Genomic DNA, 69,301 nt, shown 5'->3' with positions numbered 1-69,301 from the left:
TATTGTACATAATGGGGTCAATCCACAACAGTTGGGTCATTCTCAAACTCTTGTCAACTTACATCGTGGCAGCACAGGTCGTATGTGGATGAAAATACTAGGTCAACCTTCCAATGACCCCACAAACACCGTACACGATACACGCCTACCGAGAACAAAGTCATGTTGTCCAATTATGTTGCGAATCCTAGTTTTGGCCTGACGCTTTAAGGCGTTGGATAGATCTTAAGTGATTGCTTTTTTCTTGTACTGGGGCACCGCGCGATACATATGTCGTCCCTTTCCACGGCTGTCCTAGCACGCGGGTTCAGATGGCGTGACCACCGCGTTCGTCGGGCCACGCGCTCACAATTGTACATTGGCGCAGAGCATGATCTACAATGTATTATCAAGGTCGGCGGAAAGCCGCGTGGATATACATGGCAAGCGACTCATTCGTCTGTTTTTGGCGCCAGTGGGACCAGCATTGGCAGCCCATTTATACGTGGCGTGCTGTACATATCATAGTCTGTTCACACAGGCTTTTTCATCACGCCAGACGCGCATGCGGTGACGTCATGAAGAAGAAGTGTGACGTGTGCTACGCACCCGAGGGTGCTCGAATTGAGATCTAAAACGGTCTGCTGGTCACGGTTTTATTCATGCGCGAGATCCAGCTGTTCATTCAAGCCATTTTGACTATGCAGGCGTGCATGAAATCTGCCATTGGTAAACCACTGTTAACCGTCACAAATATGACGAACGTAAGTCATGTTTATTGTCGCAGCCAAGCGGAGACTCACTGGAAAATAGATGCTGTACTTATTCGCGTTTGTGGGAACTGTTAGTGTTTTAGCGGCATGTATGTACTGTCAATGGGCTGCCTCCCCCCCCCCCCCTCGTCACAAATCCTGGCCACGCCCCTAGTCACGTGCTGGTTAATTGAACACCCAACTCAAAATTACTTGGGCTTCTTTAAAAGATCGTACAGCAGGACCAGGCGGAAGATGGAAAAGAAACCCAGTCCTGTGTGCAGAAGCGACATCTGCCAAAAGTGATGTCATTATCTAGCAATCGAATGACATAGGTAGGTGCATGGTTGGTTTATAACAAGGCACTACCACGTACGCGCGTCCAACGCGCTGAAAACAGAAACGGTTGCGTGAACGGACCACGTATCCGGAATCTGCAGTCTGTTCGCAGTGCGCAGGTGCTGTAAATGGGACGTGGTCCCCCAGAAGCTCTAGCCCTAACCCGTCGCAAACCATATAAGCCCTTTGCCTGCACTCCTCCGTGTCAATGTCCTATCAGCTGGGCCAAAAATGTGATTCCATGACTGGGAGGAGCAGTTCAAAGCATGAACATAATTCGATAGCACAAAGCTAGCTAGTGTCAATAGTTTGTGATGTAGTTTCCAACGCGCTCTGCCTGGCCTGAGTTGTTTCAGTTTATGATTGGTGCAATTGGCCAGACTTCGAAGGCGATGTAGGTAGCGACAGAAGTGGGGCAACGACTGATCATATTCCATATCCGAAGGCACTCGTCGTTGTCGCCATAGCTCCACTGAAAGTGCTCACTTGCAGTCGAAACAGATTTTGCCATGTGTGTCCGGCGTAGAGACCAGGTCCAAGAAGTTGTGGACAAGCATATTTCTGGGTGTCAGTGGCCGTCTCTTTGCCGAAGGACGGTCAGACATATGCACGTACCTAGGGACCTTTCAACTATTGGCTATGAGTATGGAGCAGTGACATTTGACTGCGAAAGCCTGAAATCCTGTCCAAACGTCGCCATCCGGAAGGAAATAAAGCACACTAGATTTCAGTCAAATCAAGTTAGCTAGTGCTATCATTCGATCAAGAACAATGGATAACTTTTTGTTGAGTAATTTCAGGTTTGATGTCATCGTTTCAAACAGGCTTCATGATGGGATCCCTCACAGGACAAAATTGATCGTCATTCAGGCAGCACCGGCCTGTTTTTAGGAGCGGATCTCCAAACGGCACGTGCATCCGCCCTGGCTCCCCACGGTGGAAGTTGCGAGGCACTGGCGGCTCCGCACGGTGGAAGTTGCCAGGCATTGGCGGCTCCGCACGGTGGAAGTTGCCAGGCGCTGGCGGCTCCGCACGGTGGAAGTTGCCAGGCACTGGCGGCTCCGCACGGTGGAAGTTGCCAGGCACTGGCGGCTCCGCACGGTGGAAGTTCCGAGGCACTGGCGGCTCCACACGGTGGAAGTTGCGGCGAGCTCGCGTCCGGCTGCGTCGCATAGCGCTGCGGAGCGCGAGTCCCTCTCTATCTGCCGCAGCTCGTATGCACATACCACTGGCAGGAGATCAGTCTCGTGCCAGGCCGTCCCCTTGCCTTTGAGAGCGGGATGTGTCGGCGCTGTGGCCGTATTGACTACCCGCTCTTTTTGTTAGGCGCTGTAGATTCTAAGATCGGTGTTGTCTGACTTTAAGCTGTTGTTTGTGTAGGGTACCAACGCAACAGTTGCACGGTTCTTACCTCATAACCGAAACATTTGTTGCACTCCTTATCAACGTCACTTTGTTATGTATGACGCCTGCGGTTTATCAACCTTAAAGCTATGCAGTTGCAGAGTTCTTCTAGTCCGTCTGACGCTTATATGATACGCGAGCGTTGCCACCGCATTACGGATGGATGCAGCCGACAGCTGCGGCCGCCTAAAGCAATCTGAAATAATGGTATCTTTCAGGCTGCACAAGTTAAAAATGTAGTCATTTTACCGCTGCCTGACTATCAGCTTTGTTCTTGTGGCTTTGGACTCATCTGCGAAGTTGGGCGGAATGTCTCATCCAATCATGCTAACGGCATGTTTACCATGCCTTAGCATACTGTTTGAAGATTATGCGTGGTAAATCTGTCAGCGTCCTTCTTTTCTTCCTCCCTCATTTAATTCCCGCCGCAAATAAGGAAGCAAAGAACCTACCCGGGGCGTTGTGAGGCAGCTGGATGTTCACGAATCACACTCGTCTAACCCAGAGGCGCACGCCGGGTTTAGCTTGGCCTGACGCGCCGCCGTCGTTCATGTCGTCGCGTTATGGTGTGCATTTTGTTCCGGAAGTAATTTAGATAATGTTCAGACTTTCCATTGTTCAAAGCCAGCAGTCGCCAAAACGAGCGCATTTTCGCGAAGTGTGAAGCTTTCTTGTAATGCGGGCGGCCTTGTGACCGACCTGTGTGGCAAACTAACACAACACGGTTTGATGACTTTTAGGGTCATTAAACGACATGAATTTAACTACGCGACAACGGTTTTGACCACGACACCCGCTCCACCTGCTCTCGCTGCGGCAGGAGCGGCCAGTCTGCGAATGACGCGCGTGGAGGTGCCGTCGCCGGTGCCGCTCGGTGGACGCGCCCAGCTCTCCTGCTTCTTCCGGTTGGAGCCTGGGGAGCGCATCTACACCGTCAACTGGTACCGCAACGGCCAGGAGTTCTACCGCTTCTCGCCTGGCGAGTCGCCGCCCGTGAAGACCTTCAGCCAGCCGGGCGTCTTCGTTGACGTGAGTGTGCTGCCGGCTAAGAGGGCAGCGTCAGAGGTGGCGCTGTAAGGGTTATATGCCATTAGGCATTAACCCATAACCCATATGGAGTTGAGAGATTGCCAATAAAAGGTTGAGGCGGGTTGCAGGTAAGAGGTCAAGCCGTCGAAGTGGCCAAACGACGTAAGTACTGCCCGCAAAAAGGCGAAATGATGAAGTCCTTTAAAAGTAAGAATGCGCCGGCGGCGACATATCTTGTATCCATTCATCTTAAAATATCCTAGGTTTGTTTGCATGCACGTGGGTGACATTACCTGCCCACCTTAGTGTGTGAAATTTGCCATGATGTCACTGAGCCCCGGTTTTTTGCCGTTTTGATATTTGGATTCGGAGGCCATTCGACTGCAGTAGTCATTTACTTGTTTCGACATTATAAGTTCAGATTTCTTGCGCTGGCTCTCATGCTTGCCACATATAATAATTTACGCTTTAACCCGTGCTTATGATCCCGAATGACTGATCACGTGTGGTCACGAGTGTGGTCACGAGTGTGGTCACGAGTGTGGTCACAAGTGTGGTCACGAGTGTGGTCACGAGTGTGGTCACGAGTGTGGTCACGAGTGTGGTCACGAGTGTGGTCACGAGTGTGGTCACGAGTGTGGTCACAAGTGTGGTCACGAGTGTGGTCACGAGTGTGGTCACGAGTGTGGTCACGAGTGTGGTCACGAGTGTGGTCACGAGTGTGGTCACGAGTGTGGTCACGAGTGTGGTCACGAGTGTGGTCACGAGTGTGGTCACGAGTGTGGTCACGAGTGTGGTCACGAGTGTGGTCACGAGTGTGGTCACGAGTGTGGTCACGAGTGTGGTCACGAGTGTGGTCACGAGTGTGGTCACGAAGTGTGGTCACGAGTGTGGTCACGAGTGGTCACAAGTGTGGTCACAAGTGTGGTCACAAGTGTGGTCACGACGAGTGTGGTCACAAGTGTGGTCACGAGTGTGGTCACGAGTGTGGTCACGAGTGTGGTCACAAGTGTGGTCACAAGTGTGGTCACAAGTGTGGTCACAAGTGTGGTCACGAGTGTGGTCACAAGTGTGGTCACGAGTGTGGTCACGAGTGTGGTCACAAGTGTGGTCACGAGTGTGGTCACAAGTGTGGTCACGAGTGTGGTCACGAGTGTGGTCACGAGTGTGGTCACAAGTGTGGTCACGAGTGTGGTCACGAGTGTGGTCACGAGTGTGGTCACGAGTGTGGTCACGAGTGTGGTCACAAGTGTGGTCACGAGTGTGGTCACAAGTGTGGTCACGAGTGTGGTCACAAGTGTGGTCACAAGTGTGGTCACGAGTGTGGTCACGAGTGCGGTCACGAGTGTGGTCACGAGATGACTTCGAGAGATATCAGCTTGACTTATTTTAACATCTAAGGTTTCAAAAAGGTGGCTTTCAACATGCCAGTGATGAGCCGGTTGACTGGGAGCGTGTTATGGTTAAGAATGAGGATGCTAAGAGAGTGAAAAGACAATGACAAAAAAAGAATGAAAAGACAAAAAAACAAAAAAAGAAATGAGAAAAAAAGAGAATGCTAAGACAGATGGATGAATGTCAAAACATCAAGCAGACGACCTTTCCAAAATACACCGCCTCGAGGAGGCACGCAAGGAATAACACTGATGAGTTACAGCTGGGTCGTGTACGCCGGTAACGCATCAGTCACCCCACGTCCGTATGGTGGTCCATCATTAGCGATGTGATGAGGCATCGTATGTGATAAATCGTGCTACTTAGCTACTGAACTATTGAATGATGTTATTGATTGGTGCTACTGAGAGAAGTGCTGTTAAGAGGCAACAAATCGCTGACTGCTAAAGTGTGCGTCGTGTATTTAACTCAGTGCATGCGCCTTACGTCGATTCCACGTTTGTAGACCCGGTCTGCGTATGAGGCGTGTGGAGGTGCCGTTGCCGGGTCTGTGGGTGAGACGTGTAGACCGAGTCTGTGGATGAGGCGTGTGGAGGCTCCGTCGCCTGGTCTGTGGATGAGGCGCGTGGACCGGGTCTGTGGATGAGGCGTGTGGAGGCACAGCCACCCAGTCTGCGTATGAGGTGTATGGAGTTCCCGTCGCCGGGTCTGTGGATGAGGCGTATGGAGGTCGCCGTCGCCGGGTCTGTGGATGAGACGTGTGGACCGGCTCCGCGTATGAGGCGTGTGGAGGTGCCGTCACCGAGTCTGTGGATGGGGCATGTGGAGGTGCCGTCACCGGGTCTGTGGATGAGGCGTATAGAGGTACCGTCAGGGTCTGTGGATAGGCGTATGGAGGTGCCGTCGCCGGTTCTGGTATGAGGCGTATGGAGGTCCCGTCGCCGGGTCTGTGGATGAGGCGTGTGGAGGTGCCGTCGCCGGGTCTGTGGATGGGGCGTGTGGAGGTGCCGTCGCCGGGTCTGTGGATGAGGCGTGTGGAGGTGCCGTCGCCGGGTCTGTGGATGAGACGTGTGGGCCGGCTCTGCGTATGAGGCGTGTGGAGGTGCCGTCACCCAGTGGCGTGTGAGTCGTATGGAGGTACCGTTGCGGGTCTGTGGATGGGGCGTGGGAGGTGCCGTCGCCGGGTCTGTGGATGAGGCGTAGGGGTTGTAGTCGTCGCGGGTCTGTGAATGAGGCGTATGGAGGTCCGTCGCCGGGTTGTGGATGAGGCGTGTGGAGGTGCCGTCGCCGGGTCTGTGGATGAGGCGTGTGGAGGTGCCGTCACCAGTCTGCGTGGAGTCGTGTGGAGGTACCGTGCGGGTCTGGATGAGGCGTGTGGAGGTGCCGTCGCCGGGTCTGTGGATGGGGCGTATGGAGGTGCCGTCGCCGGGTCTGTGATGAGGCGTGTGGAGGTGCCGTCACCCAGTCTGGTGTGAGTCGTGTGGAGGTTCCGTCGCCGGGTCTGTGGATGAGGCGTGTGGAGGTGCCGTCGCCGGGTCTGTGGATGGGGCGTGTGGAGGTGCCGTCGCTGATGCTGTTCGGTGGGCACGCTTTGCAATGTTTTTTAATCAAGTCAGTGTATGAACCTAATGCTTGTGAACGTCACTGGATGAGCCCTAAGTACGCTGGCCCGAGAGAAGCGTCACGTCGCAATCGCCGTCCAGCTCAGTCTCACTGAAACCTTATCAAATCGAGCCACTGACGCGTTCGCCAGATGCGTCAAAACGCCGTCCAGCGGCGGTGATGCTGGCCACGCTTCATCGGTGTCCGCTGTGCCCGCAGGCGGTGGCCAGCAACATGACGACGGTGGTGCTGGCCACGCTTCACCGGTGTCCGCTGTGCCCGCAGGCGGTGGCCAGCAACATGACGACGGTGGTGCTGGCCACGCTTCACGGTGTCCGCTGTGCCCGCAGGCGGTGGCCAGCAACATGACGACGGTGGTGCTGCGGCCGGTGACGCTCCGCTCGTCGGGGAGGTTCCGCTGTGAGATCGCCACCGAGGCGCCCACCTACGTCACCGTGCACGGACATGGCGATCTGAGCGTGGTCGGTGAGCTCCGTGACGGTTGTCGGCCGTGACCTTCAGCGGGGTGCTGTGCGGTTGTCGCGTGAATTGCAGTCTATATCATGTCATCGAGTTAGCACGAGTCGGACTAGTGCAATCGCAGTGTAGTGGGATTGGTTGGGGCTTTTTACACACTCCTTAGAAATAGGCATGCCCGCAATGTGCTTCAGATTGCTGCAAGGTCGTCTGATGGCCCATGACAAGCGTAATCTCATAAGGATAGCCCTACCGTGGGAGGAAGAGGCGAATAGGCGAAGCTTCCGACTGATGGATCATCTCGTCCCAAACTCATCGTCCGAGCTTTTGATCAATGTGGCGCACCCCGCCCCCTTCCCTCTAGCTGTGCCGACGGAGGGACCTCAGATCTCGGGCGACCGGGAAATGTACCGCATTGGGGAGCCGGTGCACGTCAACTGCACCTCAGCCAAGAGTAGGCCGGCCGCCTCTCTCAAGTGGTACATCAACAACGTACAGGTCAGGTGAACGCTGCGCACTCGCTAGTGCGCAGTTATTCGTGTGTGACGCGCCTGAAAGCATAAAGGTCTCAAAAGGGCCAACATGAATAGGCTGACATGGAGACGAGCCAACATGGACAGGCTGACATGTTCTTTGTTACCCAACTGTCGAACCGTACGTGACGTGATGGACATGACTTGGGCTTGGACGTGACTTGAACGAATTCCAGTATCATGGGAGTCCTCAGGGTGTTGAGGAGAGTGAAACGACGGAGGTGTCCACTGGCAGCTCCTGACCTGTTTACCAATGGACACTGACGTGATCTAACCTATCCAAAGAACAATCCCGAGTGCGTGATGGACTGAAAAATGACACGGACCTGACTTGCCAAGAACCTGATCTGGCGTGACCTGACGCAGACCTGACCTGACTTGACACGTACCTGACCTGGCCTGACCTGCAAGCAGGCGGACCCCGACCTCGTGAGGAAGTACCCGGCCACGCGCGACGGGGACGGACTGGACACGTCCAGGACCGGGCTGATGTTCCGCTTGCGGCCGGACCAGCTGCAGCCCGGAGGCGTGGTGACGCTCCGCTGCGCCGCTACCATCGCCTCCCTCTACTGGAGGAGCGACGAACGACAGCTGCACGGGCCGCCGACAGAGCGCACCGCCCGAACGCGCCCGCTCACCAGTACGTCCCCGGCCGAGGCCGGCCGAAGATGCGTGGCAGGCTGCCTGAACGCTGGTAGGGGATAGCGGTCTATATATGGGCGGTGTAAGCAAGGGTCTATGGGGAAGGGGTTTTTTCATCCCTCTGGTGCACAAATTGTCTGTATTACATACTGGGACGTGCGGTCGCTCTTATTCTCTATCCTGCTTTATCCTGCATCCTCACGACAACCCACTTGTCCGGGGCGGCTGCATGCGTCAGCCACGAGTGGGCTGAGAGCCCCGTGAGAAGGGGGACCCCGACCGGGTACCCAGCGCGCATGCGCGGGTTAAAGCTCGGCGGTCGGCCCCTCAGGTGCATGCAAGTCTGCCCCACCGCTAACCATTCTCCTTCATCCCATAGCCCTAAAATGATAATTTCTGGTTGAAAGGGCTCTAATCCAAACAACCAAACAACCAAACTCCTCAGTGGTGTGTTCTGGAGACGCTAACTGGCGAAGATTCCGACACGTGGCCAATACCCGGTGAAGAGCTTGACTGTGATTTCGTCGGATCGTCTTTAAAATCTGCCCACTAGTGTTGACAACACGTACCTATAAAACGCTCTGTTGTTGACCTCCACCGGGACCCATTTAACAGTTTCTTCCCTGCATCATTTTGCCTCAAGCCGTTTTTAACCTGAGATTTCAGCCGTTTTCAATCAGTTGACAGTGAAAGTGCCCCTGCTCCCCAGACGGCGTGGACCAAGCCAAACCAGGTGTTCTTCACACCGCATCCGAACTGCTTCCGGTATTTCTCCTGTACCTCCACCAGCTGAGTGTCACCTGACTTTACGAACCGCAAGTCACGGGACTTCAGCTGCGTACAAGGTCAACAGAGCCCCGTGAAACGCAAGACCGGCCGGACTATAACAAGTCATAGCACTGAGACTGGTTATGACCAGGTGCGCCCCATAAACTGCGAGCGACTGACCCGGTGAAACGTCACGTGACCTGCTTGACCTGTGCGTGACAGGCCGCGGAGAGAATGACACTCGCGGTGGTTCACATAACGTGAGTGATGTGAAATATGCGATGGCAAACGTGGCCGTGACGCGCTGGGTCACTCTCCACTAGCGGTCGGCCATCTTACTTGACTAGTATGTGTTGTGTCAGTCACTTTTGGCCTTCAACCAGGTCACTTCGCTTGCAATTTCGAGCCTTAAGCGCTTGTAACTCTTATGGCTAACGGTTACCTGTTATTTTTGGCCTTTTATGTGTGTATGGCATTATGTGAAGTCGAATGCCCAGCACAAAACATTTTCTTAATAAGTGGTCAAGTGTCTAAAGTATGATTGTGATAAATACTCTTGCGATGAGTTTCTTTTTCCGCAAAGACCCTTTTATCCAAATCACGATTTAGACCGATGCATTGCATCAATTTCACTTGAGCCTGATTCACTTGTGTCAAGCGTATTTAAAGAGACTGTACAGAAAAGCTTTTAATGAACTATTTAGCACATTTTGGCATACCATCCTGATTCATGACGTGTTTTTTCGTTCAATGGGACGCTGGTCTGGTACTCATCGAGCACGTATGACAGCCTAATTAGAAATCAACGTTTCATCATAGTCAAACTGTCAATATATTGAGAACAAGCTTTCGACCTTAGCCTGCCTCAAATTTGAGCCTTGACAAAAAAACACATTGTCAAGCAACTCGATTCGCGCGCCTCGAAAATCATGCACTGTTACTGATGATAGGTAGCCACAGACGAAAATTATTTAGCATCCTTATGCCAACACAAGTGTAACACACGGTCTGCTTAGATAGATACATGAATATATTTACATAATACGCTTCCACCAATGCATCTTAAGCAATCCAGGTCAACTGAGACTTAATTCACCAGTCAGCCATAACCGTGGTCGGCTTTATAGAAGCATACACTAAGAAGTTTAAATCTTTCGTCAGTATGGTTCACGCATACACAATTCATGGGGCAATCAAAGCTGTAGTTTAAGGCAAAGCAATATGCGATCCAAAAAGTCTAAAGTAAATATCCTTCTGCGTGTTGTTTGGTGAGCATTTATTCATGTCAACTGTAAACCAACAAAGAGCTACATGGGCCCATCAAGGTTGGCCTACCTCAGGTTCCGCATACGTCCTCGAAATTAATCTTACCACCTGACCTGTCCTGAATTCAGGCATAAATGAGATCTTTAGGACCGATAGAACTTGTCCAAAGGATTTTTAAACGTTGCCCAAAGGAGACTTCCTAAAACTTTGCCCGACAGTTCCATTGCTATAATTCGCTTCTCCTTGACTAAATGACATCTGCCTCTTCATAGTTCTACTCCTACCTGATGCAAAATTAAAATGGTTTCCTATGAGTCTCAGGCTACTCTCCAGTGCTTACATGTAGATCTACCCCTGTCTGTACCTTTCATAATCTTGAATGTCCTCGATCAGTTCCCTTCTAGGTCCTACCACATTGCAGTGAATATAAATCCAAGGCTGTGAGCCTATCATTATATTTTAAGTTGCCATCCCCATCTATCATCATAGCTGCTTTTTGCTGCATTCTTTCCAGCCTATCTCCTCTTTGTGGAGGCATAGGGACCAAACTTGTGCACGATACTCTAGGTGTGGTCTGACATAAGCCAAGTGCAACTTTTGATAAAATTCCCACTTTTTTAATGGACATTCCTGTTAATAGGTCTAGCATCCGAAATGCTTTGCTCCTTGCAGCCCCACCTTGTTTTTCAGCCTTTCAGGCTGAAAAAAACTTAAACTAAGGCTGAGGGGGTAGGTGCAATTATTCTGCCGTTTCCAATCTAGTAAAGGTTGCGCTTAACAGAAAATATTAGTGGATTTTTCGCAGCGAGATTTCGCGACTGAAAGAAAGTTGTATGTTTTAAGTCAATAACTGGAACTTTTATGCCCGCTCAAAGGAAAACAATCGAGGAAATCGCATTTTCAGTTTACAACCTCATACCTATGAGACCTTGCCTTGCTGAGACACAAAACCTACATAAGCGAGTTCCTTGTTTAATTCAGGTTGAAATGGTGCATTGCTTTATGTATTTGGACATATCTTTATGACATATGGCTCAGTTAATGTAACAACCGCAGCTGGCCGCGCGCGTTCCGCGGCACCTTCGGCTGCCGCCCACCGGCCGTTCAGGCCGTGGATCACCGCGCGGTGTTCTTAAAAACCCTTCTGCTCTGAAACCAGAAAATCTAGGAACACATTCTTGATATCAAGACACGTGCAATGGATGCCTCTGGGGACAACACAGATTTGAGCGCTATTACACAATATGTCGGGGAGGTGTCCTCAAAAGCCTTGGGGGTCGCATCGTCCCCCCATATAGTGGCGTCAACCGTATTAACCCCCATGGTTATAGTTGCGTCAACCGTATTAAGCCGCTATCAAGGCAGGGGTTAATACGGTTGAACGCAACTATAACCAATCGGTTACAGACATGAACTTTGAGAGGCACGCTGTAATGAAGCCAGTGACGGTTGTGATTGGTTAGCGAATGATGTCTCAGTAGACCTAGATTGATGAAGATGCATTGGTAGAAGGGTATTATTATTCACGTACCTACTTAAGCAGCCGGAGTGCCATATTTGTGCTGGTATGATGATGTTACAGAATCTTCGCCCTTGACTTTCCATCATCGTGGATGCTGAGTGCATGCTTGCTTTGCTTCTTGCTTTTTGAGGGCACCAATTTAATTGCTTGGCAGTGTCTTTTTTTGTTAATGCTCACGCCCGAGAAAGGAACAAGGCCGAAAGCTTGTCCTAAGTATATGGAACTTTTGGCTGTGGTGGAACGATGGTTTCTAATTACGCTGTTATACGGTATTTATTCCAGCGGTTTTTTCCTTCGTGTTGTTATACTTTAGCATGACTTTGAGTTCACAAGTGTGCGTTCTGTTTTTAACCGACCGCGATAAATCATGAGTACTACATGGCGGTACCTTCATTATGACCGCATTTGGTAGGGGAGACTGGGGTAAGTTGCATCATGACCAAGCAGCATCAGGGTGATTTATTTCGAATTTATGCGATGAATGGCAGTCTTAATTAACTGAGCTGATGCAGAGCAACTCGTCCTACCTTTCAGTGTGCTTTCGTTTCGCCCTACGTGCGTGTGTCTCGGGATAAGCGCGACAAATATGTTTTTTGCAATTCGTTGAAGAAAACTATAGCCGTCGCTGTAAATGTGTTGTTGGGCTCACCGCGTGATTACACCAGTCTGAAGGCTATGCTGAGCGGTGGAGAAGTTTATCTCTCGTATATACTGCAGAACATTTAGCGTCTGCTTTCCAAGGATTTCGGAGTGGTGCGAGGTTTCTTCCGGGATGTCCGGCGGTACATGTATCACATGTGCATGGGCATGCTGTATCAGTGATAAGATGTAATAACAATATGTCCAATGACCGACTTACTTCCGACTGTTTACTGACACGTTTACCATAAATTATTGCTACCCAGACAAGAAGTTGACGTTTACATTATCTACGTAGACCTGTGATTCCTGCCTGAGAAACCGAAACTGAAGCGGTGGTAGTTATAAACAAATATGGATTGATAAAAAGGGGAAAAAGAAATCATGTCGTTCTCACGACGAATCACGAAATTGCACAGACGAACGTGTTCTGTCCACATGTCGTAACGCATTCAGCTTCCTTGCGATGAAGCTTACTCTATGACAAGACAGCCATAAGCCCACCTTCCCCGTCATATGATACAACTTACCCGAAGGGTGGGACAAGTTGCTTCATTTGAAACGAGGACATTCAGATCTCATTTACCAAAAAACTAAGATGTGATCTTCAAAACTTGACCAATGCGTATGAAGCTGAAGGCTAAAGCTGTCAGCAGATATTCAAATCTTAGGCATATCCTCACTAGCTATAGCAGGAGGAAGTTCAGGGTCAAAACTGACTTCTTTGTCATGCCCAATCCCTTTAATTTTCATTTAATGATGTATAGGTCACACTTAAAGTTTATGTGACGGAAGAGCGCAACAAAGCGACGCCTAACTAAAGGAACGTTATTCGTTTGTGTTTGTGCTCGAGCATTGCTTGATGGCTTGATTGTGTGAAACTAACAGAAAAGTTGAGCTTACCCAATTCAATATTTGACAAGGCTCAAGTAATCCCACGTTGATCGCAATTTCCGCGACAAAACTGCAATTACGAGGAAAATGATGATAGGATTGGAGAGGAGACGCTCTTCTGTTTTCGCTTACCTGCAGTGTCTTGGTATCTGCTAGAAATGTAGTGAGTTTGCACCCATTTAACGCTAAAATAATTCCAATTTTTTCCCATATCGATGATGCCCGTCTATGAGGTATCGAACAAAACATAATTTGCGATCTAATGACTTATTCTGCCGCTATGCCGTGATAGTTGAACCGCACAAATAAACGGTCTTGACTACCATGCGGCACCATCACGCTGGTCGCTTATCCATTTACAATTCCATCTACATCGTGAGGGATCGACCGCAAACAAAGTTTAGGAGTACGCGCATGTGAGGAGTTAAAAAGGCCGAGGCAGAAATGGCGCACACGCCGGACGGCTTACGCAGCGCAAAGGCAATAACACCAAAGATGAGCATGATCCACACTGAGCGACTCACGTCATAGAGACCGAGGCCGCATCTTCACACTCGTGGCTTTGCCTGCACAAACAGCAGCCCGACGACGACCCTTGGTGCACGTCCGGACATTGGTCGCCACTAACGATGACACACGAGCGCCCATCAGGTGTCCTCTGTGATGGGTGTCGGCTGTCGCACGGGGCGCCGGCGCCCAACGGTCGACACTCAGTGTTATTGCGCGCCACTCGGCACTGTGATCAACGCACCTCGGCGAACAGCGCTCGTAGATGGCGCATTGTGGAGTGGAGGTGATGTGAAATGCAGTCGCGTTCCCTATTCCGTTACGACTTTGGGTCATCGATGGAGGCATACGACAGTGTTGATGACTTGTTCGATCACCGAGCACGATGGTGGCGTTGTCAAGATCAGCAAGGAATGCCTACGCATGAGAGCGTCTACAAAGCGAGGGCGTTAAGCGGTCTCTTAGATATGAATCTAGCAAATGCGTTAGCAGCCAGCAAAAACATCATTATCTCAATCGTGTAGTTGGTTATGTGCACGGCCTCAACAAAGCAATATGACTGGTTGGGTGCGTGGCCAAGACATACGCATCCACAAGTTTTACAGTCTTCCATTTATTGCCTTATCGTCGCACATGACGTGGGTCAGCATCTTGACCTCACGTGAAGTGAAAAAGGCATACCTTAACCTTACACACATTAGAATTTACACAACACTGGCCGTGCATGACTTTAGCCGACACATATCTGGTTATTGTGACGCTAAAATCAAGACATTGGTTTACTTGCCTAGTTAATTATGGAGTTTCAAGGGCGAGTCAACTGCATGGGTAGGGTGTCTTGCCTGAACAAAGCTTACCTGGTAGGATGTCTTGCCTGATAGAGTGACTGGGGCTTTGGTTAGCAAGTAAGTAGAGGGACATGTAATAATGGTTACGACCTTATATTCCAACATTTCAGTTCTCTCAAGCCTCCCAGTCAACGGCTGAAGCCAAACATGCCGCTAGTGCCGCAGAATCCAAACAACCGTGTCTCTCGGCTTCCTCATGCGCAGGCAATGCTCCTGCCGCGGTGTTACCGGTGCGTCGCATCGTTCAGTGTTTGGCCACCGCCCCGTCGCTCCGACTCTTGCCGCCCTTCATGCTCCGTCGCCTCAACGCAGGACGCTAATAACCTCGCGACCGGCGCCAGCATGCAAGTGCTGCCGTGTGTGTGTGTGTGTGTGTGTGTGTGTGTGTGCGCGCGCGCGCGCGCGAACGCGTAGGTTTGCGTATGCCCAAGTGACCGCACTGCCGGCACTTTGCCGGCTCCACTAGCTACTCACAGCCTCACTCCGTGGCCCAGCGAGTTTGTGCTGCGTTGCGCTATTTAATCGGGGACGTGGCAATCATTTAGGTGGTGGGTGACCAACCCAAGCGACGGCTGTGTGCGCGGTATTGCTGGTCACAGGTGGCTGTACATGCACCGAGGCTGTGCGAGCCTCTCAACTGTTTTCATTAGAGCGAACGCGGCGAGCGGAAATGAGGGAGCCATTGGCCTGGGTAGAGAGCATGGGGAGAACAATAGAGCGCAGGCATCTATACCAATAACATCCCACAGCACTCGGTCTTCAGTTATTTCATTCACCAGTTGTCTTTAGGTAAAGGATGGTTATTGCGATAGTAGTCTGGGAACAGCGGCACACATAAAGACGTTTGGTAATGATTCTGTCCGTTTCCAACGGAATTTTATCTCGACAGCATTGAATAGCTTCGGAGCGGGCTCGTGTGCCCTCGTACGAAAATAATGTCTGGGGACCGGATGACAACGCCTGCGGCGCCGCACCACGGCCGTTGCCTGGGATGGCGCCTGCGGCGGATGATCGGCGCCATCATCTGAACCGTGACGTACGCGCCGAGGGCGTGATGGAGACATGCATGCGGCACGGGGTGGATGGGCCGCACAGCGACTTCATCACGGTGCTCAGCGGGTGCGCGCGAGGTCGCGGTTCCCGCGTGACCTTCCGCGCGAGGTGAACCGCGCGCGAGGCCACGGCTTGCGCATGATCTTACACAGCCTGCTCGTCAGCTTCACACACTCCCTCATCAGCTGTAGTATCGTCATCAGCACGTACGAGCGGTGAGCGGAGAGCAATGAGCAGTACTGCAGGACCGCCCGCAGTGAGCGGCGTCTGACGCAGATGCCGACGGCCCTCTCGTGGCTGTCGACCAAGCAGGCTCTCCCGTGTCGCCCTGGCCTATCTCAGCGATCGCGGCCGGGTGCTCTCTTCCAACCCGACACAGCATGGCGTGCCCGTGCACGATGGCTCCCGCCAAATGCAGCCATTCGATCGTCCGGGCTAGGGTGTGCGGGCGTTGCGTGATGACGGCGTTTGCCAGGGCGATTGGTTATAAACAAACGCGACGCCGACGCGCAAAACATACGCATCCATACTCCGACAGGCAGAGTACCGGAGAATACGTTTTCATTCAATACTGCATGTTGGTATTCATCATTGTTACTTGTCGGCATCAGCAACATATCTGATGGCGTTTTTTGTTGACTATGTTTAGTTGTCGGGATAGCGGATGTCTGAGCCCACCCCCTCCGGCCAGGGTGAGTAAAACGCCCGCCAGTTGTCTGCTAATGACGCACCGTGAGTCGTCCATTCGCTTCCAGGAAACATCCTAAAGCTTTCATTCCGTGAAAGCATTCGCTGTAACATATTGACGAAGTTTTGGCGACGCAATCTTCCGTAATTACAGTTTCTACGCGCCAACGAGTTTTCTTTTATCCCAAGGGTTTCTTTAGAATAGCGCAACGACCCAGGGGAAGCCGGACAGTGATCCTTTGCGCCATTATAAAATATACAGGAAAAACGTGAACAAAAAAAGATGTGTAAGCTGTCGTAGACATCCAAGACTACCGGAGGTCCTCGGGTCTACGCCCGTCTCACCTTCGAGTCATTCTCAAATGTGTCGGACTCTAGCATCTTCCGACGGGATCTGACAGGTGCTGGATAGGCTAGCCGTTGAATCACATCTTCCAGACACCGACAACGAAGCAAACCGGTCCGGCGGTCCGAGCGAGTGCTGTGCTTAATGACATGATATGAATGACAAACCAGCCACGGCATTATACAACAGTCATAACTGTATCCCTATTGGACTTCGCTATTCCACATCCCACCCAGGCGTTCCTACACCGCCACGTATTTGGCAAAATGTCCGTGCCATCCGAATAGCCCTTCAAAGTGCACAACTTGGTGTGCACTGCAGCAGGCTATTCACCAGTTGTGCCTGCAGCGTATTGCTGCAAACGTCACCTTACCTCAGACGGCACTGTTAGAACGGTAATTAGGGCCGACATTTACTTGTGTTTATTTCCTCGAGAACAACGAGGTTGAGGAGTCGGAAAAACTGACCGGGCTCAACGCTCTTTTATTCAGGCAGCTGCCTTCAATAATAACGATCATAAGTAGATAGCATATATAACGCGCTCAAAAGTGACACCATTAACACGAGAAAGCCCACAAGAATATTATCTATTTCCCTCTGACTGCTGCTCAACTAGTTACACACGCCAGATAAAGTTTGCCAAAAATGAATGAGATCACATGGCAAAAGCGCACGAGGAGCCTGTATATACCATCGGGGACAGTAAGACGACCGGTGACAAGCCCATTCCAAGTGCGCAACCCTTGCAACAAGAATACTGGAGTATTGATACCAGTAAACGACCCCTCTTTTATACCATATTGAAAAAACACGTTCATAGTGTTAAAGTACACTCCACGCTGGCTGTCCGCCCTTCAATAAAGCTGGAATGAACATGCGCGTAACGAAGGTGTGCCACGTCATTGCGCAGGATGTCAACACAACTGGCCATACTGGTGTGTTCAACGCGCTCTGGCATTCCCATAATGATGGCCATTTTGCCTGCATGGTACGTACATCAGAACAATCGACACTGACAGCAGGGTCTCCATCCAGGTCCCTTATGCCGAGCGGGTAAATGCAACTCACTGCTGGCCAATCCTGGCAATTCGCTTGAGAAAAAATGCTGGAGCGCCAATTACGTCGACCCAGATTTGGGACGCACGATCGCGTATCATAGATGCTTGAACTGTTCCTACGTTGCATTATGGACCGGCGCTGCCAATACGGAAAGCCTGAATAACGCACAGTCCACACTGAGCCATATTACTTGCAAAGCTTCACGTCATCATCCGTAGTCGAATCCGTATACAGAATAATCTTACAGCATCTCAACTCGACAACAAAGCAGCGCAGCGAACAGACCCAACACAAGCACCTCGAAGGGACATCGCGGTGGCGCCCTTGCACCAGGCCCTGCCGCCGCCGCCACCACCACCTCCTAGCTGCTCTTGACCCTTCTGAAGCGGAACATCACCACCCTGTAGGTGACCCTGAGCACAGCTAGCGCCAGCAGCAGCTCGCCGACCGGTTGGGCCAGCGGCGCCGCCACCAGCTGGAACCAAGCAGTGGCCAGACCGAGCCGCAGCGTGTACAGGCCCAGCGCGACCAGCACGACGCCCGACATTGCATGCAGCGTCTTGGTGAGGCGCGGCGCCACCAGTCGCGGCAGTCGAGTGGCATACAGTGCCAGCAGGCCGCCCGCCGACTGCACGGTAGCCGCAGCCACGGCTGCCAGTCCCAGCTGGCCGTGCGTGGAGGTGAAGTGGGGCGCGCCGCGCAGCTCCTTGTTGAAGAAGATGGCGGCCAGGCCAGCCAGCGACAGCACCGCGGCTGCTGCCTGCAGCTGCCAGTGCAGCGTGACACGGTGGCGGTATCGCTGGCTTCCCAGTGAGAACACCTCCGCTCCACCCAGCATCATGCCGGCAAACTGCACCACACAGATAAGGTCATGTCAGGTGGCAGCTCAGTGAGATAGCAATAGGTAGTGACCTGAAGGCTTAGAATGCAGTTTGATGCCTTCTGATACCTTCTGATATAAAAAACACAAGAAACATAAAAAACTACCTGTCCTAAAACAGGCTGTACTTACAGATATTGACATACAGATGGGATGCCAGGAAAACAGACTTGATCCAGGAACTGCAACATAGATAATGTATCCAATGATTGGTGTAGTCAGTAAAACAGCCAACATTTCTTCACTTTTCTTATATTCTTTTCACCTGCAACAGACCAATGACATCCACCTGTCATTTTAGTGTAATGCCCTAAGACTTGTATTAAATTATTGACTAGCTAAAGGGTATATTTATCACAATGTATTTCATGCATTTATGCATGCACCTGCATCATATGGTTTATAGTGGTCATGTGACATATGATATGTAACCATGATCATGTGACAAAACATTGGCCTATTACTTTTTTACACATAACAACCTAAAATTTTTCCTTTGAATTGCTGGGATTCATACTAGGGTCCTCTGATCACAAGTCCAACTCCTTACCACTGAGCTAACCAGGGAGGTCTTACCTGGTTAGTCAAATGCTTTATCACTGAGCAAAAAATCCAAGATCCTGCTGGTTAGATCAGAGGTAGAGCAATGCACTCATGACCAAAAGAACCCAGTTTACATCCAGGCAATCCAAGGAGAAAATTGTGGTAGTAATGCACACATGTCTGAAAACAAACACCATTCAACCCTTCTAACACTTGATCACAGGCAGAGGACAAATGGGTGGAAAGTTGTGCATCTATATATTAACAACCCTGACTGGCATCAGGCATGGACAGAAGTCACAAAGAATTACTTCTGCTGACTTAGAACCTTTGAATTACTTAATACATTGGCAACCAACACTTTCTGAGGAGGGGAGGAGGGAATGATTGATGACAACACAAAATGCTGATTTGGATGTTTTTTTAACAAGATACACCAATGAGCTTCAAAAGTGAAAGACTCCTGGGAACAGTATGCGGTGATTGGTGGAATAAGACAACTGTGGGCCTACGGACGCCTCGCCCTAGGCTGCATTCCTGGCATACCACAGATACTACTTCTAGGAGATTCACAAGACTTCGCCGTAGAATGAATAATCGTTGGGTGAAGTGACTTAAGGACACTCAAGACGATTTGACTCCGACTTTTACACACACAAAACACACCCGTAGCCTCACGGGCGGACCGCACCGGGAGCATGCATCCTTTTCTCAGCCAATGCCTGATATATGTCTCAAGGGCGTCACAATGTTTTCAGGTTATCTTCGCTCAATCTTCGTGGAATAAACGACACGTCGATATGTAAAATACATTTTTGAGCTCAGAAGAAAAAATAAAATGAATCATTTGAAATTATTTATAGCATAATTTTAGGAGTTGCATCATGATCATTTCTGTGATCATCTTAAATTAACAGGGTGAGATATATAGCCGCTAGTCCCACCGTACTACGTACGCCGTACTGCACACCGTCTCACTCCCAGTACCGCCCCCTGTGAGGTGAGCAGAGGTATTGGCATTGGTCATCTGCGGCGGACGGCGATCGCGAATTGCGAGGCGCCCGTGGTTATCGGGAGTGGAAGAACAGTCAGATACGTGCTTTGGTATGACACTTTTACAGTGGAACCATCCTTTTCCCAGTCAGGTCTTATCCGTGCTGGGATTGCTGCTGCTCTGAAGAGGTTCTGATAACAGATCCAGGCTGACGTGCGGATGTCACATCAATATCATCGCCTCGTCACCTCTGTTTCGTATTGAACCACAGAAGTGAGAGTTACACTAGTTTTATTGCTTACCAGGACACATTCCTACAACCCAAGATGGCGATGGGAAAAGGTTTCAAGATATTCCACAAGATAAACCCACCAAATCCATATAGTGTGCTAATGGAACAGAAGAACAAACATGAAGCTGTTTTGTTTGAATCTCAAGCTGTTGCTCTTCTGGGTGAGTCAGAGGGATCTTATTGGTTTCAACCCCAGTGGAGTTATGTTTTGTTAGGGAGTGGTGCTCATCTTGGTACCATGGCCATAAACACCAGCATGGTCTTGAAAACTAAATGAATAAATTAGGTACTTGCTACAATAGTCATTAAATACATCAAGGAACTGGAATATGGATATAGCAATCATGGTATACACATTTCAAGTTACAAAAGTTTTTTCTGGTCTTTAGCTGCTTTTTGGGTGTTCCATGAAGTGAGCAGTGGGTGTGATCAGTATGATTTGTTGCTGGTATTCCTGGTATGTCTGTATATTCCTGGCAGATATCTTTCCAATCTCAGTTCAAGTCACCTTTGCTTTGTTTTGGTGACAACAATGTGAGTGACAACAATGCAGGCACACATTATTATAATATTTTCAGAACCACAAGAAGTGGATGCCATCAAGAAACAGTATACAAGACTGATGGATGCTTATGGCTGCCTTGGAGTTCTTCAGCTGAGCACCAGTATGTATAGTATTGTTGGTTTTGATATATTTCTGATCAGTTTTCTTTGTAACATAATACATTTCCAACTTTTTACATCATTCAACTCAGGTTTTATTTCCTATCATCATGTTATATTAATTTTTCTGGGTAGTTGTCAATCTCCTTTTTACTTGACTATATAAATACAAGCCTAACATATGGTCAGCACCCACATCATTTGTGGCTGCATGTCTTGTGTTTCTAAAGCCTACTATTGATGTTTTGCTCCAAATTGCATCATCACATGGATAGCCTTCACACCACATCCCATGATTTGTGTTTCAGATGACCAGTTTTGCTTGCTGTACCTGGCACTGGTCACAGGCTGCACCTCTGTGGGCAAGATCTGTGGAAGTGAGGTGTTCCGTGTCACACAGACAGCACTTGTCTCACTGCAGGGCAACCCAAGTGATGATGACCGGGTGGCTGAGGTATGGCACGGTGCCTTGCAGCCATTACTGCATTGCTGGCTGCCAGGCACTGCTGGGCTGCAGCATTGCTGGCATTACATCTGATGCTTTGATGTGGAATCAGCTTATTTGCCTTAACTATGATGTTCTATTTGTGGCACCATTATCAGTGACTTGTCAACACTTAGATGGTCCCAGACATGTCAGGAGCCTTGGTCCATGAGCTTTCTGCCCACTTGTGACGGCAGACAGGCAGCCTTTTCACAACTGTGACAGCATATTTGTGTCAGGCCATTGCTGACACTGGCATCTGACTACAGGTGAAGAAGATCCTGAATGCAGGCACATTCTACCTGTCGTGGAGTGCAACTGGTCGGCCACTGGACCTGACCCTGTGCGAGCAGAGGCGGCGGCGCACCGAGCTCACCGACAACCGCTTCTTTTGGTGAGCAGGACTGGCAGATGTGCTTGGGGAGCATGCAGACAGCAGGCAAGTGCCAGGCAAGAGGACGGAGGATGCTGGTCGTTGTGGGGCTAGGTGTGACAAGAGGTGAAAGCAGCAGAAGGTGCATGATGGGTATCACAGGAAACTCGTAAAGGAACAGATGTGTCATTTGTACTGCACAACATCCATTTGTTTCCTGGAGGAAGGGTAGGGTTAAAATCCTGAAAGCAAAACAATAGCATGTTTAAATACTTGTGTGCAAGCCATGCAGCGAAGACTTTCGACGACGACAGGACGTCCTGTCTGCCAGATTCGTTACCGTCAGGCGGCGGGTGAAGCGTGCGCTGTCTCGCCGCATGCAGTCCCCTCCTGGTCTGACAGCACAGCTGCTGCGGACTCGGTCTCGCCGCCCCTGCCCGCCCATCTCCCTGTCCTGCCGCGGGCCGTCTGACGGGCGGGCGGCCGCGCCGGCAGGAACAAGCAGCTGCACCTGCACCTGCAGCGGTTCGGCGTCAGCTGCGACCAGTGGCTGCTGCGCGTCATGTGCGGCTCCGTCGAGATCCGCACCGTGTACGTCGGCGGCGCGCAGGGGCGCGCCTGCATCATGTCCCGACTGAGCGCCGAACGCGCCGGCACAAGGTCAGTCGGCCAGGGAGCAGGGCAGGGGCCAGCTCAGTTAGCCATGGGGGCAGGGAAGCAGGGCAGAGGCCAGGTCAGCGGGGACCAGGGAGCAAGGGAGGAGCCAGGCCAGTCAGCTGCGGGACCGGGGATCGGAGAAGGGGCCAGACCGGTCAGCCGCGGGGCTGGGGAGCAGGGCGGGGGCCAGGCCAGCCAGGCAGAAGGGACGGCAAGCAGGTCGGACTACAGGTGGTGCAAGGGTGTTGACTGAGAAGCCAACGCTGTGGAGAAGTGGAGAAGCCAGCGGCTGACCAATCCAGTGGCGGCGCTGGCACTGGATTAGTCAGCCGCTGGGGCAGTGACAGGTCAATCAGGAGGGGACGGCGCTAGGTCAGGTGGTGTGAGGACGCGAGGTTGGTCAGGCACAGGGGAAGTCACACTGCTGGTGCGGTGTCCGGTAGGTTTAACGTGCGCGGCACCAACGACGACGGCCACGTGGCCAACTTCGTGGAGACGGAGCAGGCGATCTACCTGGACGACGAGGTGGCGTCGCACGTGCAGGTGCGCGGCTCGGTGCCGCTCTTCTGGGACCAGCCGGGCGTCCAGGTGAGAGGGGCGCGGACGTCGACGCGCCACCGACGCCGGGCGGAGGCGCTGGCCGGGCCGCGCTCGCTCTCGCTGGCGGCACGCTGAGGAGGCTGGCCGGGGAGGAGCTCGGACTGGGCCGGGATGTGGCTGCATTGTGGCGTATGGTGGCTGTGTGATCCTTGTTCTGCAGTGACACGGTCATGATTACGGTCATGGTGTCCTGTTGCCCTAGCCGGGCTGTTCGTGGCCTTTGTCATGCCCCGCTGTCGCAGTGGTCCCTGCGGCAGCCGTCTGCGCTCCCTGCGGGCCCCGCCGCCGGCCGTTGGCCTGGCCCGTCGCTGACCCTCTGGCCCGCCCCGCCGGCGCCAGGTGGGTTCGCACAAGGTGCGTCTGACGCGCGGCGACCAGTGCTCGGCGCCGGCCTTCAACCGCCACCTGCGTCAGCTGAAGCGCCGCTACGGACAGCAGCTGGTGCTCAACCTGCTCAGCTGCTCGCTGGTCGGCAGCCGCGGCGACGAGGCCATGCTCAGCAACCTCTTCCAGGTGAGGGGACGGGGGAGGCACGCTGGGGCGAGGGCGCAGGTGGTCGCGTAGAGGCTGCTGTGCGGTCGGTGAGAACGACTGCGTGTCGGTGGTGGTATTCTCTCTGGTTGCATGAGATCGTTATGCAGGGGTTGTAGGTGTGCTTTCCTTACAGTTGCAGACCTTCGGATGCCGGCAGATTTTCGAAAGGATGAGGGAGCCAACGTCCTTTCGGAAGTTTTGTTCAATCTTTCATTATAGCTGAACCATTTTGCAGGGCAATCCCATATTTATCATTTCAGTGCGCAGTGAAGAAACTTGGCCATGCTCTCGGCTGGCCTCAGGTCGCACCGGGCCCGCCGGCTGCTGCCATGCCTCGATGTGTCTGCCGGCTGGCCTCAGGCCGGACCGGACCAGCCGGCTGTTGCCATGCCTCGATGTGTCTGCCGGCTGGCCTCAGGCCGGACCGGACCAGCCGGCTGTTGCCATGCCTGGATGTGTCTGCCGGCTGGCCTCAGGTCGGACCGGACACCGGCGTTGCCATGCCTCGGTGTCTGCCGGCTGGCCTCAGGCGCACCGGCCCCCGCGCTGCTCTGTGTGTGTCCGGCTGGCCTCAGGTCGGACCGGACCAGCCGGCTGCTGCCATGCCTCGGTATGTCGGCGCCTCAGTCGGACCGGACCACCGGCTGTTGCCATGCCTCTGTGTCTGCCGGCTTGGCCCTCAGGTCGGACCGGACCAGCCCGGCTGCTGCCATGCCTCGGTGTGTCTGTCCGGCTGGCCTTCAGGTCGGACCGGATCCAGCCGGCAGCTTGCCATGCCTCGGATGTGTCTGTCGGCTTGGCCTCAGGTCGGACCGGACCAGCCGGCTGCGCCATTGCCCGTGGTGTCTCTGCCGGCTGGCCTCAGGTCGGACCGGACCACCCGGCTGCTGCCATGCCTCGGTGTCTGCCGGCTGGCCTCAGGTCGGACCGGACCAGCCGGCTGTTGCCATGCCTCGGTGTGTCTGTCGGCTGGCCTCAGGTCGGACCGGACCAGCCGGCTGTTGCCATGCCTCGTGGTGTCTGCCGGCTGCCTCGCCATCAGGTCTGGTCACCGTGGCCGTCTGTACACGTGTCTGTTCCGTCCCCAGGCGCACCACAAGGCGCTGCCGGAGCACGCGGACGTGCAGCACGTGCTGTTCGACTACCACGCCCAGGTGCGCGGCACCAACACCAAGGCGCTAGAGCAGCTCAAGCAGAAGCTGCACGAGTCGCTGCTCCACCAGGGCTTCTTCTTCGCTCGCGGCGACGAGGTGTACATGTGAGTGGCGGCTGGAGATGTTGGAATCACCGGATTACTTGGCTGTGACTCATTGTGGGCCAGCTGGCCAGGTTTTGGTTGTCGGTCCTATATAACGACCCACCAGTTTCTAGAATTGGTGCTTTGGGGGCCTGTCGTCTCTGCCAGTCACTCAGCGTCGGTTAACATTGAATATTTAATGCGGCTCGCTGGGACACTTCCGTGAAGCCGTTCGCTTCTTTCACCGTGCCTTGCTGTGTCGCTACCTTCGCGGGCATTTCAAACCATTGATCTGATACTGGTGCTCTGTATTGGGTACCGTTGCTCTGTGCTGGGTACCAGTGCTGTGAAGCTGCAGAAAGGCGCGGACCGGGCCCCCGTGACCGTTCGTCCCGTGTTCTCACAGTGACCAGTGCGGCACGGTGCGCACCAACTGCCTGGACTGTCTGGACCGGACCAACTGCGTGCAGAACCTGGTCGGGCCTGGAGGTGAGCCGAGCGGGCGGGGCGTTAGGCTGACTAGGCCGAGCTGAGCGCCCGCCGTGGTCTGTGGCTTGTTCCAACGGGCCGCGTCAGCTCGCAGTCAGCTGACCCTGCTTGGCGACAGGTGCTGATGGAGCAGCTGCGCTACCTGAACCTGCTGGAGAAGAAGTCACTGGTGACGCGCTTCCAGCAGATCTTCAGGGAGATGTGGGTCAACAATGGCAACGAGATTAGCAAGCTGTACGCCGGCACGGGGGCGCTGCAGGGAGGCTCCAAGGTGAGGCCCGCCGTCGGACTGCCGCCAAACCGGCCGCTGGTTCAGGGGGGACGAACCATTGACGTGCACCTCGCGCTAATCTGCGGTGTGTGCACTATGTCGTTGAGTCCGATATGTTGTGGCCGCCATCTGGCCAGATCTCCCTCCGCGTGCGTGCGCTCGTGTGGGTGGGTGCGGGTGCGTGCGTCGGCGACTGTTCGGCCCCCTCTGAGGTCCGATCACCCCGTTACCGGCGACGCCGCGCTTCTCCGGCAGCTGATGGACGGAGCCCGCTCCGTGTCCCGCACCATCCAGAACAACCTGCTGGACAGCAGTAAGCAGGAGGCGATCGACGTCATCCTGCTGGGCAGCAGCATGAACTCGGAGCTGGCCGACCGCGCGCGCCTCCTGCTACCTTCCAGCATGCTCTACGGTACGGTCCGTCCCCTGCCCCCGCGCACGTTCTGTCCTGGCGGAGCTGTGCGGCACGCGCCCGCCTTCTGCTCGCCTTAGTCGTGATGTACGGTAGGCCGCCTTTTGCGCACGGTATGCAGGCTGGATACGGTAGTGAGAGGCGGAATGCCGGTCGGTGTTGGTCGGAAGGGTAGATTAGCATTCGTTGCCAAATTCCAGTTGCGTTAGAGTTTAAATGCTTCGTCGATTAACCGTTCACGTTGTGTCTCCCGGTGGGACGAAGTCCTTCGATTGGGGGACGTACGGCTGGAGGTAAATGATTTCTGAGACAAATGTGAGCTGCGCCAGGAGATCGTTGAACTTGTGCAACCCCCACCCACCATTCAGTGTTCCATTTTGTGAATGTAGGGCAAATACGTTGTCTCTGTGTCACTAACCGAGTCTAATCTGGAGTAGTTGTGAAGCATTTATCCTCCAGCCGGGCGCCACATTCCGACCCCCGTCGCTGACTGGGCCGCCGCCCCCCGGTGACCGTGTCGCTCGGCCTGCAGCCCAGGCGAACCTGCTGCGCGCCATGTGCGTGGCGCAGGACGAGTTCAGCTCGCCCCGCTCCCTGCGCGTGGCCGTCGGCACGTACAACGTCAACGGCGGCAAGCACTTTCGCAGCGTGGCCTACAAGAACCAGAACCTGGCGGACTGGCTGCTGGACGCGCCGCGGCTGGCGCGCGGCCACGGTGAGCGGATGGTTTGCTGGGCTCACGGAGGGCCGCCATGCGGATTACCGGAGTCGGTGGCTATCGCGGTACGGTCGGCACTGTGCCGACGTCTTCGAGAACCCTCGCCCGAGACTTGTACGAAAGATGTTTGTTTTGAAATTGCCGAGATTTCAGGGCTTAATGCTTCATCGCTCTGCTGACTACGAATTGTTCGGTGGTGAAGCAGGATGCATTCGATGCCGTTTCACGGCCGTATGCGTCAAACTTGAGTTGCATTCTCATCAAAGGTGCGACATTTCGTGTGTTGGCGCCGGCGGTCGCGCTGACCGCGACGGCCGGTCGGCAGATCTGGTGGACGCGGCCAGCGACCAGGAGCCGCCGCCAGACATATTCGCTGTCGGCTTCGAGGAGATCGTGGACCTGAACGCCAGCAACATCATGGCCGCTAGGTGGGTCGGTTGCCGCCTGGTGGGTGGGATGCAGTCAGGTGGGTGGGTCGGTTGCCGCCTGGTGGGTCGGTTGCCACCTGGGTGGGTCGGTTGCGGTCAGGTGGGTGAATTGCCTCCAGGTGAGTCGGTTGCCGCCTGGTGGGTCGGTTGCTGCCGGGTGGGTCGGTGGCTGCCTGGTGGGTCGGTTGCCGCCAGGTGGGTCGGTTGCCGCTAGGTGGGTCGGTTGCCGCCTGGTGGCTCGGTTGCCGCCAGATGGGTCGGTTGCTGCCAGGTGGGTCGGTTGCCGCCAGGTGGGTCGGTTGCCGCTAGGTGGGTCGGTTGCCGCTAGGTGGGTCGGTTGCCGCCAGGCGGGTTGGTTGTCGCCTGGCGGGTCGGTTGTCGCCTGGTGGGTCGGTTGTCGCCTGGTGTGTCGGTTGTCGCCTGGCGGGTCGGTTGTCGCCTGGTGGGTCGGTTGTCGCCAGGTGGGTCGGTTGCCGCCTGGCGGGTCGGTTGTCGCCTGGTGGGTCGGTTGTCGCCTGGCGGGTCGGTTGTCGCCTGGTGGGGTCGGTTGCCGCCTGGTGTGTCGGTTGTCGCCGGGTGGGTCGGTTGTCGCCTGGTGGGTCGGTTGTCGCCTGGCGGGTCGGTTGTCGCCTGGTGGGTCGGTTGTCGCCTGGTGTGTCGGTTGTCGCCTGGTGTGTCGGTTGTCGCCTGGTGTGTCGGTTGTCGCCTGGTGGGTCGGTTGTCGCCTGGCGGGTCGGTTGTCGCCTGGTGGTCGGTTGCCGCCTGGTGTGTCGGTTGTCGCCGGGTGGGTCGGTTGCCGCCTGGTGGGTCGGTTGCCGCCTGGTGGGTCGGTTGCCGCCTGGTGTGTCGGTTGCCGCCTGGTGGGTCGGTTGCCGCCTGGTGGGTCGGTTGCCGCCTGGTGGGTCGGTTGTCGCCTGGTGGGTCGGTTGTCGCCAGGTGGTCGGTTGTCGCCTGGTGTGTCGGTTGTCGCCAGGTGGTCGGTTGTCGCCTGGTGTTCGGTTGTCGCCTGGTGGGTCGGTTGTCGCCAGGTGGGTCGGTTGTCGCCTGGTGTGTCGGTTGTCGCCAGGTGGGTCGGTTGTCGCCAGGTGGGTCGGTTGTCGCCTGGTGGTGTCGGTTGTCGCCTGGTGGTCGGTTGTCGCCTGGTTGTGTCGTTGTCGCCTGGTGGGTCGGTTGTCGCCTGGTGTGTCGGTTGCCGCCTGGTGGGTCGGTTGTCGCCGGGTGGGTCGGTTGTCGCCTGGTGTGTCGGTTGTCGCCTGGTGGGTCGGTTGTCGCCTGGTGTGTCGGTTGTCGCCAGGTGGGTCGGTTGTCGCCAGGTGGGTCGGTTGTCGCCTGGTGGGTCGGTTGTCGCCTGTGTGTCGGTTGTCGCCTGTGTGTCGGTTGTCGCCTGGCGGGTCGGTTTCGCCTGGTGGGTCGGTTGTCGCCTGGTGGGTCGGTTGTCGCCTGGTGGGTCGGTTGCCGCCAGCATATGCTGTGTCAGCCGAGCCGGCGCCATGTACAGGAGGTGACTGAGCTGAGGTGGCCCGCGGTTCAGAGTGGGCACGTGCGCAGATCACGCTACGAATAAATGAACAGTTTGCCTTTTTATTCGTGATGGCAGGCTAACTTGTGTTGCATTGTTATTACTGTTCGATAGTTAAAGGTTTGGTTTAACGTTGATGGTGTGGTAAACGTGGTGCACTCAAGCGTGTTTAGGCAAGAAACATCCCAGCATCCAGTGATGGATGACAGGTCTTCCTTGCAATCAGTGATGAAATTGCTGGCACTCCACACACCTGGAACGGCCACCACGCCATTCGGTAAACGATTTACATCGTGAAACATCGTTAAAAAATATCGCAAAAGTCCGCGTCTTGTAACTTGACCTGACTGGACCTGATCTGACTTCAGCTCCGAGAACGCCCGGCTGTGGGGGGAGGAGCTGCAGAAGGTGGTGTCGCGGGACCGGCCGTACGTGCCGCTGACCCACGTGCAGCTGGTCGGCGTGGCGCTGTTCGTGTTCGTGCGGCCTGAGCTGGCGCAGCACATCAGGGACGTGGCCACGGACACGGTCAAGACCGGCCTGGGCGGCACCACCGGTGAGCGGCGGCCCCGGATCGGGTCAGGCGGGGTCACCTCTCAGTGGCCCGCGCTCACCGGCTCGAACCGGCGGTCGGCCCGGGTGACGGCGAATTGAGAGCTTCTCTGATTGTCCGGGGTTTTTGTTCTGTTCTGCTGTGGACATCGTGGTATGTTTGGACCGGTTTGGTTGTTCGTTACAACCAGGTAGCGTTCGGCGAGTTGGTTGGGCCTCTTGGAGCTTTCGGCCAGGCTGATTTCGAATTCGTGCCGTTGGGTGCCTACATTCTGAATGGATTCGTGCCGTGGGATGCCGATATTCTGAATGGATGGATCGGAGCCGACTTCATTCCTTGAACGCTTATCGGTATCGCTCGCAGTGCATTTTTTGTCGCGCGAGGCTTCCTTTAATCCTGTCTTGGTCGGACCGGTTTTCAGTCGTGTCAGCTCTGCGTGCTCCACAGGTAACAAGGGCGGCGTAGCGATCCGGATGGTGATCTACAACTCATCGCTGTGCTTCATCTGCTCCCACTTCGCCGCCGGCCAGAAGGAGGTCATGGAGAGGAACGCTGACTATGCCGAGATCTCCAAGAAGATCTGCTTCCCCATGGTCAGTAGGCTCTAAATGGTATCGGTGTCACCACGCGACTGACAGTTGGCGTCTGTGGAGATGAAGTCCGTCTGCCCGTTTCCAACTCCTTGGGCACCACTCGCTCAATCCATTGGACCTGCATTGAATGCGGGAGGAACCGTGGCAAGGCATGTTTTCTATGCATGCGTAGGTTTCCATCTTGAATGTGTGGAGTGCAGTTACCGCCTGGGGATACGTGTTTCGAGACGTTGACTGCACTAGGCTACACTTTTGGACCAGTTACTTCCTGGTTGCATTTGCTCTTGAGTTCCTCGGTACAAGTTGCTGTTGATTCGACTACCCCTGCCGCCGTGGTGCCCATATGCCCACGTGGCGGGGTACCCATGTACCCGCGTGGCTAGGGTGCACATGTACCCACGTGGCGGGGTACCCATGCACCCGGAGGTCCCCGGGTGTTCGAGGTACCCGGAGTGTTCCCAGTTCTTCCGAGCCGTACCCTGGCCGCCGGTAACGACGCCGCCGCCGCCGCCGCCGACAGAACCGCACCGTGTTTTCTCACGACCTGGTCTTCTGGTGCGGCGACTTCAACTACCGCATCGACCTGCCGCGCGACGAGGTCAAGGAGCTGATCGCGCGCCGGGACTGGGCCGCCCTGCGCGAGGCCGACCAGCTGACTGTGAGTGAGGGTTGGGTGTGGCAGCCAGCTGGCGGTCAGTTGTGACTCGAAGCTGTGGGTGGGTTGAAATGGGCCAAACAACCCACAGTGAGTTGAGGGTCAGTGCCTGGTGGCAGTGACCGGAGAAGCTCACTCTGTCTGTCGCTGAAGAGGCACGCTGTATCAGAGTGGCAACAGCTGTTCATTGCCGGAATATGTAAATGTTCTGCTGTTCGGCTGTCTGCGGCTGGCGATACTCGCCAGCTGACCTGGCGCAGTGCTGTCACTAACCGGCGCCTCGCCTGGCCGCCCCCAGATCCAGCAGGCGGACGGCAAGTGTTTCCAGAACTTCCTGGAGGGCGAACTGGAGTTCGCCCCCACCTACAAGTACGACCTGTTCTCGGACGACTACGACACGGGCGAGAAGTGCCGCTGCCCGGCCTGGACCGACCGCGTGCTGCTCTGGAGGCGGCGCGTCGCCCGCGACGCCGGTATGTCGGCCGGCGGGGCAAAGACGCGCGCCGCTGCAGCTGCCCTGCCGAGTGGGGGACACCAACAGGGACCCAGCAGGGAGTGCTGCCCACGGACCGGTGTCGGCGAAAGGGAAGGATGGAGCCGTCACGGCTTAGTTATGATGACTCCGATTACTCGGTTTGGGGAGGGGGAGGGGCCGGAACTGGCAGTGGATGTAGCCGCGCTGAGTTTGCCAGAGTTTGCCAAGTTTGCGTTTCAACGTTTGATGGTTTAAGCTCCTGCTCATCTGTAGCTTAATGTCAAGACTTGCAAGGCTAGGATTTTTGTTTACGGACGTGAATTGATGAGAACAAGATCGCTAACTGCGGTCAAGTCAAGTTGTGCGTGCGGAATGCGTGGCTAACTGACTGCTCGAACTGGTCTCTGAACAGAAAATGGTCGCACTATCCAGTGTAGCATTTTGAGAACAGGATTCCACATGTCTTCAAACCCCGGAGAGTATTCAAACTTTTGACCTTGGTGCATGTGCGTGGTGGGCCTGTCCTTGCTGAAACAGCGCTGCCAGCATGCATTTTCATGACAGGAGCGCTCTCATCCCTGCCATTACATGCCATCGCAGCTATTCGATTCATCAACACTTCCAGCTAATTGGAAAGACATCGGTGAGGTGACCTGTGCCTTATGGCGTCCGCGTGGGTGCCGGCGGTGGGTGACGCCGCGCGCCGCCCCTCCGCCAGAGCACCCGGACTGGACGGCCGGCCGCGTGCTGCACTACGGCTGCGCTGGCCTGAAGCAGTCCGACCATCGGCCGGTGGTGGCGCTGCTCGAGGTGGAGGTGCGCCAGGTGGACCCGGAGCGGCGCCGGCAGACTTTCGAGCGGCTCGTGCAGCTGGCGGGGCCGCCCGATGCCTCCGTCATCCTCACGGTACGGAGACGCCGCCGACGTCAGCACGGTACGGAGACGCCTCTGTCGTCCGCACGGTACCGAGACGCCTCTGTCGTCCTCACGGTACGGAGACGCCTCCGTCATCCTCACGGTACGGAGACGCCTCAGTCATCCTCACGGTACCGAGACGCCTCTGTCGTCCGCACGGTACGGAGACGCCTCCGTCATCCTCACGGTACGGAGACGCCTCAGTCATCCTCACGGTACCGAGACGCCTCTGTCGTCCTCACGGTACGGAGACGCCTCCGTCATCCTCACGGTACGGAAACGCCTCAGTCATCCTCACGGTACCGAGACGCCTCTGTCGTCCCCACGGTACGGAGACGCCTTCGTTGTCGTCACGGTACGGAGACGCCTCCGTCATCTTCACGGATCGGAGACGCCTCCGTCCTCCTCACGGTACGGAGACGCCTCCACGTACGGTATGGAGACGCCCCGTTGTCTTTGCGATGGGGCGAAATGGTGCCCTCGGTGCGGCGAAATTACGGCGTCGCCTGCGGTCCAGGCGGAGCGGGGAGAACCGCATGCTCTGCAACGTTCTGCTGTGGCCGCGTCTGTGTGCTTGGTGTGGCGTGCCAATGACATGGGTCTGGTCTGAACGAGGGCTGGCCTGGAGCCTGCCCCGCACAGACTGCCGACTGCTCTGTCTGTTAATGTCGCCGGCGGCTCGGCGTCGGTCTGTGTCCACCGACTCACGGCCGTCCGGCCTGTCGGGCAGGCGGACCGCGGCGACCTCTACTCGCTGACGGAGCTGGCCGGCTTCATGGCTGACCTGCTGGCGCAGCTGACCGCCTTCGGCGACGTCATCCTGGTCCGCTTCGTGCAGGAGGCCATGTGGGTGACCTTCAAGGAGGGTGGCTTCGCGCTGGCGGCGGCGCAGAAGGAGACGCTGCAGGTACGGTCGGTGGGGGCGCCAGGGGATGGTCGAAGGAGGGGGTGGCTGGGTGTGGAGCGCGCTACGATGTCGTTACTCAGCCAAGTGACCGTCATTTGTAGGAGTTTGTAAAACAACGTCTTGAAGTAGATCCAGACTGGACCGCGTCCTGTGACTGCGTGACGCGCAGTCAGCAGACTGGCGACTCATTTCCTCTTCGGTCACCAGATGAAGGCAACATTGCCCCTCATTGCCAGATGGGACCAACCTGACCCTGCGACCACCAGATTGATATCCCCGGCCTCCCTGGTCGTGATTGTGACTGGTGATACCTGCTGGTTTGCATGGCCCCTGTTGCCTTGTGAGCAGCGCTTGACCGGGCCCGGTGCCGCTCGTTCCCAGGTGCAGGGTCACCGCGTGGCCGTGCGGCTGCGCACGCCCGACTGGACGGCTCAGGTAGCCGAGGAGCTCCGGCTCGGGGAGGACAACACGCTGCCGCTCAGCGAGCATCAGGCGCCGCCGCCGCCACCCTCGCCGGCCGTCGACGGCGACACAGACGCCAGCGCCGGTGCGTCCTCCGTGCCAGCGTGGCTCAAGGGGGGCACGGACTGGAGTGGAGGGTCTTGCTGCGAGGGGTTTGCGCTGATCAACAAATCGCTATTTGCTACCTCTTTCGTATGTGAAATGATCAAAATGTCACTGTTTACTTACTTCCGTGTGTGGGTTGTTTGGTTTGGTCTTGTGACAGTGGGAGTGACACGCATATATATATATATATATATATATATATATATATATATATATATATATATATATATATATTATATGTCCCGTGCTCATTACCAGCCAGAGTGGTGTGACGCGACACACTTAATACTGCGCCTGTTCCACCTGATCCGTCTCTCCCCCTCCGTCCTTCACGTTGTTTTCCTGTGGCTGCTCCCTACCATGCTCTGCGGTATGCCATTTTGGGCGTCAGCTATCTATCTATCCTACTATCCTGAGCTCCGTCCTGTCCTTCCCGGAGCTCCGTTCTGTCCCGCCCTGAGCCCCGCTCTGTCCTGCCCTGAGTTCCGTCCTCCCCGCCCTGAGCTCCGTCCTGTCCTGCCGTGAGCTCCTCGGCGCCGGGCCCGGCCTGTGGCTGACTGTCGGTCCCGACTGCGCCGCTAGACGGTCCGTCGGCGGCCGCTCTCTGGGAGGCGTCCTCGGGTGACGTGTTGAAGCCGGTACGACCGCCGCAGCCCTGCCGACCGCCGCCGCCAGCAGAGCCGCAGGTCAGCACGGCTGCCCACGCTGGTGTGGCACGGGGTAGCCGCCGTCCGGGCCCAGGCGGAGGCGTGATGTTAAGCTGAGGGTCGGCTTAGGTTTGTGGACTTAAACGCGTAAGCTAGGTATGTGCATTCAGTAGGCGTAGGCATGCAGGTGTGTGGGCGGCGGTGAGAACCTCAGCACGGTCTGACTGTTCACCTGAACCAGGTTTCACGCGTCAGATGCGGGGACTTCATCACTCTTCTTCGTATCTGACGTCTCCGCGTATATGTTTTTGATGCTGACCGGAAGTGCCGGCCGACAGCCCGCGTTCAGGGGAGCCGCTTCGGCAGCACAACACGTGACGCTCATGCGATGTCGTTCGTGCCCGCCCCCGGCAGGCGGCGCTGACGGAGCCGGTGATCCAGGAGCGGCGGGAGGTGACGGTGCAGCGGGCCGCGCCGGCTCGGCCCGCCACCGGCCCCTGCCGGCCGGCGCCGCCGCCGCCCTCCGCCGGCCGCTCGGCCCCCGCCGCTGATGCCGACTGGTACGACGACGTCTTCTCGGCTGATCCAGCGGCCGAGCCGGCGCCGGCCCCGGTCCCGGCCGTTCTGCCGCCCGTCCCGGGCAGAGAGGCGGCGCCGCCGGCCGTCCCGTCCCGGGACTCGGCCCCAGTTGTCCCCGCTAGGGACTCCACGCCTGCTGTTCCGTTCCAGGACGCTGTTCCGGCCATCCCGTCCCGGGACTGGGCCCCAGTTGTCCCCTCCCGGGAATCTGCGCCCACTGCCCCGTCCCAGGACGCTGCTCCGGCCGTCCCGTCCCGGGACTCGGCCCCGGTTGTCCCCTCCAGGGACTCCGCGCCTGCTGTTCCACTTCGGGACGCCGCTCCAGCCATCCCGTCCCGGGACTCCGCGCCGGCCGTCCCTGTCCGGGACGCGGTGCCGCCCTCCGTTCCCGCCCGCGGCGCGGCTCCGCCCCCGATTCCGACTCGGCAGGGGACGGCGCCCGCCGTGCCCGGCCGGGCGGGGGCGCCGCCGCCCATCCCCAAACGGAACGCCTAGCGACGCTGCCGCCGCCACCGGCAGCTGATGGTGTGGTCCGGGCGCCGGACGAGAGTAGTCGTGGAAATCCAGTTATGTTTTTGATGGCATTATCACGTCCCAGTGTAAGCGTTATTCGGTGCGTTAATGCCGCGCCCTACCGCCCGGCTGTAGCTCGCAGCGCCGGCACTCTGTCATAATCGCTCTGTGATCAGTTGCAACGTTTTGTTCGGTCGTTGTTTGCGCTACGCATGCTCTGCTACGTGTTGAGCGGGGCTTTGTTATGCTTTGTTATGTTTTAGCGCTTGCTGTTAGGCGTGGACGGGATCAGCTGATTCAGTTGATGAGCAGATCAGTTGTTCGCTCAGGGTCGTCGGGCCGGTGTTACGCATCTAGTCAGGACACATTCCGCGGTGGGAACGGGCACCGGGCACGGCCCGTGGTGTTGTGGGCCGACGCCAGCGGACGCGGCCGTCACGCCCACGGCAGGGGCGGTGACGTCACGCTACACCTCAGGTCAACTCCGCCGGCGCTGCCGTGGACATATCCCGAGGGCACACCCGGGATGGGGAGGACAGACACTTCCTGTCAGAGAGACAGAGCCATCGATCGCACCGCCACTTTGAAGGCCAGTGCCGCACTTGGGCGGCGGTGGAAGAAGACCTAGTCTGTGGTGCGTTTGCTTCCACGCAGCGGGGGCAGGGCGCATGGCCGATTCCATATCCCGCCATGATCGCCAGTACGGTGCTGGAACATCCCGGTAGCGTGTGGCGGGAGTAGGTCAGCACCTCGGTGGCCGACTGCACGCGCTCGTCAGAGGGTCGGGTAACGCGTCGATGAACACCGCTCGCCGCGGCCGCGCGGGTGCGGTGTTACGGCCCACCAGTCACCTAGTCTTCCCATTGTAGGTTTTCTGACCCGTGCCGGTGTTCGTATGTAGCAGGCCATCCAATGTAGGGATGTATCGTTCCGAGGACTGGTGGCTTCCTTCCTGATCAGTTTGCTGCTTAGTTTCTTTTATTCACTCTACTTGTGGCTTTCGCTATGTCAAGCCATCGCTTATTGTCTCACATTTATTCCATTGAGCATTTGCTTTGCTATATCCAGCAGATCATTATCTCAGATCAACTACTTAATGAGCACCCTATCGTGATGGAAGCCGTGGTGCTGTGCTGTCTGTTATCTGTGAAGCCGTTGGTGGCGGGCTGCGCGCCCGATGCGGCACAGCCTGTGGCATATCTGCCCTGTTCTAGTCTGCATGTTTGTTGTGCGTACATCGCAGAGGGTTTGACACTCGCCCGACGGCCGAGCCGTTGGCCAGATCATTCCCATGCGGTCGGCCACGATGGCTCTGTGGCATTCCCATGTGGTCGGCCACGATGGCACTGTGGCATTCCCATGTGGTCGGCCACGATGGCACTGTGGCATTCCCATGTAGTCGGCCACGATGGCACTGTGGTATTGCATGTGGTCTAACATGGTGGCACTGTGGCATTCCCATGCGGTCTGACACGATGGCGTTGTGGCATTCCCATGCGGTCTGACCCGATGACACTGTGGCATCGGCACGTGGCCGACCACGATGGCACGTCCAGGCCGTGCGGTGAGGCCGATTGTTGCTGTGTTTGGACGTCTGGTCTGCACTCGTCGGCCGGCCGGCGCCTGACGCGGAGCGGAGTGGTGCTGTTCTTGGTGGTGTCCAGCCGCTGCCAGGTAATCGTGTATCAGCAGCGAAATACAACGGTGTCGTGATGGTAGCGGCAGGTTTTATGTGTGGTGAGCATGGCGTCGTCGTCATGACTGAGGCGACGAGAGATGGCTGCTGGAACCCGTCCTAATACGAACAAAGACTAAATAGGGCCATTGTTCCTCCACTGACGTCCAACGAGCCAAAAAGCTGAGCTTATCTGGTGAAAATATGACTTTCAAGTTCAGCTTTGTAAAAAAAAAAATACTCTTCAACTGTCGGTAGTGGACGCACGTGGTATATCAGCCGAACCGACCTCGGTACACTGCAGATGGGCATGTCTGTAAGCATGATGCCCTGTTGGGTGCTGATCAAAACAAAGCGGAATTGTTTCAGGTGTGTTTATTTGGGAAATGATATGATGCGGGTGGTGTTGGCGCTAAGGTGGCGTGCGTGCTAGCCTGGGAGAACGCGTACAAGGGAGTCCTCTGCAGACACTCGGGAGACATGACTGGACAGCTGTCGGGCCAGGCCGACACTAGGTGCCTGCTACTCCCGCTACAAGACTCACGTCGCCGACGTCCCGTCGTCCTGCCGAAGTGCAGCTTGACTCAACATACAGCACGATGTCAGCCTTCGGGGTGGCAGGTGCGCCCGAACCACCACACCATGCACGACTGAATATATAGTAATGCGGCCTGCTAACAGCGAGTTCAGTGTTTGCCCTTGGTTTCAGCATGCGTCTTCACTTGCATACATAATAAATACATCTTCATCGCCTCTCACTCAGTCACTCCAAATGGCAGCGTCTTCACCATCGTTGCTGCGCTTCACAACACACAACCGTCCTCATTGGTTTCGCGCTAGTCCGCGAGCCGCACATCGCAATCACAAATCACGCTTGGCCGCCAGCGCGCGGGCGCTGCGGCGTCGCAGCGCCCGCGGACAAGAATACGGCACTCGGTCAACCTGATCGGAGTAGTGGGGCACGGGCGGCGCCGGGGATGCCCGGGACCGCGCCCGAATGCCGGTGAGAAGGGCTCGACTGTCTGCCGGCGACACGCCCTCACTGTGGGCCCGGCCGCGCGGGTCAGTCCTCCGGCGGGACGGAGTCCCCACCGGAGCGGCGGGACTCCGTGCGAACGCCGGACTCCGGACGAGCGCCGGACTCTGGGCGTGCGCCGGACTCCGGACGAGCGCCTGACTCCGGACGAGCGCCGGACCCCGGACGAGCGCCAGACCCCGAGCAAGCGCCGGACTCCGGACTCAGAGTCGGACGCAGTGGGCGCGCCGCGCAGGACAGGCGCGTCAGTGACAGCCGGTGAGCCTCGTGGGGCGTCTGGCGCTCGGCGTCAGCGAAGCTGGCGCCGGCGCCGGCTAGCGGCGCCAGGTCAGGGCGTCTGGTGGACGGCGTCCTCCGTCAGACCGCACGGCTTGGCCCGGAACTGCTCGTTGTAGTGAATCCACTTGTTGGACACTGAAATGAAAGACGGCGTTACTGATTGCAGCTCCTGACGGTGTGACCCATATGGTAATGACTCTCAATGGCTGACTTTGAATAACGTCATGAGAGACCATGATAGGTGGAGAGCATGTTAACGTCACCGGACAAGCTGACATGACAGCGCGTAGGCAATTACCCGCCGCAGACTAGGTAGTTTGAGAAGCCGATCGCCCCCGAGTGACCTCGCCCCCTCCCCCTGCCGCAGCCTTACCCCACTTGCTGCCGTGCAGAACGGGGCAGGCGGCATGCTTGGTGTCGTCGTCGCCGCGGCCAGCCGCGTTCAGGTTCCACCAGAAGGCGACGCTGCCGCGCTCCGGCCAGACGGTGACGCCGGCGCGCGGGAAGACGGTGGCGCCGCCCGACGGCACGTCCGAGAGGTACACCATCCAGGTGGCGAGTCGGTCGCCGATGACCGTCTCCCAGTCAGCGTGAGGGCCGTGAGGCACCTCGCCCATGTGGTGGTCCGTGTGGGTGACGTAGAGGCCTCCGATGCCGTAGTTGGCCACCTGGGTGGAGAGCGGCGTGAGGAGAGTTGGGGAGGGGGCGGAGCGGTTTGGGCAGGTCCAGCCCGCGTCCAGAGTGGATGGGAGTGCCGCGGTGCTCAGCGTTGGGCTTGTGCAGCAGCATTTTAAAAGCACAGAAACGCGCTTTGGTATGAAGCCATCCGTATCAATTGTCTATAACGGTTCCTCACAGGAATAAATGCTGACGGACGCGAGCTCATTCCAGCTTGAAACACTAACTCCAATCGTGAAAAAATAGCTTCTTACCGCACAGCGAAAAACCCTTCACCTCCTCGCATTTCACTTGAAGTTTGACGGTGTGTCAATATCAATCGACGCCGATTATCATGGTGGAGCAAGCAGGGATGGGGGCGCACCTGGAAGGCCTCGGCTGCACGGTCGTTGTCGCACTTGAGCCCGCTCGAGGCCGCCACGCGCTGGGTGACACGAGCCAGCGTACCCGACGGGTCCTCGTCATCCGGAATCCAGGCGCTGGGGAAAGTTGTGCGCTAGTGTTATGCATTTAAATCAAGGGAGCTGGTGTTGTGTTTATCAACGCTCGTGATATGCGTCACAGTACGTCTGTCGTGCTGGACTTAAGGTTATTTGCATGCTGGGTACGGATGTCAGCCGCCTATGGCGGAATACGGCTCCCGTTCTCAGCAACTGCCAGTTGCAGCCCCACTGCCTCCATGTGAGCTTCGGGGATAGCTCGGCCGGTGATCGCCATCTTAGATCGCCTTAGATCGCCATCTCGGATGGACTAGTCTCGTCTGGACCGACCCGGTGGATCAGTCTCTGACAGAGGACTGCAGTGGACCAATCTGGTCGGCGATCGATGGCGGCCCGCCCAGGGCGGCACTCACTTCTTGCTGATGCGACTCATGCTGCTGACGAAGTGGCCGTCGGTGGCGCGATGACGTGAGGTGGCGAGTCGCGGCCCGGCCAGCTGCTGGAAGGTGGCCACCTCGGCGTCCGTCACCAGCTGGTGCAACATCACGATGTACGGCCGCAGGCTCAGCACCTCCACCCGCAGCGGCGCCAGCACCAGCAGCGGGCTGCCGTTCGCCGTCAGGTGGCAGGACAGGTCGGCTTCTTCCGCCGGCGTCTGCGAATACCCAGTGAACGGCTACTAATTGTGTAGGATTTCTGGCAGGATTTCAGGGAAGCCGAAGGAACATGACTTTGGTGCAATGAAACAAACTTGTCCCAAGCAGCAAAAAATCAGTATAACCGTAAACCGCCTACGCTTCGCCGGCGAGCAACACTCGTCGGCCACAGCTGCTAACGTTCCGCAGCCTGCCACTCACCCTGAGGCGCTCGCCGCGGCACAGCCGGTGGAAGTGGTCCTCCTCCTCGGCGTCGGCCTGCTGCTGGTGCAGCTTGGGCGCGAACACAGCCAGCCGGGCCGGTTGGTAGCGCTCCTGGCTGGCCAGATGGCGGTCCACCGGCACCGGGTTCGTGCGCCAGTCCTCGCCGCGTGGACCCTGCTCCTCCAGCACGCTGTCGTGCTGCGGCGGAGGTGGCGCGCGTGACATCAGCGGGTCGTGACGGGGTCTCAGAGGGCTCTATTGGCTGCCGGTGCTGGCGGAGGCGAGAGAGCAAGAGAGCTGGTCCGATTTGCGGGAAATGCAGAACCATGGAGGTTTGAATATTTTGTCTTACCGTTTCGCACATATGATTAAATGTTTCTATGCAGCAGCTCAAAACTTTCGGACACACGGAGCATCCCGTTTGTTGATGCAATGTTTACTATACATTGATGCAATACACACCGATGGTCATCAGATCTGTTCTAAATGAGACTACCGTAAGTAATCCACCACACTACGCAATCAATCAACACCACGGCTTCTGTCTGAGAACCCCTTCCACACTTAAGTTGTTCGCATCTGTTGTTGAAGCTACTCACCAGTTTGATCGTGGAGGTGAGCAGCGGCTCGATCTCGTCGCGCGTGGCGGTGGCGCCGTCGCCCTGCTCCTCCTCCGTGCGCCAGAGAGCCGCCTCGAACCACTCGATGGCGGCGTTGTACAGGCCGCGGCTGAACGCGTGCTTGCCGATGAACAGACAGTCGCGAGCTGTCAGCTGCTGCGCGCTCTGGAACTCTGGAACGGCGCGCGCGCGCCACAGAGCGAGGTAAGCCGTCGGCTGTCAGGCGACGCAACAGACTAACTCATTCATTCACTCATTCACTCATTCACAGACCATTCACTCATTCATGTCATGCAGCACAAACCGTCACGTACAGCTAGCCAGGTGCGATGGAGCCTGTACAATCAATCAGCTTAGTGCGGCGTGAGCGCGCCGTGTTTCATTGATTGCGTGTCACGTAATGATATCGCGGTATTCGACATCGCTGGTACCAGACCGGCACACAGTGAACCAATCTCCGTTCCTGCCGGCAGCGCTCGTTCACCGCCCACTATTCACCCGTGCCCTGGCAGTGACGACATCGCCTCACCCTCGGCCGCTTAGGAAATCGTTGTTTGTGCCGCGTGATGATGGTTAGTGTGCGCTCGCCCGCGCTGTCGATAGTCGTGATCAGAGAGGGCGCGGCACAATGGACGGCCAACGACGGCAGTAAAAAACGCACCTCTAGGTGAACGGCGGTCACGACGTACAGGAGAATGTCAGTGAGAGGGCGGATAAGGCGTTGAGTCAGCACCGCGACCTTTCGGGCGTGTGTATCTATCTCACTGACGCCGAAGTGTTGCTCCCAGGTTGCGAGTAACCATGTCAAGTGCGGGCAAGCCAGGCGATTGGATGTATTCTGGAGAGTCCACTACGTGTAACGGTTGAGCATTTCACGACGGCAATATCATTTCCAGACGCTTACTGTAAACAGGGAGCTGCTAATAAACCGTGCGTAAGTCAAATTCACGCAGTCCGTAAACTCACCATATTCTGAGCCGACAATGTCAAAATAAACTTAGATACACCTCATGTTCTTTGTAACCCCGCCTTAGAGTATAGGACTGTCGCTGGCTTCGCTATACATCAACATGTGTTGCTGCATTACATTGGGAGTTTAGCCTTTGGTCGCGGTCGGTCTTGCGTGTTGGCGATGCGACACCAGCTTGGTTCGCACCCGGAGCAGCGTGGGACCGCTGAACACGAGGCTCCTCTGAACGGCCTCGAGAAGCTGGGGAGCTGACGCTCGCAGAGACCTCATCCACGAGGAAGCGGTGGGCACTGCTGTCTTCAGACGGAAGTGCGTGGGGACAACGTCTTTTACTTCAGTTTGGAGACAAACGTGGTCCTATTTAGCAGCTTTGTCGGGCGCCAACTTGTCGACAGCACCAAGCTCCGGACACACCATCCCTCAGTCGCCTTCCGGCAGCTCGGCACCCCCACAGCTCGAGGCGGGGCAGCGCCGGCGTGGCTCGCTGACAGCGCCCCGCGATCTCGCCACATCACCGCTCTCGGGCAGCGGCGACCCACGCGTGACCACCCGACACTGTCCCACATCGCCGCCCTGGAACACTGGCCGGCGCGTGCGCGGCCCCTGACACGCGAGCCAGCGCCGCCCGCGAGGTCCGCCGCCACCAAACAGCGCCGAAAAACAGCCGGCCGGCCGCGCACTTTCGCCGCGTAATTGGGCGGACTACGGCAGCGTGCGCCCTGCAGCTCGCGGGTCACTGGCTTCTGACGCGGCCGGCGCGACGCGGCTGGGAGCGGGGCGACCCTAATCCGGCGTCAGCCACACGCTCAGCTATGCATCGGCCGCTGGTCGCACCGCCCGTGCCCGGCGTGCCGCGCATGGAGATGGGGTCGGAGTTTCCGGTGGTTGACACGAACGATCTTGGAATGCTGGTCAGTAGGTTACCCAGGCTCACTCTGGCGCCGGACCATAAAGATTGGCAGCTTAATGGCCGGCATCAGGAGAGTCTCTTGCTGATCGGGAAGCGGAATACCGTAGGGGAATGGTGCAAGCGGCAGTAGAAGACACGAATGCGACACTCGTCACAGCATTAAATCGGTCATTGCGTTCTCACGCTCACGCTTCATACTCACTACCGTCTGACCCTGATTTGCAAGTAAGCGGGGAACATTACAGTTTCTTGATGTGGGAAAGCTTCAAAGACATGGGTGAGTATTTCCGGGCAGTTTCTGATTTTTGAGTGACCTAGGTGTCATTCCGACCACAACTATGATTACCTTTCGGCCTGATGGCGGTTTGATGACCTCTGCACTCTCCGTGGACTCAGCGTAATTATGGTGTTCCATCTAGAAATGACCTGGCCTCGCTCCTCCTCGACCCTCCACAACTCCCATCCCTTCTCCCCTCCCTCCCTGCTCCCCTCTCTCCCCCCTGCATCTCAGCTCTCTCTCTCTCGCCACCTCCTCTAGCTCTCTCCCTCCTCCACCTCACCGCCTCCAAGTCCTCAAGAACTCTCCTCTCCTCCTCTTCGGTTCTTATATCCCCGCCGCCTCTCACATCTAGACTCTCATCCTCTCAATCAATCTCGCCCCTCTCTCTCTCTCTCTTCCCTGCTCTTCCTTTTCCATCTACTCGCCATGCCTCTCAATAGAGAGCTCTTCCATTCGCGCTCTCTGGCCTCCCTCTGCTCGAGCTCGCGCTCTCTCTACCGCTCTCTCTCAGCCTCCTCTCACCAAAGAGAGAAGTAAGAAAAGGAAATCGCGAAAGACGACTCGCATGCCTCCTCTCTCATCCTATCCTCTCTCTTCTCTCTCTCTCTCTCCTCTCTCTCTCTCTCTCTCTCTCTCCTCTCTCTCTCTTTCCCTGTCCCTCTCTCTTTCCCTCTCCCTCTCTCTCCTTCTCTCTCCCTCTCCCTCCCCCCTCTCCCTCTCTTTTCCCGTGCTACCCTGCCACACACCGTTCGGCGCGTGGGACGATGCGGCCCGCCCTGCGCCGTCCGCGTCACAGATGCACCTCACCGACCGCCAGCCGATGGACGGATGGACCGATTCCGGCCGAACCGGCGTACAGACGGCATACGGACCGGCGTACAGGTGGCCGACGAGAGCCGCCGTGCCCGAAGCCACGGAGTGAGCGCGAATTTCACCCCGCAGACGCCAAATCACAGTCGCGGCGACGGCGACCCGGGCCAGATGGGCGGCTCGTTATCCCGGCCGGGTGTGATGGAGTCGGCGCCAGATGTCTCGGGCGGATGGACGGGTCCCTCTGCAGCCGTGGAGGTGAAACCTCCGGCAAGGGAGGAAGTGTCACGATCCAAATAGCAGGGTTTCTCGTCAGCCGTGGCTCCGCGCGCTTTGAAACTCACTGACCCGTGCGCCTAATGCTTTGTCCTGAGGTCAGTCTGAGGGCTTGGTCCCGCTAACGCTGTCGGCATTGTCGGCGTGTTTGGCGGCGAGAAGACACTTCCTGACGCGGCGCTCTGCGGTATTTGGGACGATGCATATCCGAAACACGTACCGGACTCTGGACTATGCCGTATGCATCATGCATGGAGGCATACGCAAATGTTCAATGAGCGCTGTCCGATTGTCCTCAATCTCTCGGTCGAGAAGGAGGCGGGTGGTGTGTGCCAAATCATGACATCATGCCCACACCGTGTCGAATATAGCGCGAATCGTGCAGCAGCAAGCTGCACAAGCCAGAACAACGCCCAATAGACTGTGCAGTATAAGTGCGAGTCAAACCGAGGATACCGCACATCCCGAAACCAGTGTTGTAATGGTACTTATTCAGTTAAGACCCGATCAGAGAACATGCAGGGTCTTTAGGATGTAGTGTTCAAACCGGGGAGCGATACGTAAAATTTAGTGCAAATTAATTCGCTTTACATCCCTCCAGAGAAGACAAGCATGCCTTCTTAGTCCTAAGGTGCGTCCCTAACATACGTGGGGTGATCATAAGTGAGTAGGCATGGTGGTACGAGTGCAGACTAAACACGAAGGATTCCGCTGGAGAGTGCAGCAGCTGAGCGGCTCCGTCGCCGATCCGGCGCAACTGCCACTTAGTCTCACCAATTACCCGCACTAAATCACCGCTGCGCACACCTGCAGGATGTAATCAGCAATGCACATCCCGCACCCGACCAATCACAGCAGCAAATTGTCGCATTCATACGACGCAAATGTGATAACGAGGCCAGCGCGGAAAGAGACAGCTCGCCCGATAAATACTGAGGTTAGTAAGTCGTGATATATGCCCGTCCGCGCGCTTCCAGTCCCGTAGGGAGCTGATGGAGAGCGTGAGTGTCAGGCTGGGCGGTATTCCCCGGTGTGATCGGCACCAGGTGCACCCCCTAATACCGTGAGGCTGACACGGCATGATGATAATCATGCTGCAAGCATTCGCTACGACCCAGGCGTCAGCTCGTCCACAGATCGGACATGCGCCTATTTTCATAAGAATACGTAACACGGTATCGGGTGCGTGCTGAAGCCGAGATTGCAAGCGATGGAATGTTCAATGCATGCTCAATGTTCCGTTCATGCGTGGCAGTGATGGTCCGAGGCATATCTGTTAGACACCGCTGTGGCGGCAGTATTTTGTGATAATGACCTACTGCCGTGGATCAAGTCTGAGCGGGGCACCGATCAGAATCGTATATGGACACACACACACACACACACACACACACACACACACACACATATATATATATATATATATATATATATATATATATATATATACGAATTGCTAGACTGCCAGAAAACAAGGGTTCGTTTTAGTCGTGCTGTAGGCACTCGCACATCCTCACAAAACGACAACGCAGATGTGGCGGGAAGGCACGCACGTGTCATTTTGTGAGAACGGCGCCCAAGCGCGACGCAGGGGCGATGACCTCAACACGCGCCCGAGTGGCCGGTTGGATACCCTTCGCTCGGGTGGGGGTCAATTTGAACCCTCTGAGATCTCAGAAACTTCGAGAGCTAGAGACGCCAAATTCACGGAGTGCGTTGACCTGTGCGTGAACTCACTTAGGTCGAAGGTTGTAACCTTTGGATCAAATAAGGTCAAACAAAGTCAAATTTCAAGTTAATCTCCAAAGGGCCCTTAGAACCTAGATAACTGTTCCAAGCAAAGGGACACACGCTCATCTAAGGTCAGTGACCTTGTTTAACCTTCTAAAGGTTATGGTGACCAAAATCAGACAAGACTGTTTTGAGTTTTGCCTTTGGATAAGCGACAGATATCACGCTGGGCAGTATGTTCCTAAAAATGAAATCTTGACCTGTGTCATTCTAGGTCAGTGACCTATTCTGACCTTTAAAAAATCTATCGAAGGTGTATAATGCGGGTTCCTGTAATCAATAAATACGAAATTGGGCTCCAGAAGCTATCCTATGCAGCAAGCCCTAGAGTAATAGAACATATTGGTTTTGACCTTGATCTGACCTTTATACCCGATTCTAGGTCAATGTAGCTTTTTCATTCAATTATTGTTTTGTCTAAGAAAGTATTTCAAAGATGCATGACCTTGTCTAACACTCCGTTGTTGGATCATATCTAACGTTTCCCTAGAAATTGCCTTCGCTGAAACCTTGGCCTGACTTTGACTTGCCATAGGTCAGCGACCTTACAATGTACATCTAAATATTTGGTGTCAGACAATCCGCTATTCAATTGTCTACAGCCATGCAAAATTTGGCGCGGTTACGCCGCGTCTTTCGGAAACCATTCCAGGAAAACCTTCGGAGGTTCAATTTGTCCTCCACCCGAGCGCGTGTTAACAGTGTCGAGGCCGTCGCCCCTGCGTCATCGCTGGCTCGCCCATCGTCGCTGCTCCAGGTGAGCGCCATGAGAATTACTCATCGGCTGCTGTCAATCGCAGTTCGTGATGACGGTTGGGTCGTTGCGCTAACAAGGCTATCCGCCTGCGTTCGCCGCTTGCGCTCGTCGAGTCTGCAGGACTGCCCGGCTGGCCAGGGCTATCACCAGCGGCCGGCCGCTCGACTCTGACCGCGTTCCTGCCGTCACGGTTGTCTCCGGGCACGTCTGGGCGGTGCCGCGCGGTTCCAGATTGTTCCGAACGAGTCCGGAGTGGCTGGTCGTCGGTCACGCCCGACGGTGCCGGCCGATGAGGTGTGGAAACGGAACCGACGCGACATCGGCACAGATCGGGTGGCGTGACGGACACCAGGCCGTGAGAGACGTCTGGTCATGTGACGGACACCAGGCCGTGAGGGTGTCTGACCAGGTGACGGACATCAGGCCGTGAGAGACGTCTGACCATGACATGGACACCAGGCCGTGAGAGATGTCTGACCAGGTGACGGACATCAGGCCGTGAGAGACGTCTAACCATGAGGCGGACACCAGGCCGTGAGAGACGTCTGACCATGAGGCGGACACCAGGCCGTGAGGGGCGCCTGACCATGTGGCGGACACCAGGCCGCGAGAGACGTCTGACCATGTGGCGGACATCAGGCTGGGAATGATTCCTGACCATGAGACGGACACCAGGCCGTGAATGATCCCTGACCATAGACGGACACCAGGCCGTGAGAGACACCTGACCATGAGACGAACGCCAAGCCGTGAGAGACGCCTGTCTGAGTTAGAGTTATGGTTGAGCAAGTACCACTCCATTTTCATTTCGGTCTGATGAGACCGCATGGCAGCTGCTCACAGCAGATTTGACTCCAATTATCCGAGATCATTTGCGTGCAGAAGAAAGCGCTGAGAGATGCTGAACGAGTCGGACCAAACTCGTCTGAATGGCCTGCTCTGCGCCAGCCCACGTTCCAGCTGTACAGCACAAGGTGAAAGCATCTGCTGGGACTGATCCAAACTTCACGATAACTAGACTGAGGCAGTACCGGACAGACAGCACCGGCTGGACGATGTCCGCTAAATCCGTGGGCGTGGCCCGTTGTGGCTGCGAGCTTCGCACCAAGAGCCCCACAGCTACAAACCCGGCCGGAGTACAGACGTTGCAGGTTATGTAAACGGTCAATACCGCAGTGGTGGCGCCAGCTGACAGCGTGTTCATGGAGAGTGGGCTATGTTTCCGAAAGCCAAGCCAAATGATGTGAAATCGACGGGACTATACTGAGCATAACTGGTCCAGGATAGAGCTGGACTCGGCTGCTGATTTTAGCTATAGACTGTTATCGACTCAGATATATCGGTGACCTTTCAAAACATGAGAACTAACAACCAACAAACAACCACATGATGAACCCAATAGACTCTTATTCTATCGTACCATGGGCTAAGTTGGGGTAGTTAGGTGAGACAAACTGGCCACCAGATCCTGATCTGATGATGCGAAATACGGCAGAAGGAGTAAAATGCTTTTGAAATACGCATTCATCGTTGATAGGTCCCGACTTAGCCACTGAGTGGCGAATGTCTGGTCGGCACAACACGGTGTTGTACAAGTCTGCCACATGGAGTGGTTTTCGGTATATATTTGTCGATATGTTGCGGAAGCCAAATATCAGGAATGACTTTGAGGGTTACACCTGTGCAAAGCGCTTTCATGAGGCTGGGGTCAATAAAAATCCTTCACAATTATGACTGCATAGAACAGCAGCATACAGTTCTGTATGCATGAGTCTGCAATTAAAATATACATAAATTGCGTCTGATGTCATAAGCGCTATGCACATGAGGCACATATCTATGGATGCTCAAATAAAGTAATCAAGTGTTTAGTGGCACAGCTTTCGCCAAAACACTGAGGGTGGGCAAGCTAGAAAGTGTCAGCTGTTGGGCGACTGAAGTTTTTGGCTGTTCTGCTGTAGGCCTCCCTAGGCGTGCACTCAACGAAGGACTTTTAACACATAAGCCAATGTTTTCAGCAGAGCCAGGCGCGGCGCCGTGGTGTTCCTCTGTTGCCTTGGCACCTCGAAGCCCTTCTTTTTGGGCGGCGCGCGGATCACGGCCTTCATTGCAGAACTTTCGGGAGTGATTAGCACGCCCCAAGCGTTTGATTCTACGCACGCTGGGTGTGTCAGCCGCCAGATCAGGCCTAACACCGGCGATGTCCCCTCGTGGCTGCTGGGTCACATCGGCCCCTCACCTGCCGGGTCAGGTCCCACGCCGACGATGTGGCCGCGGGGCAGCCGGGTCATGTTCAGCTGGTACGTGTCCTGGAGCCGAATGAGCGCCACGGCCGCGCCGTGCAGGTCGTCGGCGGCCGGGTACGGTCGGTCCGCCCGGAAGCTGGCCACAGAGCCGAGCGTTTCTGAAACGAGCGGCTGGGGTCAGCACCAGGTCAGCTGGGCTGCCGCCGGACGCGGCGAGACGGACTCCGGAACAAGTAGCCCAGTTCAGAGCGTGGTCGGCCAGGTCGCCGTCAGATGTCGCAAGACGGATCACAAACGGGGCAGCTTGGATCAACACGGGGTCAGGCAGGTCACTGCTATGTATTGCCAGCGGGGGTGACTGGCCACAAAGGGAACCTGCCGCGACCGACTCCGGCACAGCCTAGAACGGTGCATAGCGGCTGAGCAGTTTTTAAATCACCTAGGGAGCGACCCTAGTAAACATGACTGTAACTGCCCTCATATTCACGTGCAGTCCAATTTCTTCCGGGATTTGAACCGCCTTCCTTTTGAAGAAGTGGTGGGTGATAATAAAGCTCGGGGGGGGGGGGGGCTGAGACCCCTAAATGAGCATGAAACGACGCCCTTGTCCCCAACCACCCCTTGAGGCCATAGAAGGGAGACAAAGCCAACTACGTGCGATGAGTTGAAGCGAACCGAAACAATGTTAAGGCCAGTGCCCGCAGCGCCAATGTTGACGCATCCTACTCGCGGTGCCTTGGATACGAACATCGCCCGTCATGTGTTCCAGTAGAATGAATGAGGACAGGAAATGTGATCAGGAAAGGAACCCGTTCAGGGAATGGTTTGGGGAGGTGAGGTCGGGGAACATGCATGCCAGACGATGGCTTCGTGGGGCGCAGTCCAAGCTAGTCGCTGTGGGCGTGGGGCGGCAGCGTGCGGGATACACGGAATGGGTGCTGGGCGAGGTTCTCGGAACGGACGCTGGGTGGGGTTCCCGGAACGGACGCTGGTATTCCCTCTGCTGACCTGGAATCTTCGGCTGGTACAGGGCTATGCAGAACAAAGGTGGGTTATTAAGCCGCCGCTCGCCACCGCCATTGTTCCACCGCCGCCGACGGGCGACCGTGCTCCGGTCCGACATCGCGCCGTCAGATGACTTAATTTGCGAGCTGTGTTGATCCAATATGGCGGTGGGAAGAAGCCTTGTATCAGGTCTCAGCTTCATGGAACCCCTCCATGCGAGGTGGCTTGGCTTGACAAATTTTCGAAGCTACGCCTTGACTGGGAGTGGAATTTCCCGGAACGAGCAGTAGAGAATGAAGATGATGAAGTACGGGTGCACTATCTCAGACTGGACCGGAAATTCTGCCTGACCTCTACAAATTCTCCAGAAGATGATGGCGAACAGCTCGGGACCCCTTAATCGAGCGGGTCCACTCGTGGCCGCTCGTCGCCAAGATTGAACTGCCATTTACAAGAGTACAGTGGCGTTTAGATACGCGGCGTGTGCAGCGGCGTTTAAATACGCCAATTGTTCACTGCCCTTTAGAACCCGAGCTACTGCTCGGGTTCTAAAGGGCACACGCCAGTGCAGCAATCTGCAGTCCTACAATTGGGCATTCTGAGGCAAATCATCAGTCTTAGAATTAGAAGACTAACGCAATAACAGCATGTTTACTCTTGCGCTGCGTTTTTTGTTTTTTGTTGTTTTTTTGCTACTGGGCTGCTAGTACGGCATCAAAAATCCCGCCTGGCTCACAACGCAGCAAACAACGGTGGCCAAAAAGTGGAAAAATTTGAGTACAGGTTCGGCGAACGTCTAAGCACATCCGTTCCAACATTTTGGTCCCCTGCCACTGCATATGGTACAAAGCGCTTCTGCCGCCTGCAGAGCAGCCGTCCGCACCCACAAGCCACACCCTACGTGTCATCGGCCGCTTAAGCGGCGCGCGGAGCCGGCGCGTTCCCACCGGCCCGCGAGTCACCTCTCCCGGCGGCTATTAGCCCAGCGATTACCGTTGGCTGCCGAATCAATCGCACGGCTGACGCCGCCCGGACCGGCCGGCCATCTGGGTCAGACACACCGGCCGCCGCGCGCCGTGACGTCACGGGCGTCACTGTCTGGCCGGCAGCCGGTCATCAGCAGCGCCGAGCGCGCCGCCAAACGCCGGCTAAATGACGGCGTAACGACGGCCGGCACAGCCACTGTGCTGTTACCGAGCATTAATTTCGGCTGAGCCCTCGACCCGTGACACGTCGCGCCCCGGGCGAGCCAGCGCTCCGACGTGTGTGTCGCTGAGCCGCCGGCGGCCGCTGGTCCGCCGTCACCCGCGAGACTCGCCAGGGTCCGTTTCTCCGCAGTGCGTGAGCCACGGTGGTCGGCCCGTGATTCACGCTGGTCGGCTCGCGAGCCACAGCGGTCGGTCCGTGAGTCACGGCGGTCGGCCAGTGAGTCACTGCAGTCGGCCCGTGAGGCACGGCGGTCGGCCAGTGAGGCACGGCGGTCGGCCGGTGAGGCACGGCGGCCGGCCAGTGAGGCACGGCGGTCGGCCAGTGAGGCACGGCGGTCGGCCCGTGAGTCACGGCGGTCGGCCAGTGAGGCACTGCAGTCGACCCGTGGGTCACGGCGGCCGGCCCGTGAGTCCCGGCAGTCGGCCCGTGGGTCACGGCGGCCGGCCCGTGAGTCGGTGCGGTATAACTCCGCTGGCGGCGGACTTAGCGGCGGGCCTGGCGGCGGGCCGACCAGGCGCCGTCGTCTCGGTCGAGTTGTCCGCAGCGTCGCGACGATTTCACACGCCCTCGAATACAGCCCCGCCATGGGAACGGGGTGTATGGGAACAGGGTTCGGGCGGGGGCGGCCTGGTCTGGGCGAGTGGTTCTGTGCCATCAAGGTGGTATCGAATACAGCAGAGCATCTACGTTTAGGCGAAAAGTCTAGAAAAAATACAGTCACCATATGACAGGGAAGAAGGACAGCTACTGTAGTAGGAGGAGCTAGGGTTTAATAAAACGGTGTTTTATGAATAACCGTTGCAAAATATTTTGCACTGTGAGTCGGCACGTGCACCAATGAATGGGATTAGTTCAGCGAGGTGTTTCGTAGTTGATGCACTCATGTAAATTACAACTCATGGAAGGCTACCTATTCACATTGTGGTGGTGATAGAATATTTAGGGCGTGCTGTAGCAAAGGCCGCTTTTTCATTCGTAATTTTCAATCAATCCGTGATTTCAGTGCCTTAGTGTAAACCAAACAACATGCCCAAAAGATGCTGTAGTCTTTAAACTCGTTAGCACGTGTGCTTCACATTTGCCGGCACAAGACCCGGCATGTGCGGGCCGCCAGTCGCCGGCCGGCCGCCAGATGACGCACGGACAGGCATACAGACTGCATACAGACAGGCATACAGACGGAGCACGGACCGGCACATAGACGGCGCACAGGCCGGCATACAGATGGCGTACGGATCTGCATACAGACGGCATACGCACTGGCCGAGAGAGACCGAGGGCGTTCAAACCGGTATGCAGGACTGCGTACAGATCGGCACACAGACGGAATACGGAGTGGCGTACAGGCGGCAGACAGATCGGCATACAGACGGTGTGCTGACCGGAATACAGACGGTTAACGGACGGGCGCAAAGACGGTGAGCGGACCGGCATACAGACGGTGTATAGGCCGACATACAGACGGTAGACGTACCAGCATACAAACGGTGTACGGACTGACATGCAGACGTTGGGCAGACCGGCATACTGACCACGGGCGGACCGGCATGCCAACGGCGGACGGACTGTAGTGAGAGTAAACTCACTCAAGTTGAACTGGGTCAATTTGCTATATGCTTGTTGTCGAAGCCCAATTATGACCCACAATGTATGGACGTCGGCCCGGTACCCCACCGACTCACCACGACCCCTGCGGTCCAGCCGCGCAGTGACCTCCCGCGGTGGCCCAGTCCGCGCCGGGCCCACGCTGGCCTGGCCCGCCATCTGGGCCAGGCCGCGACACGGCCGCCGCGCGCGAGCGCCCTTTGACACGACGGCCCGGAAACTGGGCGAACACAGCACCGCTGGAATGAGCACGCCGCCGCTGGGCCGTGCGGCGATGGCGGACTGGACGGTGGACGCCGGTGGACGGGTGGACAGGTGGACTATGGACATCGGCCTGGCGAGTAGACATGCGGACCTATGTACGAATTCCTGGATCTCTGGTGAACGAGGGGATAGACGTAAGGCTTCGGGAGGATTCGTGGACTAATGCACGGTTTCCGAGCAGACGGGTGCTTTGGTCCACGACTTCCGGGCGGACGGGGGGCCTGGTCCACGGCTTCCGAAAGGACGGGTAGTTTGGTCCATGGCTACCGGGCGAATGGGTGGTTTGGTCCACAGCTACCGGGCGGGCGGATGGTTTGGTCTTGGCTTCCGGGCGGGCGGGTGATTTGGTCCCCGACTTCCGGGCGGACGGGTGGTTTGGTCCCCGCCTTCCGGGCGGACGGACGGAGCACTGTCGCGGTCGCCGGACTGACGAGCTACCGGGGCTGGTCACAGACCAGCGGTCTGTACCGGTTCAGGTCTGGTGGCGCTCCGCCGCCATCCGGCGGCTGACAGTGTGCGGGCGTCGGGTTAGAGGCAGCCGTCGGCCCGTTAGACGCCGCGCTGCTGGGAGCTGCCCCGGCCACCCACCGTGGCGCGCGGCGCCGCCTGACTGCAGCGACCCAGCGTGGGAGCCCTGGCGCCGCCAGCACAGTCTGCTGCACTGGTTAGGGCTGCAGTGAAGTGCGGCACTTTGCGTCGCAGATGATTGGGAGCGGGAGCATGAGCGTTTGTCTTGCAGTGGGTGAATGATAGGTTACAGTGGAAACAAGGAAATGTTCGCTTAGGGTCAGCATCAGGGTCTGCTGCGGCTACCACCGCCGCCCGCGGATGACTTGCTGATTGGCCTACCTCTGGCTGTTTTGGTAATGTTCTTTAAGAAACCTGACGTCTGGATGACCTGCCCGTTGGCTATTGTCCGTGTGGTTGATCGGGTGGTTGGTATCTCGTACATAAGCTACCGGATTCTTTGATGCCTAGTGTCTAGTTGAACTAACCATAGATCATTTTACGTGTGGTCGGCCTGATTTTGATCTCAGTGATCGTGTAGCCGGCTACATCGTGTTTGGTTGAGCTGACTCGGGCACTGCTTCTCTGCTGACCTGACCTCGCGTCCGGCTGGTCTGGCAGCTGGCTACACGCTGCGTCTGGCTGCGTCGTCAGCACACGCTACCTTGCGTCTGGTTGATCTGTCGCCGGAGGTCGTCCTCCACGATGTCCCAGTCGACGGTAAGCCGGCGCACCATTAGAAAGGCGTCCACCGGGTGGTGGATGGAGGAGAGCGATCGCATCTCCCGGAACGACGATACGTAGCTGGAAGCGAAGAGAGCGACGCACTGTCAGGGTCAGCGACGACACGCGGGTGGAGAGGGAGAGGGGAGGTGGGTGGAGAGGCTGGCGAGCACCCCGCCTCCTGTATATCAGCATCCAATGTTCGGATAAAAAAAATACGACTATTGATGGCCATAGCCAACCTTACCCACCAATCGTTAAGCTGACATCTATTACGTGGCCCTTGACACCAGAGGTCACAAAATGCTCTGAAACACCGTAATCTCGGTGAAACTCTGCCGATCGACATTAGTATCCCTGGCGGCGGTAAAACCGTCGGAGAGCCTTGTAGCCAGTGCATGATGGTGTACTGAATCTGGTGGCGGCATCAGCCTGGAGCGACCCAACGTAGGAGTTCACTTTGGTTAGCGAGCTCCGAGAGTTTCCGGCCGGCTCAAGAAGGTTCACGGCGCTTACGGCGGCTCACTAGGTCGGAGTTAGTCTAGCCCCATGTCCCCCCCCCCCCCATGAAATGCACAGGAATAATACAAATCAGGCGCCAGTTTTTGACGGCCATCACTGCAACATGAAAAACTATGCTAATTTGGAAAGGGTCAAATTGCTCCTTTTTCGTGCGCTTGAAACGCGTTTGGCCTACCCGAAAAGCTTGCGATGTTACTCTCGAACTTAAATGAGTGAGGATACTTTTGACCAGTATGGTAAAGGAGCCTTACCTTTGATTTGCCAGGCAGTTGTGGATTAAGGCAAGGACGTATCGACACGAATAAGAAACTTGCGGCCAATCGCTGCCCGATTGTTTTTCAACCGTTTATCGGTTTTTGTGAATCGTGGCTAATGCGTGGGTAGAAATTTTTCTGGTGGCCTTACTTTTTCTGGTGAAACGCCAGGGCATTTGATTCATTCTCAATGGGCTCAGTAGCATTTAAGAATATACCGTGTGGTGCCTATGAAACTAAATAACTCTGCATCCCTGACAAGTTACAAAGACCTCTTGTGTGCTCTACTACGTTGAGCGCACAAAGGTAGATGTAAGTTGGAACGGTGTTGTTTTTAGGTGTGCTCTCATAATACACCATGAGTCAAGTGAGAAACGTACTCGTTCATTTCCGAAATGAACGAAGCCTTAGGCGCACCCATAGTCGGCGGTTCCCAACAACTGAGCACGCGAGCGCGTTCCCACATACCGAATGATAGAAAAGTTATTTGAATCTGGCGTGTTTTCAGTGACAACAAAGTTCACGAATGTGCTACCACGCATATGTGTTCACACGCCTGAATTCCACTTCATGAAAGCGACACCACAAGCTCCATTATATCTTTCGTCGGGTGTTGTCATAACAGGCACAGATAACGACAAACCATCGTCGTATTTTTTGCCACTTGATACGTGTTTAAAGACCTGGGAATAATGCGAATGTTGCCGTTATAAAGGGGTTCACAAGGTTAGCACGTTGTTTTTACTCTGGACCGAAAAGGGAAGCTAGGTAGTGATGCCAACCCTAGCTATCATTACCGCATGCGCACGGACGGGTCGGGAGCAGCCCAGTCATGGCCTCCAACAGGCTCATAAGGCTCAGATGCTTGCGGTCTTGCCTGGATTTCTTCATGTGTCGCTAGCCGGTATTCTTCCCTCTCGCGTGGGAACTAACTTATGCATGCACACGCGCATTCTGATGAACACTGACACCCTGGTCATCAGCGCACCGGCACACTTACACGGGCTTCACAACTGTGATGCTCCGTAGGGAGTGCAGACTGCGACTGTTTTCATAAATGTGCAAGTAACAGAAAAACACAGGAGCTGACCACTTTTGATTTCTAACGTCTTCTTCCTAAATAACTGTCTTCGAAAACATCTGACTATTGTAAAGAAAAACGTCATTGAAAATGGTACACTGCAGATGGCAAAAACTGACCGGACACGGGACACCGGCGGTCATACTTTCCCTTCATCTCAGCACATGTGCGCACGCGTGACTGTGGACAGCTTTGCGGAACCCGTAAAATGGTCATTTGTGGGCATTTAAAACCTCTCCCTTTCGTGACTAATGAAACCTAACAAAAACCGGCAAAAAGGGTTGGCATCTTGTTTGAAGACAAGGCAAGGAGGAGAGCATTGTCAAGCAGCACCTTCTGGCATTGGGTGTTATGGGCCATGCTACTGATTTCCGAGTAGGACTAAAACATCCGACCTCGGGCATTTGTCTCATTTTCCACATCATTTTTGGTCCAGCTGATTTCTGCGAGTCATGTGTGTGTCCAGATGGGCGTCTAAATCTCAGTTATGTCGGGACTTGTCCGATCCTGTGCCGGGCTTGTTTAAGCCTGGGTCGGTTGTACCACTCTTGTGGCAGAGTCTGTGACAGACACGGTCACAATCCATCCATGGAAAAATGCTCCGGCGCTGCACCACAGGGGCACCCTTCCGGCTGCCAGCGTTGTCTGCAATCTGCAGCCGTCCCGTCCACACTGTTCGTACCTCGGTCTGTTCACAGGCCCGTATCCGTCCGAGGACGGACGCCACCCCAGCATCACGCAGCTCCGACGTCCATGTTTACAGGCCGCCGGCGCGGCTCATGAAAGCGGATCCGATCATATGACAGCCAATCCGAGGCCGTATTTCTTACGTCCGCCGGTTGTGTTCAATTCTCGTGCAACACGTTGTAACAGCGTCTTGTGGTGCTATTCGTTGATGCTGGGTCAGCCGGCCGGGCCGAGAGGGCCGCGGCCTGCAGCGTCGGCATGATGTGTACAGCCATGCCAACGCACACTAACAAATCATATTTAATGCTATGCAACCGCACACCAACAAAACAACCGCGCTGCCGACGGCGCCTGGCTCTGTCTGCCGGGCCAGTCTTCTCCAGAAGCCGTCGTTGTAACTACAGCAGACTTGAACTGTGCCCGTCTGCCTTAAATTAAACAGCGAGACGGACGGCCTTTGGGAAATACGTACGATTCGTACCGAGTCACTTGGATAGAGTGGTAGCGCGTGGGCGCACGACCACAGTGTCACTCTCATGCGTCGGCTGTCCACTCCTGTGTCGGTTGCCTCTGTCTTGCGTCGGAAGCTATCCTCTCCTGTGTAGGCTGTCCCTGTCTTGTGTCGGAGCCTGTCCTCTCCCGTGTCGACTGTCCTGCTCCTGTGTATGCTGTCCCGTTCCTGTGTCGGTTGTCCCTCTCTGGTATCGGAGGCTGTCCCGCTCCTGTATCGGCTGTCTGTTCATGCGTCGGTTGTCCCTGTCTTGCGTCGGAAGCTACTCTCTTCTGTGTCGGCTGTCCTGCCTCTGTGTCGGGTTGTCCCGCTCCTGCGTCAGAGGCATTCCTGCTGCTGTGTTGGCTGTCCCGCTTTTGCCCCAGTTGCTTGGGTATTTGATTAAGATTCCAGGTGTGTGTGGCTTGTCTCGTTAGTGTCACAGGCCCAGTCGTCCCGCTCTTGGGCCGGGACTACTCAACTTTTGTGTGAGCGCTGTCCACTGTGGCTGTCTTGCTCCTGTGACAGCAGTTGCCCCGTTCCTTTGCCAGGGGTGGTCTCACTCCTGTGTTGTTAGTCCCTCCTGCGACAGGAGCTGTACCCGCGCCTTTGTCGAGTCTAGTCTCGTTTCTCCGGTCGTTCCTGTGTCGTTAGGTCCTCCTGTGACAGGGGCCTGTCCCCGCTCCGTGTCGAGTCTGTCCCGTTCTCTCCGGTCGGCCGTAGGGTCGGTCGTGGCCGTGTTTGTGGTCGGCCCGGGACTCGCTCCTGTGGATGTTAGTCCTCCTGCGACAGGAGCTGTCCCGCTCTCTTGTCCGAGTCTGTCCCGTTTCTCCGGATCGGCCGTGGATTGTCGGGGGCCGTGTTTGTGGGTCGGCCCGGGAAATGGTTCAGCCCGCGCCAGCCCATATAGTGGGAGTGGGCCGCGCCGGCCAGCCATGTAACGGTGCCAGCGCGGCCGGCCCGGCCCGGCCCGGCCGAGCCGCGCCGGTCAGGACCAACCAGGACGGCGGACAGGTGCGGCCGGCACCGACCACGGCTGGACACGGACTCGGGAACGGACGATGCACGGACGGCACTGGGCGCGGAACTGGGCACGGATTGGGGTACGGGTGTGGGTACGGAGCTGGATCGGGTTACAGGTGCGGGTGCGGAGCTAGATCGGAGTACAGGTGTGGGTACGGAGCTGGATCGGGGTACAGGTGTGAATACGGAGCTGGCTGAGAACCAGGGTATGGATATAACTGGGAACCAGGGTACGGATCTGGATACGAACCGGGGTACAAACCCGGACAAGGACCCGGGTACAGAACGGGGCACGGATCTGGCTAGGGACCAGGGAAATGTACAGCGATGCGGATCTGGATCAGAAATGGAATGCCCACATGGCTAGGGACCAAGGCACGGACCTGGCTAGAAACCAGGGCACGCACGCTGACATCGGTACGGACCCGGGGAAGGTCCTGCGTGCCAGCGGACCCGAGTACGACTGGGAGAACGGACAATGTTGCTGAGCAAAAAACGTATACACGTTTTGACACTCACGCGAGGTAGTTGATCTGTACATTTCGCTCAAGAAGAGGTTATGATGCATGCTAGATGAGGGTTTAAAGTTGTGTGTGTGTTGAAATTTAGCACGGCAGTTGCCAACTTCTCAAGAACCAATGATGCATCCTTTCTCAGTGCGAATAAAAATATGCTGCTGTCACCTAATATTCACTCAATATTGTATTCGCTGTTGCATTAGTTCCTACCAATTATTTTTCCGTCAATAAGTTGAAAAAGTAAAGCATCATCATGTATTTCACGTCAATCACAAGCCTTTGAAAGCTGATCCAATCCAATGAAAGCCAATCTGATGTCGCTACACGTTAGCCGGTTGTGTTTAAATCGCAGTCAACAGGCTGCAGCTGCGTAAAAAGATTGTGACAAAAAAATGTTTCCCTTCTACAACTACTGTCTCGTAGATCGCTTCCGTCTCATCTGTCCGGGGACCGGACAAAACAAAAAAACAGACGGCAGCGGAACCTTGGCCAGGCAACACTCAGCCCACACAGAGATCGGACCAACGGTGCCTGACCGTCTGCTGTTGTTGACGCATACTTGCCTTTGGGCTTCCTTCCCATCTGTTTCCGTATTTGCCATTCGCTCTCACTTATTATTAGAACGTCTCAACCCAGCGCAATAGTTTTCTGTCGCCGGCTGCCGCCGCGCCGCACCCGGCTGCCGCCTAGCAACGGGGCGCCGCCCGTCTGGGTCACGTGACCGGGCGGTCAAGGTCAGCGGCGGCGACCCATTTCCCATGAGCGTCGCGCACGCCGTCTGCCGGACGGCGAAGTCTGACGCGCTGAGACTGCCGGGACCGCCGCCGGATGTCTGGCGATCTCCTCGAGACAGGCCGAGACGGCGGCGGCAGCTCTGGTGAGCACCGTCCAGCCGGCGTCGCTGCAGATGAATGGCGCTTGAACGGCTGCTGCTGTTGACTTATGCCTGCTTTGCATAACGCGACAGCACAGGCGTTCGCGCTCGTCAGGTACCGCTTCTTGCATCTCCAGCTCCCACTGCAGGTTTCCGGATCCTCCGCGGGCTTGCCGGTCCCGGTACCGGACGCCGTTCAACCGGAGGCGAGATCATCTCCCGGCGCGCCGCCGCCCCCGCCGGCGGTGGCGGCGGCGCGCCGGGAATGCAGCTGGGTTGCAGCGCGCCCCTGTCGGTCGCCGCCGCACTCAAGTGGGCCAGCGGGGCGGCCCTCTGCAGGCGGCGGATCGGGGACGGAGGCGGCCCGGGCACGCACGTCACGCGCCAGCTGCTGACCGACAGGAGGCGGTCAGCGGCTCGGCGCAGTTCGACCCGGTGTGGCCCGACCGGTCACGGGAGCCGCGTGCTCTTGGCGATCACCGCATTTATGGACGTTGTCGCCTTCGTTTCTTGTCTGTTATATATAGATACACTCATATATATATATATATATATATATATATATATATATATATATGCATGTATGTATATAGTGTTTGTCTGTTTGTCTGTTTGTCTTATTTCTACGTTGGCTAGTCTGTAGGTCAAACGGTGAGCGATACGGGGCTGGAATTTCAACACGATGCACTGGCGCACTAGGCGGTTTCTAAAGACGGTTTGCGCGCTGGTGCGGTCCGTAGTTCGGGTGTGACATGTGCCAGAAGCCCCCTTTTTAGGCCCGTCGGCTTTGCATGAGTGGTCCGAAAATTTTACGCGGGCGAAACGGGCAGGCAGTCGCTCGAAATCATGACCACATCTCGCTAATGAAAAGTCGCAACGACAAGGAAAGTGGCGCGCATCGATAGGCAAATGATCTGGGAATCGCATTGTGTCACGTGTGCGGTAGCATGTGTCATGTGTCATGTGTCATGTGTCATGTGTCATGTGTCACGCGTACAGAAGCAGTCTATATGGATTGTCTCGTCTTCAACAGTTTGTACATGTTATGTTGCAACGGGGCAGATGGATATTTCGAAAAAGGTGCGAAACGTAGCACACTGTCGTCGAAGCTGTAGCTATGTTCATGGCAACTTTTGCATCAGCGCACCGCCTGCACCGATTCATTGCATGGGTTTACCACACATTTCATCAGCATTCTGTGCACCATCTCGTTTAAACGTCAGGTTACCTAATGTCATAGGCAGAGGAGTGTCTCAGAAAGCCAAGGTATCAATATTAGTTTTGAAGTCAGTCGCTTGCGTGCGAAAAGGGGATGCCATGGCATCCAAGGCCCTCTCCCTCCCCGTGTCTACTCCTTTTCCTAAAGGGTAGCAACGTTACATTTTCGCATCACCAAAATGCCACCGGCCGATCGCTCAGTCGCTGATCGCTCGGTCGCTGATCGCTCAGTCACTGATCGCTCAGTCGCTGATCGCTCAGTCTCCGATTACTCAGTCGTTGATCGCTCAGTCACCGATCGCTCAGTCGCTGATCGCTCAGTCGCTGATCACTCAGTCGCCGATCACTTAGTCGTCGATCGTCAGTCGCTGATCGCCCAGTCTCCGATTACTCAGTCACTGATCGCTCAGTCACCGATCACTCAGTCGCTGATCGTTCAGTCACCATTGCTCGGTCGCTGCTCGCTCCGTCGCTTATCACTTAGTCACCGATTGCTCAGTCGCTGATCGCTCAGCCGCCGATTGCTCAGCCGCTGATCGCTTAGCCGCTGATCGCTCAGCCGCTGATTGCTCAGTCGCTGATCACACAGCCGCAGATCGCTCAGTCACTGATCGCTCAGTCGCCGATTGCTCAGTTGCCGATCGCTCGGTCGCCGATCGCTCAGTCGCTGATCGCTCAGTCGCCGATTGCTCGGTCACTCAGTATGAGTAAAACAACCAACTGTGCGTGTCGTATGATACCGGCGGCCGGTAGCAGTTATTCAGCTTTAGTTCATTCATTCCCTGCGGAGAACAAGCTAGTCTACAGTGACATTCGAATGCATAATTCGCACCCTCTGCTCTAGGAAATGTCAGAGAAACCACACGTATCGAACGAAAAATGAATATGCTGCGAATGCTATAAGAGGATTTAAAAAATGCTGTCATTTTCAAAGGTCCGTTGCTTCGGCAAAACAGCGCTCCTCTTCCCCGTGTTTGACCTCTTTCACGCATTTTACAATATCTCTACAGCCAAAGTGGATGGAGGCGCGTGTCCAGCCTTAAAACATCGACCAACGTACCGTCTGCAAATCGGGTGGGCAACACGAGTTTTTGCGACGCGCGTGGACACCAGTGATCGTTGGACAATCCGGCAATGTTGGCTTTTTGAAAACGGCGCCGAATGCAACACGCGGTCGTTGAAACTGTGGCTGTGTTCTTGTTGATATCGACATCGCCGCATGCACTGATTCATGTTTGTATTCACCACCCCAATTATGTGTCGTTCTGTACACGATCCAACCTAAACATTAACATTTCCTAAACGGCTGCAATCCCATATTTTCGAATCGCTGAAATGCCAGTGGCTGATCGCTTGCTCGCCAGTGGCGAATACTTGAAGTAAAAGGACGAAATGTTCACGCGCCGTACATTGCCGGCGTCCAGCAGCCATTATTCCTATTGAGTTCATGTATTTGTTGCGACGGAAAAAGGTGCGACACAGTGACGATCAAATGCAGTGTTCGAACAACAACATCATTTTTAGAGGAGCCCTCAGAATAGCCCAGATCATTTGTTTCTTCCCTACGAAGTACTTTGATGCTCCACACGAAGTATCAAACGCTCGTGTTTTCTCGTATCTGGCTATCGTACTCCGGGAGGTAGGAACATTTAAGCCGTCCTCAGACTTGGTTTAAGTACGGAGAGCTCTCCTATTTGATACAAAAACTGCCCTAAAAGACGATAAAGAAGTCCATGGAGGTACCGTCCCATCCCATTTCCCAGAAAGTCCATCTGACTACGAAGAGCTTCCCATTAGGGAGACATTGCGGGACAATGAACATGTTAGCCAGTGTGAGAGTACATTGGAAACCTATTTCAATGGGTCCCCGAGCATATGGGCCAAAAACCCCAAACCGCAATCCTTGGTGATATAGATAGGGTCGTTTTACGTTGCTTGGGTACGCTATTCATTGCGCTGAGCACGGTATCTGGCTTACGCTTGTACCGATCGTGAAGCAGCGGTTAGAATGCCAGCAGAAATGTGGCTTCTGCAGTTGCGCTTAACGTCGAAACTGATCAGCTGTAGACGCAGGTGCGTTATGTCCAGCTTATTGACTAATGACCATATAAAAACAGAAGTGCATTGCTCAATTCATTGGAAGGTATCCCACCTCCACCGGACGCCGTTTCCGGATCTCTTCTGCATTGTATTGCAGTCTCCATCTGAGTGATCACGGGGAAGCGTCGTTACGCATCACAAGAGGCCTGACATCCTGGCGCCATACGGACCATTGAGTGAATGCTATCGATGAATAGAAACTCAACTGAAGTGTCAGGGAGTGTGTGTGCTGCGGCACAGGTAAGGTTCAGCGCACCAAACTGGCGCTAAGAAAGCCATCTCAATGTTATGTCGGCTCAGCCATTAGAGGATTTCCGAACCACATTTTCTTCACCCAATGCAACCGCTACCCACGGGACTGCGCCCATAACTACTTCCTCCCTCCTTCACTACCAATTAGTTGTACCCACCTGGTACCCGTCCGTTTGCAATTTGTTAAGCCTTCGATCTTAAGTGTTCATGAGGTTGAGCGATGTTTGCACCTAAACTTACTTATCTGCGTTGATAAATGCAACAGTGATGTGAATGGAGCTAATTATGACTAAAAGCAAAACGGTCTAGAACATTGTGTACGACTCTTAAAGTATCTGCCGGATATTTCGTGCACGTGTTACCCATATCCGTACTAATACGGGTCATGTTCTTAAATATGTATTTGATGCAGCCCATCATCCAGTCGGTATCGGAATTAGCAGATATGGGCAAACCGCGGACGCTTCCATCAGTGATCAATAATCCGAGTTTTGGAATATTTTGCGACCCAATTCTCTGTCGGCCTGAAAAAATACGTAGTTTATGTTGTACGACATGGCTTGCATCTCCAGTGCTAAATGGGGCAGCTGGCCAATGGGGCAGCCAATCTCCAGTTTATGACAGGAATATGTCACGGCGTAATTCATTACGGGTTTCTTTAAGAAGCCATCTTTTGGTTCCTTCACACATTCCCATGACATTCAGAATTGATCCTTGAAACCCAGACTCATGTCGGGTTCAGGTAGCCCTGAGAGAGACCGTGTACGGACAGGTTAGTTCACAATCCGCCGGACGAAGCGGGGACGCTGTTGCAACGCCGCATCAGGAATCGCCGCATCAGGCTACGGCTCCCCCTCAGGAGAACCACATTGTTCCCACGACAGCCCCATATGGCGCAATAAGTGTCTCCATGAAGATTCTACCTTATTTCAACCAAATGAGTAGCAGCATAGCAGCAGTCTTCTGCATACGCTGGGAGGTTAAGATGAAATCCACGACTCGTTTGTGAAGCCCATAAAGGTCCTCAGGCTTGTAATCACACAGTAGCTATGCTGATGATGAGGGGCGAATCAAAAATACAGAAGCACGAATGAAGGGCTGTTGACACTGCTAACAGAGCCATGCTTCTGCTACCTTACCTTCGGACGTTCTCAAGGCTCTGATAGGCGTCCTCGAGGTAGCGCTCCAGCCGGTCCACCACCACCTCCTCCCGGCTGACCAGCTGCTCCAGTCGTGACGTCGACGAGAAAAACTCCTCGCTGTAGGCGGCGGCCACACTTGCCGTCGCCACCAGCACCACCGCTGTCAGCTGTCCCACCCTCATCGTGCCAAAGCCTGAGACCGACTGCCTGCTGCTGGCGCCGGACGGTACCGGCGGCCGGCCGCGGAGTCGGCGGCCGCGCGAACTGCTAGTACTGAGGAAATGGACAGGTGGCACTAGGAGAGCGAGGTGATGGCAACAAATCATGCACGGCGCCATATTCCTCCTCGGTTGTGCCGACGTCTTCCTCGTACCAACCATGTCCGTGTGCTAGTACTAGGAGCAAGGTGCCCTCGAAACCGTCGTTCCCGCCCTCACGTTCTGGGTTACACTCTGCACGCGTGCTGGTCGGGACCATCGGCCGCACCCGCCACGGGCGGTTGCCGCAACCCAGCTAGCGGCCTGCGTGCGCGCGTGGCCCCAACCACACTGTCGCCTCCGATCGGTCCCGGCTAGCATGCAGACCGCTTTCCAGACCCGTCTGAGTGAATGCCACTACCACATGCACCTGCTGGTTCGTGTCAAGTGGACCCATGGTTCGGCAAACACGGCCGCCTCTGACAGCATGCAGAAGGCAGCGTTCACACGATACGGTTATTCCCCGCGTATTGTGTCGGCGGCGCTTGGAAAACCTGCAAGGTTGGATACAGATGGTGCGGCCCATCGTGCAGGCTTCGGCTCGGTAGCCTGTGGCCAGCATCGGCGCACACAACCTCAGGCTCGACGACCTGGGGCACCAATCACGCGCGAATGGCCCCACTTTTTAACCTTCCCATCAATCGCATCTATATGCACCAGTTGGTGCAAAAATTTTCATTTAGATGCTCAGATTAATTTTCAACCGTGCATATACGTAAATGTTCATGAATGCCCATCCTGGATACTTTTGTTCTTGGTGTCCCTTTACCCCGTTCAAGGCCAGCAGAAGTGACTTCTGGGAAAAGCAGCTTGAGCCGCTGTTCACATTCGCTTCCCTTATGACGGAGCCCAGATATGTGTGCACGCCGTATTCTAGCCCTAGTTTTTAGGCTGTTTAAACAAGGACGCAGAAACCAGGGGAGGGAGCAGTGGGCAAAGCTTGCCTCCCCTCCCCTCCAACTTGAAAGCTTGAGGGACGGTGCCCGTCTCCCCCGCGACTTTTGAGGCCTGTGAGGGACCCATTCTAGCCTTGAGAGGACTATTCTGGCTTGTAGGGTGACATCATGATCTGTAGAGGGCCCGTGATGACCTGCAGAGTATCCAGTATTGACTGTAGAGGGCCAATTTTGACCTGTAGAGGACCCAGTCTAGCCTGCAGAGGACTCGCTCTGACCTGACATTATGTATAAGGCATGTTACCGACTGCAGAGGATCTGTTCTTGGGGGGCTCTGACCTGTAAAGGGCCCATTATAGGCTTTTAGAATGCATTCTAGCCCGTCGACGGTCCATTCTGATACGTGGAAGGCGTATTATCGAAAATAGACAGGCCATTCTGGTCTGTAGAGGGGCTCATTCAGGTCTGTAGAGGGCTCATTCTAGCCTGTAAAGAGCCCATTCTGGCCTACCGACGGCCCATTCTGTCATTTTGTCATGCAGAGGGCCTATTCTGACCCGTATTGGGAACATTCTGATCTGACGAAAGCCCATTGTTGACTGTGGAGGGCCCACTCCGGCTTGAATAGGGCCCACTTTTAACTGTAGTGTTCACAGTCATGGACTGCAGAAGGCCAGTTCTGACCTGACCCATTCTGATCTTAAGAGGTGTCATCATTGACTTGAAGGATCCATTCTGGCCTGTACCGGGCCAGTTTTGGCTTGTAGGGGCCCACGATCGAGCCTTAGGAGTCTCATTTTGACACTCTGAAGCCGCTCCGTCCGTCCCTCAGCCTGATCTCAGTTTCCACGCCTTTAGCTGTGAGCTGTGAGCACTTATGCTGAGTTATCAACCTCTACGATCGCAGGAGACACTGATTAAACGACGCTATGGTGCGAACCCCGGTTATATTACCGCTTTGAACCGTGCGTATGATCACGACTAATCATACCTGGGTAAACAGATAGATATATGTTTATGTTTTACACGATACTAGAAAGCCAGGAGCCGAATGTTTTTCCTGTTTATATCAAGTGCATGCGCAGTTTAAGGCTTCAGTCAATTTCATAGTGTCTAACTGATCAGAAAACATTGCAACCACAGATCAGGTAAGGGGACATCAACAAAAACCGAATTTAGCGACAGGAGCGTGAGGAAACTCGATTTCCTTTCGTCACGCCCAAAAAGTCAGTGCAGCATTCTAGACTGCACTGCTTAGTGGCACCGCAGCTGACCATCCAGTAACGGAGAGCGACGCTAGACCTCGCTACTAGTTCCGCGCTACAATTAAAGGTGGCGCTGGTTCTCGCAGTCCAAAGGCTCAGCCACTGGACGCCGGTAAGCGCCGGTGCGGGCGGCGCCGGTGGGATTGGACTGTGAGACCGTCCTCATAAAAGGAAGGGTCCTGAGTTGAAGCTGTGATCACTGCAGTCCTCGGCTGTCTTCTGTTACTGCACAGCCAGCATCATTGTATTTACGGGCGTAGCCGGGAAGGAGTATCCGCGGCGCTGGACGAGCGAGGCGGTAACGCACGTGGGAGTTGTCAGCTGTTATCACGTGGATGATGCCAAAACCAAACGCGTAGAGCCAGACACCTGTTGAAACCGATAACAACTGGTTTGATTATTGCATTGGACCTTTATGATAGTTTAATATGTGATGGTCCACTGATGTAGCACTTCCTTGTTAGGTAAGTGCGAGAAACCTGGCGCTTTCATTAAATTACTTGGAATGAAGATGATTGATACATAGATAACACACAGCTTTTTCGGCACGGTATGTAATTTATTGCGAAATTATATCGATAACATTCAATTCATAAGGGTGTGTTATCACACAAAAACAAAATCCGGCTGTTTTTTTTTGATGAGACATAAATTACATTAAACTGGCTAATCGTTGTTTGAGAATAGGCTGTCTATGAGTTGGCCTTAGCCAATCGAATCGACACACTGAAATGACCTGCATGTACGATTTTGGAGACTGCGAACGAAATATTATCTGATGCGGCGGCTAGCCGCCGCTTGGTGTATCACCGAGACACTCGCGCCTAGTGCGCCGGCCAGACGCAGCTCAGCAGCGCCACTTCATTTCACAGCGCCTCAGATCGCCACTTTTTGCCGCAACGCCTCACAGTGCAGTAGTTTCTCGTCGTGTCGCCAACCAGCACGTCATTTATCGTTGCGCCGCCTCACAGTGCGTCAGTTCTTGCCGCGCCACACTTCGTCTCGGTTTTCTTGGTGGACGAAGTGCTCGTACTGGATGTCCTCCAGGGTGCGCAGGCGAGTTTCGGGATTGTCGAAGCAGGTGAACAGCAAAGGCACGGTGCACACGCTCAAGAACACCCAGGACATGCCGTGGTTGCTTAGCATATGCGTCAGATAGGTGGAACGTCTGCAGGATGGTGAAGAGTGTGACAGATCAGAAGATGATGGTGACGTTGATGTCGTACAGCTCGCACACCGATCACGGCAGCATCTCGCCGAAGAATGCACAGCTGAGTGGGCCGATGCCCGACCGAGTAGCTGGAGATGGTGACGGTCATGCTGGCCAACGGTAGCCAGTGTAGGTCTTGCACCAGCTCCTCGTCCTGTTGGACGCACGAAGAAGTAGGCGCCGATGACGGTCAGAGAGACGGTGCAGAACGCACCCAAGATGGAGAGCATTGCGCGCCGCCCGAGGCGGTCGATCAGCGACGTCGAGAAGAGGTTGCAGAGCAGTCGCACCGCCGCCAGCACCATGGCGCATTGGTACGCGTTGGTCCCAGTACGCGCCAACTTGAAGATAACGACGACGTAGCCGAACATGGCGTTAAAGGGAATGTTTCACATTTGGAGATATTGAAGCAAGCATCAGATATGGTGAAACAAGCTCATTGATAACTATTGCTGTCCTTTTAGGCGTAAAAGACTGTTCTAGAAAGCACAATTCTCTGATAAGTAAAAATGTTCCTCAATGCGGCATGGACTGATTACGTCGTCGTGCCTTGCATACCATTGAGTGAGAACCAATGACGGCTGTTATATCTGGAAATCAACGCTCACCGAAAGCCAACTATGAACGCCTCGACAATTATATCTTCCTAGCTTTGATCGCCGCATGACTTATGGAATGGCAGGATTTAAATGACGTCATGATGTCATTTAATGAATGCCAAGGTGACTATTGAAATGCTCTCGCCGATACAGCTTTCCCATTTTTGCAGGCGTGTCGCTCAGAAACTAGACGGGATTAGGTCTTAAGAAGGGCAGGTCTGGGAAGAATGCCGAAAGGTCTTCAAGATTGCTATCTCAGTTAAAAACTCCATATAAATATGGAACACTCTACTGAGTGTCGAAGCACTCAAAAATGTTTATCTGCACGGCGATGTTGGTGACAATGTCAAATGGACCAGCACTGTAAGACGTAGTCACGTCACCAGACACACTCCTGCTGTGAGACGTGTGCAAACTGCCAGCCGTGCACACGCTGTCGGGCGTACCCCGACAGTGAGGCGGGCATACGCTGTCAGGCGTGTTCACACTGTCGGGCGTACTCCGACAGTGAGGCGGGCTTACACTGTCAGGCGTGTTCACACTGTCGGGCGTACCCCGACAGTCAGGCGGGCTTACGCTGCCAGCCGTGCTCACACTGTCGGGCGTACCCCGGACAGTCAGGCGGGCTTACACTGCCAGCCGTGCTCATGCCGTCGGGCGTACCCCGACAGTCAGGCGTGCTTCCACAGTCACACGCGTTCACGCTGTCTGACCTACTCCCGCTGTTAGGCGT

The 69,301-nt window shown here is 55.4% G+C and overlaps 4 protein-coding genes across 7 annotated transcripts in view; 2 read left to right on the top strand and 2 right to left on the bottom strand.

Annotated features, from left to right (window-relative positions):
• LOC119107934 (uncharacterized) overlaps nucleotides 1–10,872 on the top strand; it is a 12,162-nt gene extending 1,290 nt beyond the window's left edge. The window contains exons 2-7 of the mRNA XM_037231528.1: nucleotides 3,295–3,503; nucleotides 6,720–6,746; nucleotides 6,851–6,986; nucleotides 7,342–7,475; nucleotides 7,925–8,150; nucleotides 8,862–10,872. Of these exons, the coding sequence (XP_037087423.1) occupies nucleotides 3,295–3,503; nucleotides 6,720–6,746; nucleotides 6,851–6,986; nucleotides 7,342–7,475; nucleotides 7,925–8,150; nucleotides 8,862–8,956 (827 nt within the window). The 3' untranslated portion in view covers nucleotides 8,957–10,872. The remainder of the gene's footprint in view (nucleotides 1–3,294; nucleotides 3,504–6,719; nucleotides 6,747–6,850; nucleotides 6,987–7,341; nucleotides 7,476–7,924; nucleotides 8,151–8,861) is intronic.
• Nucleotides 10,873–17,116: 6,244 nt separating this feature from the next.
• LOC119108725 (cytochrome b561 domain-containing protein 2) lies at nucleotides 17,117–19,911 on the bottom strand. 4 transcript variants are annotated; one of them, XM_037232356.1, is made up of 3 exons: nucleotides 19,820–19,857; nucleotides 18,754–18,886; nucleotides 17,117–18,591 (listed from the first exon to the last, which is right to left on the bottom strand). In XM_037232356.1, exons 2-3 carry the CDS (start codon nucleotides 18,856–18,858, stop codon nucleotides 18,103–18,105), a joined length of 594 nt encoding a protein of 197 aa, XP_037088251.1. In that variant the 5' UTR covers nucleotides 18,859–18,886; nucleotides 19,820–19,857; the 3' UTR covers nucleotides 17,117–18,102. The 4 variants fall into 4 exon arrangements, with proteins under 4 accessions (XP_037088251.1, XP_037088250.1, XP_037088252.1 ...); XM_037232355.1 differs by lacking the exon at nucleotides 19,820–19,857 and adding an exon at nucleotides 19,711–19,811; XM_037232357.1 differs by lacking the exon at nucleotides 19,820–19,857 and adding an exon at nucleotides 19,198–19,350.
• A 264-nt stretch (nucleotides 19,912–20,175) lies between these two features.
• On the top strand, nucleotides 20,176–38,202 carry Synj (synaptojanin). Its single transcript, XM_037231527.1, has 23 exons — nucleotides 20,176–20,611; nucleotides 21,029–21,115; nucleotides 21,422–21,567; nucleotides 21,867–21,991; nucleotides 22,466–22,630; nucleotides 23,071–23,215; nucleotides 23,567–23,740; nucleotides 24,850–25,019; nucleotides 25,405–25,487; nucleotides 25,586–25,758; nucleotides 26,014–26,170; nucleotides 26,703–26,885; nucleotides 27,214–27,316; nucleotides 29,204–29,391; nucleotides 29,836–29,981; nucleotides 30,502–30,639; nucleotides 30,935–31,109; nucleotides 31,830–32,017; nucleotides 32,757–32,933; nucleotides 33,315–33,480; nucleotides 34,083–34,186; nucleotides 34,562–34,592; nucleotides 38,186–38,202. The coding sequence occupies exons 1-23, from the start codon at nucleotides 20,485–20,487 to the stop codon at nucleotides 38,200–38,202; spliced, it is 3,168 nt and encodes a 1,055-aa protein (XP_037087422.1). The 5' UTR covers nucleotides 20,176–20,484.
• LOC119107704 (prolyl 4-hydroxylase subunit alpha-1) lies at nucleotides 37,274–64,533 on the bottom strand. The gene is made up of 9 exons (XM_037231244.1): nucleotides 64,339–64,533; nucleotides 54,122–54,261; nucleotides 48,861–49,025; nucleotides 40,807–41,000; nucleotides 40,205–40,405; nucleotides 39,761–40,002; nucleotides 39,272–39,386; nucleotides 38,603–38,897; nucleotides 37,274–38,364 (listed from the first exon to the last, which is right to left on the bottom strand). The coding sequence occupies exons 1-9, from the start codon at nucleotides 64,521–64,523 to the stop codon at nucleotides 38,279–38,281; spliced, it is 1,623 nt and encodes a 540-aa protein (XP_037087139.1). The 5' UTR covers nucleotides 64,524–64,533; the 3' UTR covers nucleotides 37,274–38,278.
• Between the last annotated feature and the right edge of the window lie 4,768 nt (nucleotides 64,534–69,301).

Source organism: Pollicipes pollicipes, unplaced genomic scaffold, assembly GCF_011947565.3.
Source record: "Pollicipes pollicipes isolate AB1234 unplaced genomic scaffold, Ppol_2.1 Scaffold_6686;HRSCAF=7923_pilon_pilon_pilon, whole genome shotgun sequence".
Lineage (NCBI taxonomy): Eukaryota > Metazoa > Arthropoda > Thecostraca > Pollicipedomorpha > Pollicipedidae > Pollicipes > Pollicipes pollicipes.
The sequence above is the reverse complement of the archived record's forward strand: the minus strand, read 5'-3'. Positions and strand labels throughout refer to the sequence as shown.

Excerpts from the sequence above, each read along its gene's own strand:
- LOC119108725 (XM_037232354.1), bottom strand. The coding sequence starts at position 18,858 with ATGTTGGCTGTTTTACTGACTACACCAATCATTGGATACATTATCTAT. Across the intron at positions 18,592-18,753 it reads CCATCTGTATGTCAATATCT|TTTGCCGGCATGATGCTGGG; the intron begins GTAAGTACAGCC and ends TGTGTGGTGCAG.
- Synj (XM_037231527.1), top strand. The coding sequence starts at position 20,485 with ATGGCGATGGGAAAAGGTTTCAAGATATTCCACAAGATAAACCCACCA. Across the intron at positions 21,992-22,465 it reads ACCGACAACCGCTTCTTTTG|GAACAAGCAGCTGCACCTGC; the intron begins GTGAGCAGGACT and ends CCGCGCCGGCAG. Across the intron at positions 29,982-30,501 it reads AGAAGATCTGCTTCCCCATG|AACCGCACCGTGTTTTCTCA; the intron begins GTCAGTAGGCTC and ends CGCCGCCGACAG.
- LOC119107704 (XM_037231244.1), bottom strand. The coding sequence starts at position 64,523 with ATGAGGGTGGGACAGCTGACAGCGGTGGTGCTGGTGGCGACGGCAAGT. Across the intron at positions 40,406-40,806 it reads TCACCTCCACGATCAAACTG|CACGACAGCGTGCTGGAGGA; the intron begins GTGAGTAGCTTC and ends CCTCCGCCGCAG. Across the intron at positions 38,365-38,602 it reads TCTGCACGGCAGCAAGTGGG|TGTCCAACAAGTGGATTCAC; the intron begins GTAAGGCTGCGG and ends CTTTCATTTCAG.